A 72,089-nucleotide genomic window follows, 5' to 3' on the forward strand; every position below is an offset into this window, starting at 1 on the left:
CATAATTAGGTGCACTTTCACAAGTATATTGTATGGATTTTTGTAACAGCACTTCATTGGTTTTGTAATCCTTTTCCCTTAAGAGCAGTCACCCTTTTACAAAATGTTCAATACTTTGGAAAACAGAAAGGTTATATGGCATTCAAGTTTCTTCTGTTGTCCTCCGGACTGCAGTCTAAGTTTCTACAGCTTACTGCCTATGGTTCACTTCTCCATAGATGTTTTCCTACAGAAGTTGTACATTGATACAATAGAAAAAGCCTCTGCTGTAAGATAAATACCTAAAAATAAATCAGTGAGCTGATGTCTTTTTTATATTTTTTTCCAAAATTTTACAGTTCATTTATCCTAAAATGCCATATTAGAAGAAGTAAGCTATCTAGATGATCTTGGTCAATGGTAAACATATGTTTAGGTTATGATTGGAGGTGTTCAGGAGAGTTTTTGGCATACCAACTCTAGAGGCTGGGGAAAAGATTGTTTTATAGAAACAAAAAGACTAATTCCCACTTTTGATGCCTGTACACACAAAAGGATAAAAGAATCTTTAAAGCCATTTTTTTCAGCTGCTGGCTAATTTGGTAGACTCTTAGCCTCCATAGGCACCAATGTTTTACCTTTGCTAAATTTCTGCCTCCATCCATATTAGAAATTGCTTCTGTCTTGACAGCAATGCACAGAGAGATGTATATCCCATGTTAAGTATTCATTGCCCATGCCCACCACTGAACATGATCCACCAGGTATTATAAGTATTGTCCTGGCCCAGGCTACCCATGAACTGCTGTACAAGAACAGCCCCTGGGACTGGCAGCTTATTGTCAAAGACCACTAGCCCAGAGTCCAACAGTTTAATCATTGACCTACAAATAAATTTCTGTTTCAAGGGACTCAAATTCACATGCAAGCAGACTTGTACAGTATTTTAGCAAACTAAACATAGTAATGCAAACAGGAAAGTAAATCCTAGCAAAATATACTGAATATGTGTGACACAGGTATTCATCATATAGATGAAAGTTACACATTACTTGAATTTAAATGAGTGAATTTGCATTTCTTAAGGCATTATTTTATGTTAATCTCAGAGTCTCCCTTTTTTGCAGAACTCCAGCAGCCACTAAGTTATAGAGAGCAAGAAGTCAAACCTCTGTCTGGTAATTCTGGAAGACAAGGAAAAATTATAAAAGTTCCTATAATTATGATAATTTCACCAATCCGGAGGACACAATGCCTATTTTCGTAGTACTGACTCTCTTCTCCTGGACAATGTGATATTCCCAAGAGACATCCTGCTCTTTGGATGACTCTGCTATTTCTATAACCCTCTGATTTCTCTCTCTTTCCATGTGTCCCACAGAAGTCATATGAGGTACTGTGAACCTAACATATGTTCCATACTCAGTGATTTCAGACATGCATTTATTTCCAGGGCCTTAGCCACAAATAGAGGCTATGTTACAGCACATACTGAGATCAAAACCAATTAAGACATACCTTTCTCTTGCTAATGTTTTGCAGAAGATATAAAGACCATGTGGAAGCAAACGAAAAGGTAGTAGAAAAGAGATCAGATGAAAAGAATCCAACATTTTGGGTAATTTTTATCAATATAAATCTGGAGAGAAGAAATTTCATCCATACATACTCAAAGCTGAGCCTGGCTTAACAGCTGGGTAAGGTGGCACAACAATTGCCTGATGTTGATCTTGTTTCCTTAAGGCCTGATGAAGAACATAAACTTTTTTTTTTGTGTGCTCACTGTTCTTTCTCAGCCCCAGCAACATGTACCATCCTAACCTGAGATTCATATATTCTCTTAACAACAAGAACAACAACAACAAAAAATAGTGGTCAGTCACTATTTTCTTAAAAAACACAGGGCAGCATTGAACTTTTTTTTTCTTTTTATTTTTTTTAAATATAAAAGTTCGGTTGTTGAGCTTTTTTTAGGATCTAGCAGGCATGGTTTGCATTTCATTATATAGACACATAGGTCCAAGCCCATGTGTCCAAGCTCTGGGAGATGCTCATTGCCATAAAGTGATTGCCATGGAAGAAGATGTGGCAGCTTCTTCATTCCCGCCTATGGAAGTTGTTTCACTTTGTTTAATGAATTAAAGAATCTCTGTACCAGAAAAGCAACACAGATATTGTGCTAAATAAAATTAACTAATTCATACAAGAAGAAAAATCAAATAAATGTAGGCTAAATATTACAGTAATCTTTACAGCAGGAAATGGAAACTTTATCTTTTGCACTCTATCTAATAAACAGCTTAATGTCAAATTACAGCAATAGTACATTCATGTGGTCTGGATTAGTCACTTCTATGAACAGTGAAACAGTTTTAGTTGTTCTTTCCTTACCAAACTGAGTGCAAGCAGTCCTTAAGTGAGATTTAAACATTAACTTCTTTTATGTACCAAGGCATGACTTCTTCTCACAGGATTGGATGAACTGATTCATCTGATCAGGAGAATCACTCCTGAATGTTCATACTCATTCGAAATAATTTAAGCTTCTAATCTTTATAACTGTAAAAAAATAATCTTTGTGATATGAATTAAGCATAGAATGATTCATTTTTCACTACAATCTAGCAAAGACCTTGAAATAAATGGTTCCTTGATTCAACTTAATTGGAGGCAGATTCTAATTCCTGATTAAAATGTGAACACCATCATTGTTAGCTATCTTACTATTGGTTAAAAAGAATAAAAAGAAAAGGAAAGATCACATTATGATAATGTGATTTTATCATGGGTGTATTTTGGCATCATATGTGGCTAGGCCTTGGGTTACAGTGTTTTGAGAGAGCAAAATCACTTCTTTTTCAAGATTCCTGATGCATAATTTTTACAACCAGAACTGTATGCTTTCTACTCTTAGTTGGCTAATTTTAAGTGCAAAGGAAGAAGCAAAATCTTTGAAAATAGGATGCTTAGAGAGTGTGCTTAAATTTACAGACAATCTGTTTAATAATTTTTACTGTCTTTAACAACCCATTCAATATTTAGACTGTAAGCAGTTTGCATTTCACATCCCATAAATGTATCCGTACTTACAAGGTAACTTGTTTCTTACTTTAAAATTAAACACTCTGGTATATAGAAAAAGCTTTTGAAAGACTTATCTTTGCTATAATACTTTGATAATGACTTTAGCTGTACTTAGTATGCATGCACATATGCTTCAGATATTTTATTTTCACTATTCATCTTCTATTTCTGTTTCGGTAAAGAGTACATTTTATAGTAATGCATATTTGTAAATCAGTAACCTACCCATCTACACTTACATAAGATAAAGTATTCTTAACTTGTCTCTGACACATCTGCCAGATCTTCCTATTATCCGAACAGTTTAATCAAGTTGAAATTGGATTCAAATTTTCCAAAAACAATACCAAATCTGTCCTAAAACTTACCTAACAAATAGATTAGAGTTTTTCAACAATCTGGAGTTCTAGAATTGAGAACATTTTTGGTTCTTGCCAAGTAGAATATTACTTAAGGGAAATAAAATAAATAAGAATACGAAACAGCAATAGTTTATTATTTCAGGGAAGCTGCTGAACACGATTTTATTGTACAGGCTATCTTTCAGCTTTTAAATAAGAAAAAAATAATTCTTGGTTCCACCCCAAATGGGGTGGAAATGAGGCCCAAATGGCTCAATTACTGATGGCTTACAATTAGCCGTTGTAAGACAGAAACATCAAAAACACCAAGTTTGAAGAGAAACTTAATGTTGGGCAGACTATATTTTCATCTGGTCAAAATTCAGCCTCTCTACCTATGATCTGCATCTCTCTGCAAGGACTCATAGGAAAAAAGCCTTTGAAGAAGCTTTTCAATGACAACAAATTTGCTAAATAGCAAAGCATTGTAATAGTACAACTTCTGGCAATGTTTAATCACTTCAAAATTGTTTTTAACACAATTTTTTTGAACACTTGATGCAAAGGTCTGGAAATATAAAGACCAGTGGTATGAGATAGTTTGCATGAAATTGCTTCATGGAAAATATTGCTTATATTAATCTTAAATAGCTTATAAAGTATCAGCATCTAAGAAAAAAATCTTTACAATCTCAAGCATAAATTGAAGCTATGCATAATGCCTAGTATGGCAAGAAAACAGATGAGCTGTGATAACAATTCAATCAAAATGACAAAGTCTAATGGTGCTCTTAAAATACAGTATGGTCCTCCTAATGACAGTTCCACCCCTGTTGTGAATTTTGGATAGATTGCCTTTCTGCCTGGAAAGAACCAAATTCTTGAAGCTAAATGTCAGCATTTACATTTTTATTCAGTAAACAGTCTACAAGGCCACAGAATGCCTGTCTTCACAGACCATCAGTTCACTCTAGCTATCACTTACTGTCTCAGAAATTCAGGTGACAAAGTACTTACTCTCATTTCAGCTGAGATTCTCAAAGGCTTTGAGGCTTCTTAATCCTTACAAAGCTCTTTCTGTTTATGTGAGGTAAAGTAGTGATCCCACAAGACTACAAACTTTGTGTCTTTGTCCATCTTTACAAGAAGATAGATAGTCATTTCATACAGTGCACTCATTGAAGACTTCCCCTATTAAAAAAATCTTGATGATATTATTATGAGGTCTGTATTTAACTGCCTTACTTTGCCATATAACAAAGACTTTTGCCTGACAGCAAACTCCGTTTCTGAAAATGAAACAAACAACAAACGTAATCTTCGTTATATAGCACATAGAACAAAAGTATGAGAGCCTTTATGTCTACTCCACGTTTGTTGACCTGACATTGTCAGTAGTATCTTTCCTTTAGGATGGGTTACTTAGATAGGTTCATTGTGTGGCTTAGAAAATTTCATGATGGAATAAAGGCAAGACTGGTGGAAGTATGAATGATTTCAATCCATCTCCTCTAGTAATGCAAACTTGTATCATCTCAGCAACACTGCTTATTATACTGTTTGTCATGCTGCTCTCAGCTGACTCCTAAAACACACTTCAGGTATCTGGATTAAATTCAGGGTTTGATGGAAAGCCATTAAATGCCATTGTGTTGAGCAACAAGAATGTCTGATCCTCTGTCTGCTGACAACTGTATCCTGCTTGCTCATGCCTAGGAACCTATGCAAATAATAGTGAATTGAATTTCTTCTGCATGTTTACCTTTTGGAATGATTAATGACCTTGAAAACATCACTTTTCATGGTAAACTACCACCCATTAGTTATAAATAACAGAAGGCATATGCTTCCAGCTGTAGAGAAATTATCTCCCCAGAATACCTCAGTGCTGGGAACTGGTGAAATTTTCAGCAAACCACAGTTGCCCAGGGCAGCCTTCAGAAAATAACACAGATATCTTTTTGACAGGGAGATCATAATTTTGCAGACATAATAAAAGTCTGAAAGGTGTCTGTTGGGGAGCTGTAGAAGCAGGCCACTCCTGCAAGGGAGAGTGAGCCAAGGACCAGGGTGACAGACTGGCAGAGCAGTGTCTTCATCAGCACGGGCACACTCCCAGAGTGCCTAAGCAAGGAGAACAGGTCAGGACCTGGTGATGGTTACCAGGGTCAGTCAATGCTCAGCGATCCCCAGGAAAGTCTGTGGTGACGAGGCAGGTCTGAGGTCAAGCTGGGAAGTCAAGTCAGCAACTCAAGGTCTGTACAGTTGAATTTACTACATGTTGTGCATTTTATGCATCTTCTATGCTTTCCTTTTTTTTTTTTTTTTCCTCCTTGTTTTCCTTAAAACTGGTTTTGTCCAGATCTCTCTCTGCTTTTCTTTAAATAACAACTGGTGAGTTAGTCTGTAGCCTTATAGTCTCTGCTGCCATCCTGTTCCCACTTCTCAACACCACTAAGAAGGATCTTTTACCAGGCCTCTGTTTCTTTACAGTATACCATTACATAAATGTTTCAGTCTACAAAAAAACAACAACAAAAAAATTACTTGTAACTACCAAATATATAAAACTATGGCTATACCATATGAAGATAAGCAAAAATAAAATGAAGGAAGCATAGCTACCTGATCATTTGCAAAACTCTAACAATGAGAAAACCGTTTATGGACTACAGGTCTAACATATAGTGGTGTTCTTGGGGAAAAGGAAAAAAAAAAAAAGAAAGAATTTCTGCGTTAGAATCTATTGCATATTCTTCAAGAATAAATTGATATCTTGAGTTTGGAAAAACATGGTGATTCTATTTAAATAAAGTATATACTTTTGGCATGACTATGTGCATGCATATAAAGACATGAATATTACTAAGAAATATCTGTAGTAACAATTTTCAAATTAGGGATCATGGTAGACATGAAGAAACATATTCATAAAACTCATCAAGACATTGTGGAGTTTGCACTTGGTTGCAAGCTGAAAAGGAGGAAGAAAAAAAATCTTTGCTTAGGGAGCCACATCTATGTTAATATTGGTATGCTGTCCTTGCTATCTGTTATTTGGTAGAAGAATGAGCACGAAGATTTTAATGCCCTTGCCTGTGTATGGTTCTGACAAGAATTTAGTAACAGCTTTTAAAGGAATTTATGGATTTGGGCTGGGAATAAAACAGTAATCATTATTGCAAATGCTTGTAAACAAAGATAAATATTCACCTGAGCACTTATTGTATAATCCTGAGACAAAGCTATGTGTTCCCCTCTGACCTTCGACAAGCATCAAGAGAGAGCAGGGACAGCAACTGTAATATTCTTCATCATACTTAAAGCTCAATGTTTGCTGAGCCACAGTGAGTTCCAGTTCAGCTGAATTATAGAAAACAAGTCAAAGGTGGAAGTTTTTAGAAAAGATAACTATTAATTGGCACATTTCAAAATGTTTGGAGGCTTAATACAGTTCCATATGAAGAAAAAAGAAAAAAAAAAAAAGGAGTCTGAAAATATAACCAAAACACCAAAACATCTAAGCTTTCTTACTTTGGAAGCAAACAAGCACAGGAAAAAAAAAAAAAAAACAACACGGATCTTAATAGTCTCTCTTTGCATATTTGATCATTCTTATTCCAAATCAGAAACAGTTACAGACACTCAAATGGAGATTCAGACTACACCAAAGTTAACCAAAATATCAAAAAGCTCAAAAGTTTCACCTATGACTTCACCTGTGAGGTCAAACTTCATAAACTTAGGATTACCCTATTCAGAAGAGTTGTCTCAGCCCTAATTAAGGATTTGAACTTGCTTTCTTTGAGTTAGTTGGAAATCTTGATTGTTTAGACTTTGCAGAACTAAGATATTATTTTTCTTTTAGCTAAACTATGGGTTATTTTTTCTAGAAATATCTGCATGTCATACAACTTTTGAATTTCTTAATGACAGATAACTGCTTGTCCTTGATAGACCTTTGCACTAGATACGCAAATGACAGATTTTATATTTCCTGTGAGGTGTCTAGACTGTGTGTAGTAAAAATGATCTACTAAGAACATTTTCATAGACATAACAACCCAAATCCCTTACATACTTCTGGTTAGGTAGAATATCAATTGAAAACACAAATAAAGAACTAAAAAAAAAAAAAAAAGTGAATTAATAATAATATATTAAGATGAAAGTCTGTTAAGGTAGTGTAAGACTGTACAATGAACATTGCTGAAAAGTGCATGCAGAGAAGTAATACTTGGATATAATTTTTTTTGATAACACCTGGTATGACACAGCGCCTTATGAGTGACACATTACCTAAATGACATTAAAGTGTTGGAGAGACTTCTGTGTAAGTAACAATGATACTGATGAGCATGGCAAATTAGTTAAGGACACAGGTAATGGCCTTAAAAATGCAAGCATGTTTTAAGGTGTATGAGCATTGCATACATCATTATCATGATGTGTCAATGGACCTACTCACATGTTCACTATCAGCCTTAGCAGATGTGCCTTGTTAGACTGGCCATAAAGGAACCAGCTATGTATTTTTTTTAAGAGGAAGATATAGAAAAAGCTTTAGAAATGCTAAGGTAGATTATTCCTATAAGGTAATGATATTTTAATAAAGCATTAAAATCAACAGGATGAAATCTGTAGAAGAAAAAATTGAGGTTGTACCTTAGGTGAAAATGTTTTCACTCTGAGATCTATTGGACTGTGGACCTACTTCAAGTAAACAGAGAGAGTTCTCATCTCTTTTGCTGTTTCCTGTGATATGTAAAATCAGACTGAAAAAGCCTTTAGAGAAAATGCACTTGAGTTTTCAGCTCATTTTCCTTGTTATAATCTTTTTCTGCTGTTAGGGATAGCTTATTGAAGGAAAAAAAAAATCTTACTATTGTGGAAATGCCTCATAAGAAGAAAGCTAATGGCAGATATACCAGACTTGAAAGATCCTTGACAAATGCTATTCTGCTTCTAATATTAGCCTGACGTTAAAAGGATAATGGAATATGTCCAAAGTGTCACTGAACTTCAATTCTCTTCTTGATGATGCAACTCTGAAAAAGTTGTTATATAATGAAGACTTAGAGTATTCCAAAACAGATTCATATGTGAATATCTCTAAACATCTTTTACATGTTACTAAAAATCTGTAAAGGAAAACTATATAGTTCAAAGATAAACCATGTATTCCTGTTTAATATTGAAGACTTTCAAATAGAAATATTTGGGAACTGCATTAAAGTTATATAAATATTAAACAAAAAAAAAATATTTTTGAACACAAGAAAATAAAAAAGCTTAGATGCACGTATTGCTCAAGATAATCTTCTTTCACCAAAAAATCAAAACATCGAAAATGGTTTTAATTTAAGAGCAGTAAGTTTATCTGGAAAATGTAAAAATATTCATATTCTAAGTTAATCAGTAGTTAAGGTTCTTCTTTTTATTTGATCTTTCTCTACGAATATTTTCACTTCATTCCTTCATGCAAGTATTAATAATAATTCAGGTTTTGATTTGATGTTGAGTGTCAAATACTTCTTATTAAATATTAAATGTGATATTGTATATTATATTTAGCATAGCTTAATGAAATATTAAATATAAAGCAAAAGAAATATTATGTGATTAGAATCAGTAACAATTTAACTATTAATTTCAATTTTGCTAACATTTTATCTATTAAATATATATTAAGATGCAATATGAAACTAAGAATTAATGTTAACTTTATAATCATGTCTTGATAAGTTCATAGTATAACTTATGTGGAATATCCTTGGTGAATTAATAGCAAATTGTATGTATGCACAAAGCTTCTCATATTAAATTAAATCAATAATATAACTTTGAAACACATCTTGTAGTTATCTGCAGATAAAAAATCAATATCTATCATTGCAAAAAAATGTTAATAATATCTATTAAAATGAAGGCAAAAATATTTTTAATTAGTAATTTACAGTGTATTGAAACTGCATTAGTAAAAATATTTGTATTGTCCATACATTTCTATGATGAGAACACGCAATCTAAAATTCTTTAGAAATTCTTTGGTTTTAATAGCTCATCTCACAGCCATTTTCATTGATATCAGTGGTAATGGTTTAAACTGATAGCCTCAAATGTTTTAGAAGCAAGACTGCTGGAACTTTTATTCTGAAGGGCTTCACAGAATTAAAAAGTAAATGAGATATCTCTTCAGACCATCTTTCTGTGTAGTCTCTGAGAAGAGAATTTTCCAGTTCAGTTTTCCAGAGTGTTGTGTTCTCTCTACTCACATTCAAAGTCATCTCTGTATTGGATATAAATAAAATGTTTGACTGTGCAAAGAGATCAAACGATTAGATAGGACACAACTGTCTATGAAAGAAATGAGGTGGAAAGAATCGAAAATAAATGGTCATTCAGTGAATGACAGCTTAAAGTTCTGCAAAGCAATTAGTTAATATCATTAATGTTAGATCCCTACATATCCATATTCACTTGGAGCAGTCACCACAATGATGTTTAATCATGCTCTTGGAGGGGTACACCTTTTGGGTGTAGGAATAATTTGAATCACTAATCCATGATAGAATCACAGAATCACAGAATCATCTAGGTTGGAAGAGACCTCCAAGATCACCCAGTCCAACCTCTGACCTAACACTAACAAGTCCTCCACTAAACCATATCACTAAGTTCAACATCTAAACGTCTCTTTACCAACCCCCACCAACCCCCACCTCGCTACAGCCTCCTTTAAGGTACCTATAGAGAGCGATGAGGTCTCCCCTGAGCCTCCTCTTCTCCAGGCTAAACAACCCCAGCTCCCTCAGCCGCTCCTCGTAAGACTTGTTCTCCAGACCCCTCACCAGCCTCGTCGCCATTCTCTGGACTCTCTCGAGCACCTCGATGTCCTTCTTGTAGCAAGGGGCCCAAAACTGAACACAGTACTCGAGGTGCGGCCTCACCAGAGCCGAGTACAGGGGGACAATCACCTCCCTAGACCTGCTGGCCACACTGCTTCTTATACAAGCCAGGATGCTGTTGGCCTTCTTGGCCACCTGAGCACACTGCTGGCTCATATTCAGCTGACTATCAACCAGTACTCCCAGGTCCTTCTCTGCCAGGCAGCTTTCCAACCACTCATCTCCCAGCCTGTAGCGCTGCTTGGGGTTGGTGCGCCCCAGATGCAGGACCCGGCACTTGGCCTTGTTGAACTTCATACAGTTGACCTCAGCCCATCAGTCCAGCCTATCCAGATCCTCCTGCAGAGCCTTCCTTCCCTCGAGCAGATCGACACACGCACCTAACTTGGTGTCATCTGCAAACTTACTGAGGGTGCACTCGATCCCCTCATCCAGGTCATCGATAAAGATATTAAAGAGGACTGGCCCCAGTACTGACTAAGTCCACTAGTAACCAGCCTCCAACTGGATTTGGCTCCATTCACCACAACTCTTTGGGCCCAGCCATCCAGCCAGTTTTTAACCCAACACAGCGTACGCCAGTCCAAGCCACGAGCAGCCAGTTTTTTGAGGAGAATGCTGTGGGAAACGGTGTCAAAAGCCTTACTGAAGTCAAGGTAGATCACATCCACAGCCTTCCCCTCATCCACTAAGCGTGTCACTTGGTCATAGAAGGAGATCAGGTTCGTCAAGCAGGACCTGCCTTTCATAAACCCATGCTGACTGGGCCTGATCGCCTGGTTGCCCTGTAAGTGCCGCATGATGACACTCAAGATAATCTGCTCCATGAGCTTCCCTGGCACTGAGGTCAAACTAACAGGCCTATAGTTCCCCAGGTCTACCCTCCGGCCCTTCTTGTAGATGGGCGTCACATTTGCTAGCCACCAGTCGACTGGGACCTCCCCTGATAGCCAGGACTGCCGATAAATGATGGAAAGCGGCTTGGCCAGTTCTTCCACCAGTTCTCTCAGTACCCTCGGGTGGATCCCACCCGGCCCCATCGACTTGCGTACATCCAAGTGCTGTAGCAGGTCGCCAACCATTTCCTCGTGGATAGTGAGGAACACATCCTGCTCCCCATCCCCTTCCACCAGCTCAGGGTACTGGGTATCCAGAGAACAACTGGTTTTGCTGCTAAAGACTGAGGCAAAGAAGGCATTGAGCACCTCAGCTTTTTCCTCATCCCTTGTAACTAAGTTTCCCCCCGCATCCAGTAAAGGATGGAGATTCTCCGTAGTCCTCCTTTTGGTGTTGATGTATTTGTAAAAACAATTTTTGTTACCTTTAACAGCAATAGCCAGATTGAGCTCCAGAAGAGCTTTGGCCCTTCTAATTTTGTCCTTGCACAGCCTCGCAACAGCCTTATAGTCCTCGTGAGTGGCCCGCCCTCTTTTCCAAAGATTATAAACCCTCTTTTTTCTCCTAAGCTCGAGCCACAACTCTCTGTTCAGCCAGGCCGGTCTAGTTCCGTGCCGGCTCGTCTTTGGGCACGTGGGGACAGAACGCTCCTGAGCCATTAAGATTTCCTTCTTGAAGAGTGCCCAGCCTTCCTGGACTCCTCTACCCTTCAGAACCTCCTCCCAAGGGACTCTGCCAACCAGTGTCCTGAACAGCTCAAAGTCAGCCCTCCGGAAGTCCAAGACAGCTGTTTTACTGGTCCCCTTCCTGACTTCGCCAAGAATAGAGAACTCTACCATTTTGCAGTCACTCTGCCCAAGACAGCTCCCAACCACCACATCTCCCACCAGTCCGTCACTGTTTGTGAACAGAAGGTCTAGCGGGGCACCTCCCCTGGTAGGCTCTCTAACCAGCTGCGTCAGGAAGCTATTTTCCACGCTCTCCAGAAACCTCCTAGACTGCTTTCTCTGGGCTGTGTTGTGCTTCCAGGATATGTCTGGGAAGTTGAAGTCCCCCACGAGAACAAGCGCTGATGATTTCGCGGCTTCTGCCAGCTGCCTGTAGAACTCCTCATCTATCTCCTCATCCTGGTTCTGCGGTCTATAACAGACCCCCACCAGGATGCTTGCCTTGTTGGCCTTCCCTCTGATCCTAACCCATAGAGACTCAACCTTATCATTCCCAGCCTCAAGTTCCTCAACATCAAAACACTCTCTAATATAGAGAGCCACACCACCACCCCTTCTGTGCTGCCTGTCCCTTCTGAAGAGCCTATAGCCAGACATTGCAGCACTCCAGTCATGAGAGTGGTCCCACCATGTTTCCGTGATGGCAACCAAGTCATAGCCTGCCTGCTGCACGATGGCTTCCAGCTCCTCTTGTTTGTTACCCATGCTGCGTGCATTAGTGTAGATGCACTTTGGTCAGACCATTGCCTTCTCCCCCGGCCTTGCCATTGTTCCCCCTGGTACAGCTCCAACAAGCCTAATTTCAGCCCCATCCCCCTTCTTTCCTAGTTTAAAGCCCTCTCAACGAGCCCTGCCAGCTCCTGGGCTAGCATCCGTTTTCCCCTTATAGATAGGGACCCGTCTGCGGTCACCAGGCCGGGTGCCGAGTAAAGCGCCCCATGGTCAAAGAACCCAAAATTTCTGTGTTGGCACCAGCCTCTGAGCCACATGTTAATCAGGTGGGCTTTCTGTGACCTCTCGGTACCCCTCCCTGCCACTGCAGGGATAGACGAAAACACCACCTGTAGTCCTGCTCCATCCACTAAACGTCCCAGTCCCCTAAAGTCCCTTTTGATAGCCTTCAGGCTTCTCTCCAATATCATCACTGCCAGCCTGGACTATCAAAAGAGGGTAGTAGTCAGAGGGGCGAACCAGGTTGGGAAGCTTTCTGGCAACATCCCTGACCCTGGCCCCAGGGAGGCAGCAGACTTCCCTACGGGTAGGGTCAGGCTGACAAATAGGGCCCTCTGTTCCCCTGAGAAGGGAGTCACCTACAACGATCACCCTTCTGTCTTTCTTGGTGGAGGCAGTCTTGAGGCGTGGAGTCGGCTTCCTCTCCCTAGGCATCCTCCTGGGTAGACTTTCTACCTCATCCTCACCCACCGGTCTCTCAAGCTCCGGGGCCTCAAATCTGTTATGTAAGGGCACCTGGGAAGGTGGGGCCGATGGGGGGGGCATTGCCTGCGAGGTCGAGCAGGGACCTGTCTCCATTCCTCCTCAACTCCTAGGTCCCCTCCCTCTGCCCGACAGCGACAGGGCAGGGGGTCCACCCCCATTTGGGGTGTCTCACCCTGGTACCTCTCCTTCAAGCCCTGCAGGGAGTTGCTCCACCAGTCTACCTCCCGCTCACACTCCCTGATAGCCCTCAACCTATCCCCCTCCTCTCTGAGTTCTGCCACCAGGCGGACCAGGTCATCCACCTGCTCACACCTCACACACATGGTGCCTCTGCCTCCCTCAGATGGCAGCAACAGGCTCAGACACTCCCTGCACCCAGAGACCTGAACTGCCGCATTGTTGAGCAGGCGGTCAGTCTGGGTGGTTACAGACTTTCTAGAGAGAGTGCTCTGCCTGGTGTAGACCATTGCAGCCTAGCTAGCGGTCGACAGCCGTTAAAGGTGTTGTTCTTATGGGCGGGGGGAAACTCTGCCCTCTCCGCCCTCCCTGCGCAAACTGCCGCGCAAACTGCCGCATCCCGCCCTTCTGACACGCCACGCCCTGTTTGCCCACCCTGTTCACCGCGCTCCTGGTCGCTCGCGCTCCCTAGGGGCTGTTTTTGAACAGCCGGGGAGGGGGCACTGCTGGCTCCGCCTACGCCTCGTCAGCCTCCCTCGCGAGGGCTGCCGGGTCCTGGCGGCTCCCTCGAGCGGCCTCGATGTCGGAAGAAAAGCCCTGCCTGTCCCAATCCCCCGCTCCGCTGCAGAACGCACCTGCCCCGGAGCCGATCGCCTCATAACCATGCCTCTGCAGTGGCAGTGCTTTAGTTGCTCTGCTCTTTAGACCCCAGGCAGACAACACAGCCTATGAGCTGAAAGCAGGAGGCAACATTTCTGCCTACTTCTGAATTTTCTGTTTTGGCATTACCTCAAAAGAAAAGAAATATGCTTTCTGGATTTTGGTTTTGAGTGACAAGCGAGGATGCAGTACCTTGCACAGGCAGCAGGTAAGAACCATCTCTGTGGGAAGAGCCCATCACATTGCAATTGTGGTCATTTCAGCAGGACCTGCAGTATGACATTGTCAGTATGGACAGGTAATCTCAATCATACAGTCATCTCAGTGGTGAGGTTTAAGAGAATTAACAGGCTGAGGTGTGAGATTTTCTGTCAGATTAGTAAAAACTCAGCTCAATTTTTCATGCTACAGAACAAATAAGAGTTAAAAAGTGTTTTTTTTTTCTTTTTTCTTTCTTTCTTTTTTTTTTTTTTTTTTTAATATATATATATATAAAGCCACAATTAGCATTACACAGATTTTTAAGACCAAGATCCAGGGCTTCATTTTCACATGCCAGTGTAGTGGGTCATGACTTTGTAAGAAAGTCTGAAAAAAGTCTGTTTTCACTTCCTACTTTGGGTGATTTAACAAATAATATTACCTCCTATCTGGCCTCTTGATTTTCAAATATAATGTTACAGGATATACATTATGCACATTATAAAATATTGCAGCAGGTGATCCTGTCATGTGAATCAAGATTACATAGTTGTAGCACAGCACCATTTCACTTCATCTGTGATCATGGCCACTAAACTTTTTAAAGCAGGTGGTTAATTTTTCTTCTGCCTCTTGCAGTGTTCTCCACTTTCTGTGGTTACAAATTAATTTATATTCCTTTCTTTCTTTCATTAGAAAGTCTGCATTACATATTTAAATATTCCGTGGTTGTCTTATAACATTTTATTTAACTTTGAATTTCCTTATCCTTATTGATGTTCATGTTTTATTTATTCACTTCAGTTCAATATTCTCAGTAAGGTGCTGATCTTCAAAAGAAATCTTCAGTCACAACAGAGTTCAATCAAATCACAGTTCTGCAAATTGTCTGCCCAGGTTAAAATTAAAATATTATACTTATCATCTGTGTATGTGAAATGGAAAAAGTATGATTATGAAACTCCTTTTAGAAGCTGAAAACAGAAGGTTGATGATTTTTCCATTAATATTTTTCCTATAAAATTATGGCAACTTCAAACCTTCTTCTAACCATGTATCTAAATTCATTTATTACATGCATTACATTTTGACGTGCACCTGAGGACACCCCCAGTACAATATTAAAGAAAGACAACATTAAGAGGCTGCTAAGAGACCACATTAACCCTTTGGTAAAGTTGCATGATGAAAAGATTCCCTTTTGTCTGGCAGTCCCCAAGGATTTCTTTTAAAAGATTATGATTCCTAACTTTGGTATCTATGGAGCTTCAGTGTTGGAAGCCATAAAATCATATCCTGGATGGGTTGGAATACCGTCTAATTCCACCCTCCTGCCATGGGCTAGATCAGGTTGCCCAAAGCTCCATCCAACCTGGTTTTGAATACCTCCAGGGATGGGGCATCCACAGCTTCTCTTGGCAACCTGTTCCAGTGGCCTCATCACCCTCCGAGTAAAAATTTCCCACTAACTAACACCTGGACCAGAAAGTTATCCTCAACATGCTCTAAGAGTCTCCCGGATTGCTTACAGCCTGCTGTGTTGCTTTCCTAGCAGACATCAGGGTGGTTGAAGTCCCCCATTAGGATGAGAGCCTGTGAGTGTGATGCTTCTTGTACCTGAATCAAGAGGACCCTGTCAACAGGCTTCCTTTCGTCAAGTGGCCTGAAGAAGACCCTAACCATAACGTGTCCTTTATTGGTCCTGTCCCTGAGTTTTACCCACAAGCTCTCAACCTGTTTGTGGCTGTTTCTCAGAGGCAGCTCTTCACAATCTATCAATTTCTTTCCATAGAAGACAACATCCCAGCCTCTCCTTCCCTGCCTATCTCTTCTGTAAAGCTTGTAGCCCTCACTTGCGGTGTTCCAGTTGAGTGATTCATTCCACCATGTTTCTATGGTAGCAATTAGGTCATAGTTTTCTGATTGCACCATGGTTTCCGACTCCTCCCGCTTGCTTCCCATAAGGTGTGCATTTGTGTAGAGGCACTTCAGCTAGGCTGTCAGCCCCATCACCTTTTTAGTGGAGCAGCCACTAATTACTTTGGGATGATTCACAGGTATTTCCCTGTTGCTTCCTGAAGTGTTGGTATTCTCTGGTTCTCTGTCAGAAGTAAATCCCCGTCCACTGCTGAATCTAGTTTAAAGCTCTGTTAATAAGTCTAACCAGCTTGCCTCACAGAACACTCTTGCCCCACCTGTTCAGGTGTGCCCCATCCAGTGTCAACATGCCTGGTCTTGTGAAGGTTTGTCCAAGACCACAGAACCCCAGACCCTGAACATGGCACTAGCCACACAGCCAGTCATTTGCCTGATCCATTTATCTTCTTCTTGGGCCCCAGTCTCCAATTGGGAAGATGGAGGAGAATGCTACCTGCTCTCCCAATCTCCTTAACAACTTTCTGAGGGTCAGAAAGTCAAGGCTAGGACTCTAGGCTAGCTATATGTTATTATCAATGTTATCTCCAGGGGTGGCCTGGGCAGCTGTGTGTCCTGTTGTTGCTATTCATACTAAAAGGTGAACAAGGGGATGAAACATGTCCTCAGTGAGTTTGCAGATGACAAGACCAATTGCCTCAAGATTGGGGCAAGCAGTTAGTATGGTATAGTTTACAGGCAGCTGACCTTGGCAGGCTGGAGAAATGGTTTAATGGGAACCTCATGAAATACAGTGAAGACAAATACGAAATTCTGCACCTGTGATGGAGTATCACCATGACACTACAGGAAACAGTTTTGCAGAAAAGGACTGTAAGGGAGGGTCCTGGTATACAGGAAGTCGAATGCTAGTCAACAGTGTGTCCTTGTGCATACGTGGATTAATTACATTCTGAGCTGTATTAGTAAAAGTGTAGCCAATAGGCTAGTGGAAGCAGTTATTTACCTCTGCTGAATTCTTGTGAAAGCACAGCTAGAGTACTGTGCCCAGTTTTGGTGTCCCTGGTACAAGAAAAGCATAGATAACCTGGAGAGAGTCCACCATGCTGTTTACAGGGCTAGTGCACCTCATGCAAGAAGAATCCAAAAGAGTTGGGTTTGCTCATCTGGAAGACTAGTGGACTGAGGGAGAATCTATTTTCTGTCTTCAGCTACATAACCAGAAGTTTTAGAGAAGACAAACTCTTCCTGGAAAGGGACAGTGAAAAGATAAGAGGCAATAGTCACAAGTTGCAGCAAGGGAAATTCTGACAAAATGTCAGAAAAGCATTTTGCACAGTGAATTTGATCGAACACTGGAACAGGTTTCCTAGAGAGGCTGTAAAACGTTTACCCTTGATTGTATTCAGAACTTGACTGGACAGGGCCCTGAGCAATCTCGTGTAACTGAAGTTGGTTTTGATCAACGGGTTCAGCTCCAGAGGTCCTTTCCAACCTAAATTATTCTATGGCTCTATGAGCTTCTGGGAGTGCACAGCTAGCTGATATAAGTTTAATGTGTATGTCCAATATTTTCTGGTCTGGGACAGTTTACTAACTGGTCACAGCCCTGCATGGACATGACTATACTGTTATAAACCAGAGCAGCTGGCGGCTTGGGGGCACTATTTCTGTTACATATTTATTGCATTATCCAAAGTATCCCAGCCCCTAATCCACTGACTAATAAATATTTGATTATTTTGACTTTTGCAAACATCATGCAAATCAAAACAGATAATCAGGTGTACGCAGGCCATCTCTCATGGTCATGCAGACCTGTTGAAGTTAAGAGAAATTAAGAGAACTTGGGGACATAACCTGGTTTAAAGAGCTCATTAAGTTCCCAATTTCTTTACATATGATGATTGTAAAGAGAAAACTAATCAACCTAATGATCAGTTAACTGCCACAGAATATTTCAACAGTTTTACAGTACAGTTTTAATACTCTGTAGACTCTCAGCAGCACATACATTTAATTGTGGATGTTTTGAAGTTATTTACCACAATTATTTGTTCATTTATTTATTTCCTGGAATGCAGAAAACATATAAGAAGCCTCAAAACTGGAGACAATGTAGCTATAGAAAAAGAAGTATATTTTCTGATTTGTTTTTATGGCACAGGTATCAAGAGATCAGTTCGAGTGGAATTTCTTGTTCTCTAATGGGCACTCTCCAGACAATAAATGGAATAGCTTATATTCTGAAATCAATGTTCACGATTTTCTGTTCCTCTTTCAAATACAAAGAACACGTTCTTTTAATTGTCAAAGCTAATTACTAGATTTTCTTTCAATTTTGTGCTTTTGCTGGTACTTGCAGATAACACTTTATTTGTGTTTGTTAGATTAACTTAAATGAGAGTAGCTGTTTCATTTGAAGGCATTAAATGGTAGGTTGTCTTACTCAGGATGAAAGAAAGTCAATAAATTATCACAAAATCTTTTACATAAGTAGTTCTTCTGATAACAGGCCACCTGATGACAAGTATTAGAAATGCACCAACTTTTGGATACATTTGTTGAGGCATATCATTAGGTGGCATAAAATGGTTTAAATGGATCTCTACTATTTTACAATAGTTGTAAAGCTGGTCTGTGATAAAGCTGAGTATTTACAGAATGCATTACTGAAACCAGAATGTACTTTAAATACTTTTAATAATGTTATTTCTACATTTTAGCCTTTCAAAGACAAACAACCCATATCAATCTTCTAAAACAGTAAAAGATTATTTTCCAATTGTCTGTATTCACATGACCCATGTCATGCACTATTTGAACAGTTCATAGATTTGAGCAAATATCTATGACAATACAACTGAGATTAATAAGGCCAATTGGAGCAGAAATAACTTATGAGTACCAATCTCTTTTGAAGTATTCAGTGTTTTAAATGAGAAACCAAGGCATCTCTCTCTGCCTTTCAATTTAGTTTCCTAATCCTTTCCAAATTCTCTCTGATTATCTCCGTCATACTATTTCTCGTGGTTTTGGCTGGGATTGAGTTAATTTTCTTCATAGAGGCTTGTATGATGCTGTGTTTTGGATTTTTGATTAAAATAATTGTGATAACACACTGATATTTTACTTGTTGCACAGCAGTGCTTACACAGAGCCAAGGACGTTTCAGCTGCTGGTACTGCCCTGCCAGTGAGAAGGCTGGGAGTGCACCAGGAGCTGGGAGGGGACAAAGCTAGGACAGGTGACCCAGGCTGACCAAAGGGATGTCCTACACCATGTGGCGTCATGCTCTGCAATAACAGCTGGAGTAAAGAAGGAGGAAGTGTGTATGTGTGGGGGAGTTTGGAGTGATGACATTTGTCTTCCCAAGGAACTCTTGTGTATTATGAGCTCTGCTTTCCAACAAGTGGCTGAACACCTAGGTGCCTGTTGATGGGAAGTAGTGAAAGAATTCCTTGTTTTGCTTCACTTGCACATGTGGCTTTTACTTTATCTAGTGAACAGTCTTTATGTCAGCTCATGAGTTCTTGCACTTTTACCTTTCCAGTTCTCTCCCCCCTTCCACCCGGTGAAAGTAAGCGAGCAGCTGTGTGGAGCTGAGTTGCTTGCTGGGCCTATACCACAACACTATTTTGCATAATTCTTCCAATTACTTACTTTTGTGTCTCCTGCCTCAATAAATTGTTGTTTCTCCCTTGTGCATTGCTGAAATTTCATACTCAACCTGAAATACATTAAAGGGGAATAAAAACATGGATGTTTTCCCTTCAACAAAACCCCTTTATATTTCTCATTTGCAATGTGCTGATGTTCAGTGGAAGTCTCTTATTGAATTTCTTACTAATCTGCAATAGAGTAAGAAAGAAAGAACTAATTATCTTCTAGTCTGGCTAGACAAAGAGAGACAAAATTAGACATTATTTGTCTTTGGTAGAGAGCATTACTTTTTTTTTTTTTTTTAAGGGAATAATAGGGCAAGGCAGCTAGGTGATGTAATTTGCTGGACTAGAAGGTGTGTGGAGTAGCTGAGGAAGTTTTTGATAGTTAGTGACACTCAACATATTTTGAGAAATCATTATGAGGCTAAGCTGTTTTGACACCAAAGATTTTGATAAAGCATCTCTAAAATCTTGATGAAAATAATAATGTTTTCATGGTGAATGATGTAAGTGAAATGATTAATTATGGGGTGTATATTTGTATACATTTATATGCATATACACATATATGTGTAAATATAATAAAATAAATAGGAGGATGAAATAGCTTGGGTTATAAAAAGACCTGTGTAAGAGAGTTTCCTCAGAGCTTTACCTAAGATAAGACCTTCAACAATGTGATTTCTAAGGCTGTGGCTGCCTGGGGATCTGTCCTGATCAGATTGTTTGTTCTGCTGAAGGGAGAAGGCTTTATCTTCCTCTTCCTCCTCCTTGGCACTTTTCATTCTATAAGGGAAAAAGAGGAGATGAGAGCAAGATCTTTTCTTTTTAATTATGGCAAGGTGGAGAATCAGTTGATGTTGTCTAGTAGATTTACATATTAAAGGTACATGTTTGTTCTTGACTTTGACCTTTTATTTCTACCAAAGAATGCCCTAGGCTTTTTGAATTAATTTTGGTATGGATGTTCAAAGGCAAAGCTAGGAAAAGTAACTGGAATTAAGCTGGTCTTGCTATCTCAATCCAGTGTTAGAGCTGGCACTACGTTACCCTGCTGACAAGGATTACGTTAAACACTTTTGCCTAAGTATTTCTATAGCCTGGGAGAACATGATGGGTCGGGGGTGAAATCCTGGCTTTGTTAAATTGAGCAACAAAATTTCCATTGGTTCCAAATATTCACCCAGACTGAGGGACTACTAGCTCTGGTTAACGATACAGCAAAGTATTCAGGTCTAGGATTTAATACTCTGGTAACCTCAACACCTTGCTCCAGCCTGTGCCAGGCATAATCTCAACAATTTGCATTTCAGAGTGCAAATACCTAGCCTAGGAATGACCAGAGGTGAGATAGGGTTATATTACATCCTAGCATTCAAAGCATGAGGGACAGCAAATGAAATGAGGAGTGCTGAAAACAAGGAAGGTTCAGACTGTCCAAATTGTCATTTTTCAAATCCCATTTGGAGCACTCCTACAATCGTGCAGCATAATAACATAAATGTTGAGATCAATGAGATAAGTGTAAATTTGTTGAAAAGTCTGCAGTTCTATCAGAACCACTCACTGTAGCTGATCGTATACTTTTCAACATGCTGCTTTAGTGTTTGAAGTTACAGTTATCAGAATGCCTACTAACTTTTAAAACTATTTCCTTTCATTGTCCAGACTAGTGTCTAGCTGGAAGTAAGCAAAGGAGGAAATCTGTGCTTTGTGTAGCAGGGAAAAGTGGCATTTTTTTCTAGGTCATGTGCTAGCTATAGTTTTACACCTCCTTGAAATAATTTACAGGCAAAAGAATTGTTTGCTTAGCTTTCTGACAACACGGTATTTTACCAAACACTCATTTAATTATTGGTTTTATAAGACAATAATATTTACAATTAAGTCTAATAGTAGTTTTTCTTTTCTTTTTTTTAATTTTAAAAAAAGGAAACAGAAAATAAAATCTAATACAGGCATATGCTTCTCTTGAACTCTTATGACAGCCAGTATTTCCCTTTATCCCTTATCACTTGACTCAGTGTAAAGACACTTTGGATGTGGTTGTGTCAGGAGCTAGACTAAATGACTTGACTTATGTCAAGAGAGAGGTTGTTTCATTTCCTGCTTGTCATGGACAAATGATTTTTTTAATGGTCTCTCCACATCATGCTTTCTGAGATACTGCTTGCAACACTGCACAGAGCAAATACAACTGAGGGCAAGACATTGGCATACTTTAATATAACTTCTGATCTGGAGCCTAGAAGATGTGGCTTTGAGCCAAAATTTTTCTCCTAAAGCATGTACATTGTGGCACAGATAGCCTACCTAGTAAAGGAAGAAGTTTTATATTTGTACATGTTTCTGTTTAAAACTGAAAAGGTTTTAAAGTTTTTTTTTTCTTTTTTTTTTTTTTTTAACATAGGTAACTTAACTGCTCAAAACTATAGATTGTTAAAAAAATAATCATACCATAGATGTGACCTCAGAACTCCTAACATAATAAAACTTTCTGTTGGGTTTGCAATCATTATTCCTGGTGATGATAACAGCTTTATTTATTTATTCATTTATTTATGAAGCATGAAAATCTACAATAGACAATAGCAATAACTGGAGCTGCCCCTCAATTTTCAAGAATAAAGCAAATTCAGTGATGGTCTTTTGTTATCACCACCTTAAGTACTTAACTGTATAACAGAAAGCTGACTTGAATTTCAGCATGAGAAAAGTTAATAAATATTATCCATTAAGGACAAACAAGACAAGTAAGTAAAGAATTTTTCTTTGCTCACTCCCCTTTTTCTATGGAGACAAGACTGTGCAAACCTTGTAATAAATACAAATCACCTCTTCTTCAGTGCTGTTTTATCTGTGCAGAGCCAAGGCTATATTCTTTCCCATTGCAAGGAAGCTGCAGTCTCAGGGACTCTGTTCTTTCTCATCCCTGCAGAATAATTACTTCAGGTGGCAACACAAGCACACTGTGGACATGCTACTTGGGGAATAGTACTTGCCACACATAGATTTATAAGATGTTACAGACTTGCCTATAAGGCTGTAAATCCAGTGTAAATTCTTCAGTCACTTAAGTGGAGACAGAATTTACCTACTGCTGCAAATATTCAGTGCTGTCTCTTAGAGGAGTGTCACAAAAATGCTTGGAAAGTATCTTTGCACTCCTTCAGTCCAGGGGTGTTTCACTGCTCTCTGTGTTGGAAGAGCCAAGGGTTCTGCTGAACCTACAGCAGGCTCACAGGCCTGTCTTGGACCTTGCTTCTCATCTGCCATGTAAAGTGCTGTAACATGACCTTGGCACTATCCTCACATAGAATCATAGAATAGCTCAGGTTGGAAAGGACCGTAAAGATCATTTAACTCCAACCCTCCTGCCATAGGCAGGGATGCCACGCACTAGATCAGGTTCCCAAGGCCCCATCCAACCTGAACTTGAACACCTCCAGGAATGGGGCATCCACAACTTCTCTGGGCAACATGCTCAAGTGCCTCACCACCCTCATAGTGAAGAATTTCTTTCTTATATCTAATTGAAACCTACACTTCTTTAGTTTAAAGCCATTCCCCCTTATCCTGTCACCATCTGCCCATGCAAAATGTCACTCTCCATCTTTTTTATAAGTCCGCTTTAAGTACTGAAAGTCCGCAACGAGGTCTCCCCAGATTCTTCTCTTCTCCGGGCTGAAAGTACCATGCTCTCTCAACCTTTCTTCATAGGAGACATGTTCCAGCCTCTGATCATCTTAATGACCCTCCTCTGGAGGTCTCAAGACAGACCCCTGTGGGACACCTTTTGTCACTAGCCTCCACACCAACATAGAACAATTGGCCATCATTCTCTGGGTGTGGCCATCGAGCCAATTCCTTTTCCACCTGATGGTCCACTCTTCAAATCCATATCTTTCCAATTTAGAGATTAAGATGTTGTATGGGACCATGTCAAAGGCCTTACAGAAGTCCAAGTAGATGACATCAGTCTGTTTTCCCTTGTCTATTGATGCAGTTACTCCATCATAGAAGGCCACCTGATCAGTCAGGCATGATTTACCCTTGGTGAAGCAATGCTGGCTCCTTGTCCTGCATGTTCCTTAATATTGCCTCCAGGAGGAACTGATCCATGGTCTTGCCAGGCACAGAGGTGAGGTTCACCAGTCTGGAGTTCCCTGGGTCTATGCCTTTCACTGAGATTTATGTAGGGGATCTCGTTCACCATATCAGAGCACTATCCCCAGCTATCACTGTGGCTTTATGTCTCCTTTCAGCTATTCAGCACTTTAATTCAGTATGTAAGTATCAGGACACAGCTGAAGACCCAATTATTTGCACATCCACCACCTCCATGGTGGGAGAAGATGTATGTATTTTTGTGTATTTGTTTATGCCAATAAAAGAAAAAGTCTCAAAATCCTTGGTTGCAATAGTGATTTAAGGGACCAATATGGAAGTAAACTTATGTGTTTCTGTAATTATTTTATTTTATTTTTGATCTATTATACTAATAACAATTGTCAGGAAATGTGTTAGATGCCAGAACCTCTGCAATTTAGTGAAATAAATGGGAAAAGTAGAGTGACGGGTGAGGAAACCAGAAACAGAATTCTTCTAAAACCATGTCTTAGCTTCCCGAAGAGAGATTTGCACTTCATACAGATGTTTACGTAATTCTTAACTGGTAATATTCATAAAGTAATAACATTTCAGAATGGAATCAGTCCAATGGAGGACATAGAGGATGTATTCATACATCAGAGATGTGCATTTGGTGTTGCACCAACTCCAGTAGAACTCACAGGCTAGACATTTAGTTGCTATGGATATAGTTCCAAAATTTTAAAAGAGTTATATTTATTCACTCTTTCCCTTCCCTTCCCTTCCCTTCCCTTCCCTTCCCTTCCCTTCCCTTCCCTTCCCTTCCCTTCCCTTCCCTTCCCTTCCCTTCCCTTCCCTTCCCTTCCCTTCCCTTCCCTTCCCTTCCCTTCCCTTCATGTTGCAAGAAACAACTTTTTTTTTTTTTTTTAAATAAGAAAGAAGGTTCCTACCAAAAAGCTTTATCTTTTTGGCATTTGTATGTGTTCATAGCCTGTTTCATATAAAAAGTGGAAAGTAATGTTTCCATGAAAGAAAAATAATAAAAGAAACTTCAGTGTTTCATTTGTTCATGCTATGAGTTTTACCCCCTCTCTAAAATACTTAGAAAAAAAAAAAAGCTTGAAAAAAAAAAAGCTTAAGAATACCAATTCACTTACCCTGCTCTACAGAATTTGTAAAATATGTATGTTGTTATATTTTGGTTTAGTTATCAAAAAGCAACAATAAACCCATAAATTCCATTATTCTTCTGAAAAATAACTAACAAAACCTACTTTAAATGTTATGAAAGCAATGCAAATATTTGTTTTTCAGTCCAAATAAATATCTTTAATTCGTCTTTACATATTAAATTTGCTTCAATTTCCTGTTAACTTCCTTTTTTTTTTTTCTCTGGACCTTGTTTGATTTTTTTGGCATCGAAAGATTTCAGCTTCAGAGAGTCATAGGGTCAGATTTTTTTATACGCTTACAGATGTCTCTAAGGTTAGTTACATCTTTTAGAATTCTACCTTCTACTCTAATGCACAGATAGTCAGAGGCAGCTCCATTTTACATAATGCATTACTGATAACAGCCTGAAAATGAGATTTTATTTATTTATTTATTTATTTTTAATGCAGTAATCTCCTGATTACAGAGCACAAACACAAACACAGAATTGCCCAGGAAAAAAAAGTGCAAACAGATCTGAAAAGAAAAAACAAGTGACACTTATGCTAAAGACCACCTTTCAGTCACCAAAGGGAAATGGTCCTAATAAGAAAATACCACAGTGAGTTCATTGACTGACACTAAAATTAGGAGATTGGAGTGAAACCTGCAGAGATTAGGAATGACAAAGTGATTTGTCAGAACTGCGAAATAGGTACATTAGTAAACATAGAGCAAAACAATTTAAGAAAAAGAGAGTATGGAAGAAAGAAAATGTTAATACACTGCTTAACATATTCTGAAAGCAAGAAACTGAGCTGTTCATAATGAGATGGCAAGAGAAGAAAGTGCATAAATAATTTGAAAGGATGAAAAAATGACAAATATATGATTTCTTAAAAAATATCAAAAGTGGTGTTAACGGTGTTACTCTGTATTGTTTAGCAAATAATTTATTTGATGTACTATAGAAAAATTGTAAACCTCAGAACCTAAAAATGCAAAAATGTTATCAAAACTAGAGTAGAATGGAAAATTTTGGAGATTTGGGTCTTTCTCTGTGATCGGTATCTTGCAGCATACTACAGAATACCTGACAAGTTTCTCATGAAGTTGGATAACTGAGTATACAGACAATTGTTTTCCCACTTCCATTCATCCCTGTTGCCTAAGGAAACAGCTTCTTGACTTTACTGGTTTGCAGTCACAGCTCCATAATGGCTGACTAGCCAAATATAGACAGAATCAGAGCTGGGCCTCCTTGGGAGCCCAAGATCCTGGCTGGCGGATCAGGCAGGAGGTTGAAGACCTGACCACCACCAGGGCACAGCATCCCAGCAGTGCACTAGGCAGCAGCTGGACAGTGAACCACCCAAAATCCCTCTTGGCAGAGAAGCTCCTCAGAGCATTGCTGGCATTGTACCTTTTGCAGGGAACACTTTGGTGTTGATGGACTGACATTTTCTGTGGAAAAAATGCTTTATCAGAAAATTTCCTGACAATCCTAATTCCCAATCAGCATTGTGAATTGCATAAACATACTGTTAAACACGTGTAAGAGATAATGTAAAGTATTCATAAAAGCAGTTGGACAAGTACGAGAAACAAATGAAGATAATTCTTCATAAAAAGAAAACAAAGAATTATGTATTCCCCAAATATCAGTTAAGAGTATTACTAATTTCTGGGAAAAAACAAACAAACAAATGAACAAAACAGGCATAACAGTGATTAAAATGGTCAGCTGTGCATTGTGCTACAGCTGGAGATAGGTAATGAGGAAAAAGACGAATTAGTATTGTGCTGTGTGGTGATCTTCAGGAATTGCACGGGAACTCTTACAAATACTGTTGATCTCTGGATAAATGAGATAACATTTATTCTACATAACAGGAACAAAAACAACAAAATGAGCAACAACAAACTTCTTTACATTCTAGTTCTCCCATTTGAGACAGCTGATTAGGGTATCCAAAAACCACAACGAACTTGAGAAAGTGGCTGAAATTTTGCTATGATGAATTTGCATCAAAAAAAAAACATCAACAAAAACAAACAAACAAACAAAAACACATTATTTCTTTTCAGGATAGTTGCCTGTTTTGAATAACCTTTTTGTGGTTGAAAACTTCTGCATTAAAAGTAAGGGAAAAATACTCAACATCAAAATTAACTTTCAGGTGGAAATCTCTGTCACTTTATACTGAAGAAACAGTCAGACACTCAAGCTAAAATACATTTTTACAGAACATTACATAAAAAAATGTTTTTCCTCCATATGTCACTTAAGAGATCAAAATTCAAAATTTAGAAGCTTAGAAGACATTTATTATGAAATGGACAATTTGCTTGATATTTGCATTCATTGTACACTTTAGAAATTCCCCTGTGAAAAGTCATGATTTGCATGATTTTGTAGCATTTCAAGCCCTTTGAGTGGTGCTAACCCATTTCTTTGCACAGTCCTCTGGTTAACTTAGTCAGACACTTGCGTTGTTTCCCATATCAGGAAAACTACTCACAGGAATGTAGCTAAAAAAATCCACAACTTACAAATTTTACAAAAAAAATAAAATCATAATATTTTGAATTTCTTCCTATGAGTAATTTAGAGTTTTGAGTCTTTTTCTGTTGCCCATCTAGTTAATTTTCAACTCTAAAACATTTGGAACTTGTTTGAAATTGTTTATTTGGCTAGGTATACTGTGTTATTTATTTTAATTAAAAATTAAAAGATTCTGTTCCAGTAACATATCAGATTTATTTGTTAGCAGAATAAAAGTAACTGAAAATTGGTCTCACACTACCAACAATAAACTATTGTGAGTTTAAGTGCTGAAACAAAACAGTTGTTTAATTCAGTCAAAAAAGACACATAGTAGTCAACATCAAACATAACTGGATGTCTACTTTCTCATTACATTTTTCTTCAGAGGAAAATTCATGGCACTTCTATCATAAGAAATAAACTAGATATTAAAATAAAAATAAAATAAAATAAAATAAAATAAAATAAATAACTGCATCAACTGTTAAGTTCTAAAACTTACATCATAGGCATACAGGCCAATTACTTTTGGCTTACTTTTTAAAATTATTATAATTTTTTTTTCTTCTGTATTTTCATGACAGAAAAAGAATGACAAATATACAAGATTCTTATGAAGAAATACGGTAGCATGCTAATATTAAAGCTACACTCGCCCTTGGCATTATAGATAATATACTCTCCACTTCTCTTTATATCTGATCCCCTCAGTAGGATCTCATGAGACTCACACATGATTAGTATCTGTTTCTCTAAAATAATCATTACCCTATATGCCATGTGTTTGGTCCTGAAGGAATAGAGAACTGGGAACTTAGTCATCTGTTTTCCTACTTTAATTCCTGGCATGATACACAGTAGATTTTTTTTCCTCTCCTCCACCTGAGTTTTTGAATACACTATGGCAAAATCATCATATTTTATCAACACAGTTTTGGTCTCTTGTCTGTGTGACGTTTCACTCTTGACAGTCTCCCTGCCCTTGGACACTACCTTTTACTATGTCCAAAAGCAGACTGCAGCACACAATCCTTCTTTGGGCCTATGTGTTCTACACCCTGTGACACTTCCTTAAGCGGGAGGTGCTCTAGAGGCCTCCTGAGGTCCCTTTATACTTAAAGTATCCTGTGTCCAGTGATCCAAGGACAATAAGGCCACACTTACTGGAAAAGGTCCATTCAACCTTTCAGCTCAGGCTCAAATATGAAAAGGGAGAATATCTGCAGTGCACAGGTCCATCATACGCTATATATGACAGCTCTTGTCGTCAAAATTTCTCAGGGCAGTGCCACTAACTGTACAGCAGCATCTTGAATGCACTTCAATGCCCTTTAATCTTTCACTTGATAGAACAGCATATAAGAGTATATTTTTCGTTCAATGCAGAGCTTACAAAAGTTTTGAGTTGTACTAAATTTGAACAATTTATTGTAGATACCTCAACAGGGGAAAAGTTCTCCAAAATTTTACTGTATAGTGTGTTGATATTCACATTTAAAATATTTCAAGGTCAAGTATAAACCTTACATCAAAACTACTGTACTGATTTCTGGGATTGGGAGTCTGGGATTTGAGCCACTGCTTGCTCACACTAAGTTGCTTTCATTGGCTTCAGTAGAATAATTCCTGATCAGATCCATAGGCTGAAGTCCCAAGGACCTGTCTTCCATCAAGCTTAAGCTAATCACTGACTTGAGCAGACATTTGATCCTATGAAGCAAAAAATATAAGTCGTTGGATTGACATCTTATTTATTAAATAAAAATGAATTTTGAAAAGGTATTTTAGCATTGTTGGTCCTAGAAAAGTATTTTAGTACAAGAAATGGGAATGTTGCCTCTTTTCCAATAAAGCTGTCATCTCATTGATATTGAATTGTACTTGCCAATTGCAGATAGAGTAGGACTGACAAAACTCAAGTCTCATTGAATTTTCAAGTCCCATTAGAAATCACCAACTCAATTTCAAAGATGATTTAAAGTCATATCTATACATTGAACACTTTCTTTCAGTCTTGAAATAGAAAATGTCATTTCCTCATTAACATTTTAAATTAGCTCCCCTTTTCATTGTGATCCCTAGATGATGAATCTTGCAAAATAATACTGAATGATAAAGAAATTAGATACTGTTTCTTCTTCTCCCTCTTTCTCTTCTTAACAGGTGTAACTTTAAACTTGGATATTCACAAACATTCCAGTCTAACTCAAACAGTTCATGACAATATCACATATCTGACAATATGAATGAAAATCAGTGAGGAATGTTAATGTTAAACCTGATTTTTATGCATCCCATTTTATTCCCCTTCACACATCCATCATGCAAAAGTTGTATTCCTTGTAGCTTTATTATACATGAACAAGTAGCAATGAAAATACATATTCAACAGACTGTAGGAATGTGAATTTAGTTTCATGTACAGTTGTTTCAGAGAAGAAACTGGAAATGGATTTGCATCATGTTTTTAAGGGTAACCAGCAGATTTTTGGTTCTAAAGAAATGAAAAGAGGAAAGATAAGAGTGGTGGTATTGATTTGTTTGAAAAATTTCTATCCTTTTCCTTATAACACAGATATCAGAACTCAGTAAAACCAAACAAAGATACGAAATACAAGAACAAAATAAATTCTTTCTCAAGGCCTTTTTACTAATCAGAAAGGTCAATATAGGTAAATTAAAATTCCTGCTCAATACAAACATCAATCAAAATGTGTGCGTTCAGAACAACAACAACAAATTAATGAAACTGTCAGCATAAACAAAATTGAAATAGTCTTTTTTTTATTTTCGACTAGATCCTAGGGATATAAAGACATCGCATTTCTCTTTACCTTCCAGAAATCTGTAGGCAGCAGTTACCAGCCTTTGCTGATAATTTTCTCAATATGTATTGTTTGTAAAATATGAACAACCTTTTTTTTTTGTTGTTGTTGTTGTTGTTGGGAGGGGGTGGAGAGGGATTTCATCCTTAGAATCCTTTTCCTCTTTTTTTTTTTTAATTAAAAGATATTTAGATTAATACTGTTACAGAAATTGTACATAAAAAAGACTCAGTATGTATGTTATAGCTCTTTATTCTTTCAGTGTTACTCTCAAGGTGTAGTACTTTTGTATTTGAATCATTCCCTAGAGTACAATGCCTTCCTTTGGATTTTTCAGTGCAGTTTAGAAATGGCTGGAATGATTCACACATTCACGCATTTTTCTCTGAGACTCAGTCTGAGAAGGAGCTGAGGTTTGTGTGCTCATTTCTGGAATTATTAGCACTGCAATCCAACACTTATCTAAGGTTCTCACAGAGGCACTGAGGAAAAGCCTGTCCATGATTGGGGATGAGGATTGGGCCTAATGAGGGGACCCAAGGGTCAGACACAGCCCTAGAATGGGTCTTCCACACAACAGGAGCTCACACCAGTAATTCATCTTGATTGCTCAATAGTCTTTGGGTTCCTGAACAAAAGGGAGGTGAATTTTTCAAAGATATATAACATGATCAGGCTGTGTGGTCACCAACTGCATGCATGGACCTTTGCCTAGTGCCAAAGTGTTGTTACAAAGGGCAGTGTGCCTGAGCTTTGCAAGTAAATACTTATAAATTGGTGGAGAATTTTTAACATGGGAAAAAAATTAACCCCCCTAATGGGACTATTAAAAGTTGCTAAACTATTTCTTACTGAAGTGTTAAATTATTGAGGCAGGCATTCATCACTTGGCAGCATAACAATTAACAAAAAATGTTAGATTTTGGAAAACAAGTGTTTCGCATCTTACAATTTTCGAACCTAAAATAGGCCACATAACCATCATTTTTCCTCCTAGGTAAAGGAAAGGCAGAGAGCTGTTTTCATGTGATTACAATTATGTTACTAAAACCTTCTCCTGCTTACAGTTCTGTGAACCAGCAAGTTAGGACATAGAAGCATGAAATCATTGAACTATACTTGTGCATTTGCAATTAGTTTGGACCAATGGGGGAACATAAATATATTCATATTATTAACTACAATCTTGTGAATCTGTTTTATCTAAATTCTACTAACCCCATTTAATGAAGATTGAGAGGAGCAAGGTTTTGTTTGTAGGGTTGTACCAAGATTAATGTAAGTAAATTTTAAATTCCTAATGGAGAGTGAGGTAGTTAATATTTTCACATAATCACACGTTGTTGTTAAAGGTGGACAATTTTTTTTATTAATATAACAATATATCCTGAGATTAGTGACTCAACTGAAAGCTCATAAAATTAGTTGCCATATGACAGATTTAATTTAATATAGGTTGCCTGTGGTTTTTTTGTTTGTAGTTATCAGGTTTACATATTCTTTTCTTTTATAGTAATGTCTTTGGAGGTTCTGAGTTAAATTCTGTTCTGCCCTCATTTTACTATCTTTTTCTATGAAGAACTGACAGATGCCTTAATAAAGAATAGCCAGCTGGTTTATAGACAAAGAGGCACAATCAATTTAGTCTACAGTTTAAAAGTACATAAAACATCTGTACCCTAGTAATGAGTTTTAATAGTTTTGCATCTTGTGCATCATACCATTCAAAATATCCATAATTAAATGTGCTTTTTAAATGAAATATTCTCCTTGAATCATCAAAAGGTGCAAATGATACTTAATCTAAATTTTTCTTATGTTTGGATAACTGTTTTGTCTGTTTTTTTTATTATATTTTAATTTCAGCTTTCAAAATACAAACATTCTGTATTGATTTGCATGACATACAAAATGGCTTTTCAGTTATGTCACCATGTAGCAGTTGTTAGCTGTTTTCCATTACAATGTTGCCTCTAATTTTCAGAGAAGTTGTATTTTTTTTTTTTTGTGAATCACTAAAAAAAAAAAAAAGGGCAATGTAACCATTGAAATATACAGAGAACATAGTGGAAAGAAGGGATGCTGAAAATTTCCATTTTGTGTTTGCACTAATAAAAATGAGATAATATGAAATGGCTAAAAATAATATCTTTCTGCTAATCAAAAAAAGAAAAATGCAATTGGGTACTACATTAAAGAGAATGTTTGTAATTTACATTGAAAACTACTCTGTAGTGAACTCATCTACCAAAATTTCATATTGAAGATAGAATGAGTGAGTATGACACCATCAGAAGGAAACATCTAGAGTACATCTGAATGGTGTATGATGGGTTTGATATCAGCAAGGGGTAGATTAGTTGGTGCTAGGTAGCAATAGCAGTTGTGATCTGGAGGCCGCAGCTTTTCAGAGGAGGTGGGTTATATTGTCAAAGTACCTTGGGTATTAGCTTGAAAGCTGAAAGCCATTTACCAGAATTAATGTCACTATCATGGGTGTCACTGCTAGCTAGATTAAAGTGTGTTCAGATAGCCTAAGAATCCATACTTGTTACTAAACAGAAATGAATATAGAAGTGATTATCCTTTAAAGACAATGTCCAGCTGGGTGAAAAATTGGAGAATTACTGTGCTGTTACCACATGCACTTGCAGACTGTAACCATTTCTTAATCACCCGGTATGGAAAGTTGAGTACCTGTTGAAGTGGATGCCCACAATTCTTTCAGTGCCATCTGTGTATTGGGTTTATGTGGCAAGGTTCCGGTAGCAGGGGGCTGCAGGAGTGGCCTCTGTGAGCAGAGCCCAGCAGCTGCCCCATGTTAGATAAGAGCCAATGAGCTATGCTGGATGAGCCCCTGAGAAAGCAAATTTTAGAAAGCGAAAAACCTGCTGTGCAACAGGAGCTGTGAAAGAGGAGTGGGAGGGCAGGAGGTGCTCCAGGCACCAGAGCTGAAGCTGCAGAACTGAACCCCTGCAGCCTGTGGAGAGGCCCCTGGGGGAGCAGGCTGTCCCCCTGCAGTCCATGGGTCTCACATGGAGCAGATCTCCACGCTGCAGCCCGTGGAGGAGCCCCCGGTGGAGCAGGTAGATGTGGCCTGGAGGAGGCTGTGGCCCATGGAGAGCCCCCTCAGGAGAAGGCCCCGGGCCGGAGCTGCAGCCCGTGGAGAGGAGCCCACACAGGAGCAGGGGTTCTGGGGGGAGCTGCTGCCCATGGGGACCCAGGATGGAGCAACGTGCTCCTGACGGATGGACCCCATGGTACGGACTCATATTTGGAGCAGTTCTTACAGAGCTGCTGTCAGTTGAAAGCCCACAGAGGATCAGTTTGGGAAGGAAGGCATCCCGTGGGAGGGATCCCACGTGGAGCAGGGGCAGAGAGTGACCATGAAGGAGTGGCAGAGATATTAGGGACTGACCGCAGCCCCCCTTCCCTGTTGCCCTGTGATCCTTGGGGGGGAGGAGGGTGGATGGGGAGAAGATATTTTTAGTTTGCTTTTAGTTCTCACTGCTTTAATCTGACAGCAATAGGTAATAAATTATATTTATGTACCTATGCTGAGTCTATTTTGCCTGTGACAGTAATTGGATAAGGACGGTAATCCCTGTCCTTCTGTCAATCCATAAGACTTTTTAAATTATATTTTCTCCCCTTGTTTTGAGGAGGAGGAGTGAGAGAGTGGTTATGGTGGAGTTTAGCTGCCCATCTGGGTAAAACTACCACTGCCTGGAAAGTGTAGCAAGGGTAGAAAGGAGGACCCAGAGAACTACAGACCAGTGAGCCTCACCTCTGTGCCTGGCAAGATCATGGAAAAGATCCTTCTGGAAGCAATGTCGAGGCACATGCAAGACAAAGAGGTGATATGAGACAGCCAGCATGGCTTCACCAAGGGTAAATTGTGCCTGACCAATCTGGTGGCTTTCTACAAATGAGTGACAGCATCAGTTGACAAAGGAAGACCAACCAATGTCATCTACCTGGACTTCTGCAAGGCTTTTGACACGGTCCCACATGACATCCTGGTCTCCAAATTGAAGAGATATGGACTTGATGGGTGGACCATTCAGTGGATAAGGAGTTTGCTTGAAGTTCACATCCAGAGAGTAGTGGTCAATGGCCCTATGTCCAAGTGGAGGCTGGTGATGAGTTGTGTACCTCAGGGGTCTGTCCTAGGAGCAGTACTGTTTAATATTTTTATCAATGATGTAATACAGTGGGATCGAGTGCACCCTCAGCAAATTTGGAGATGACACCAAGCTGAGTGGTGTGGCTGATACAATAGAAGGAAGGAATACCATCCAAATGGACCTGGATAATCTTGAGAAGTGTGTCCACGTGAACCTAATGAGGTTCAACAAGTCTAAGTGAAAGGTGCTGCACCTGGGCGGGGGCAATCCCAGACATAAGGACAGACTGGGAGAAGAACTCACTGAGAGCAGCCCTGCAGCGAAGGACTAAGGGCTCCTGGTGGATGAAAAGCTTGATATGAGCCAGCAGTGCGTGCTTGCAGCCCAGAAGGTGAACTGTATCCTGGGCTGCATCAACAGAGGAGTGGCCAGCAGGTCAAGGGAGGTGATTGGCCCACTCTGCTCTGCCATTGTGAGGCCTCACTTGGAGTACTGGGTCCAGGTTTGGGGCCCCCAGCACAAGAAGGATGTTGATCTGTTAGAGGGGGTCCAGAGGAGGGCCAAAAAGGGCTGGAGCACCTCTTCTATGAAGAAAGGCTGAAAGAGCTGGAGCTGCTCAGCCTACAGAAGAGAAGTCTCTGGGGAGACATCATTGCAAACTTTCAGTACTTGAAGGGGACTTATAAAAAAAAAAAAGATAAAAAGTTGGAGAGCAACTCTTTGCTCAATCAGATATTGACAGAAGGAGGGGGAATGGTTTTAAACTAAAAGAGGCGAGAGTTAGATTAGAAGTTAGAAAGAAATTTTTCACTCAGAGGGTGGTGAGGCACTGGAACAGGTTGCCCGGAGAAGTTGTTGGTGCCCCATCCCTGGAGGTGTTCAAGACCACGTTAGATGAGGCCCCGGGCAACCTGATCTTGTGGGTGGCATCCCTGCCTGTGGCGGGGGATTGGAACTAGATGATCTCTGAGGTCCCTTCCAATCCAAGCCATTTTATGATTTTATGATTCTATGAATTTAATTTCTAGGAAAAAGAAAATTTGAGCTTCCTTCCTCATGCAAAGGAGTGAACTAATCCAGGGAGAAGAAAAGGTGCCATAGTGGTACCTAAGTTTAGTTACATAATATTTGATGATAAAAACAAAGGACTCAGTAGAGGTATGGCTTTACGGTATGCTATAATTCTCTCTGCCTTCCGAGGTAGTCCCTTCTTTTTCTGCAAGCAATAAATTACCAGACTTTTTCTCTTTCTTATAAATGATCACTTTACAATGTATCCACTTGTGAATATTCTCTCCCTAACTCCACATGTACCAGACACCTTTTCTTTCAGGTGGTTTGGACTCAATGTTTTCAATCACTATTTAGTTTGGAAAGATGCTTGTTTTTGTCAGGTCTGAGGAAGGGTTTGTATTTAAGCAAACTTGTATGTTTTTTACCCAGCAATATCAGATGGTCTAATAACAGGTATTGATTTTTCCCACAAATCTTGCCTCACTTCAAAAAAAAGGGCAGAACTGCCTAGTGTTGACACAGGTAGTGGTAATGAAAATTGTATGCATGCTGGATATTGACAATTAGCTTTGATTAATTATTTAATTTCACAGTTTATTGCTACCCTGTAATTCCTACATAGCTCATAACTGATGTTAGCTGTTATGAAAAGGAGAGAATTGGCCTATTAAGAGCAGTTTAACTCTCATCAGCTTAAAAAATATTAAATATACCAGATGGGGGAGGAAGGCAGAGGGATCAGCACCAGAATTCCAGAAATCATAGTCTCCAGATTAAATCATTTGTTGCTCTCACTTTTTTTAAAAAAATATATTAAATATATTAAATATATATTTATATATATATATATCCCCATGACTGTAAAGAAGGTACCACAGCCTCATTTTGGAGAATCCTCCCCTTGTTCTCTCTAAAAAAAAAAAAAAAAAAAAAAAAAAGTCCTTTTTACATAAATTCTGGTGAGAGAAGAATGACTTTGCAAGTAAAGTTTGTGTCAAATACACTTCTGGTAATTGAAAACGTGATTTAACAAGGCGTGTCGGATTTGTGTTAACTGGTCTACTATTGTTTGGTACCCATCAAATAACAGCATTCTCTGAAGGAGCTTCCAGGCTGTGGATCCCATATTAACAAAAGCATCTCCTTGTTGCCCCAGGGTTCTTGAGGAACAAGATTTAGAAGTCTCTTTCTTTATTGCTAGCTCCTTACTGGATATCAATTCAGAGTAAGCTTGCTAATACTTTTTGAAGGTACTTAGATCTTCCCAGGCATTGAACCTGGGCAGTGAATCATACTTCAGTGGTACCAGAGTGAGTGAAGATCATGTCAGCACAGAGGGCATAAAAAGTCTGGTTTGTTAGTTTCTTTTTCTTCCTCTGCAGGTAGGTTTTGACCTTAGAACCCCAATACACAGTTCCACTCTCTGTTCTGGAGAATGAAGCCTTTTATCTGCGTACCATGACTATGACTATCATTCTGAAGCTCAAACTACATATAGCCAGTGCCTATAGTTTAGAACAGTTATGTTGGAGATATGAGTTGGAAATATGACTTAAAAAGTTGAGCTGAATAGTGTTTAGTGAACATCATGATAAATACTGTGGATCATATATCTGAACCAGTCCGTTTAAAAGCTGGCTTTTAATGTTCGTAGAAATCAAAGACTTATTGACAACAACAATAAAAGCAGTTAATTTGTACTGAGTATTGAAATTACAGAACATGTATGCCTGCTGATTTTATCGAAACATGCCTGTGTGCTTCAGGTCAAAAAATATTCAGGAAAAATAAGTGTCTAGCAAGAAATGGGTGAAAGCTATCACTTTTCCCAACCAGAAGATCAGCATATCCTTTCTAACATCACAGAATGAAGAGAAATACATTATACAACCTCTTTATTCACCAAGAGATGCAGCTTCTGAATCCAACTTAATAAAAGCCTATTAACACAGAATGTCATACTGTGTTATGCCATCAATGTAAGGGAAGACACTAACATAAGGGCACCTCACACAGATTCTTGCAGAAACTGTAAGCAAAATTTTTGCATCTAATCTACTACTCAAATAGAATTTTAAAATGCAGATTCCATCTGGTTTTAAAATTAACAGTGCTAGAAGAAAAAACATCAAAGAAGCTGCAAGCATGCCAGTAACAAAGACAAGTGGTATAGCTTGGGGAGATCTTTAACTGTATTTTCTCTACGACATTCCAGAGAATTTATCTACTGTAAATTACAAAATATCAATACTATTTGTGTCAGCTTAAACTCATATACCAGTTCTCTAAGAAAAGGAGAAAACAATTTGTTGTTTCAATTCCTCCAAATAAATTATATGTACCAGCTAATCACATCTTTTATAGAAAATGATCTGGATAGCATGCATGTACTCTATAATAAATAGAACATCACATAACAACTATTGTGTCTGAGTTTGGGAGAAAAATCCAGTTTCATAATCTCCTACAGAAGTATTTTTTTAGCTTAGTTTTGACCAGGCTAAGATTGCTTGTAGCACAATATATTTAGTTGACCTGTGATGACAATATTACATAAAATAAGATTACATAAAATAAGATTACATTAACTAAAATTGTTTAATTAGTTGTTTAAGTGAGAGGATAGTGGCTTGTAAACCTAAACAAAGTATAGATTTACAGTTTCCACTCGTCATATGAAACAAGACAATATCACCTGGGGGTTATTTCCTTGTTTGCAAATTAGAAGAAAGAGACAAATCTGATATTCCAGATTTAAACTGCATGGGAAGCCTACTGGGTCTCTATCTCCCAGGTAAATGTAGTGTGGCACACAGTTGCATTTGCAGAGAGTTTAGGCTGTTGTAAAAGATACTGTGAAAATACGAGCTGCAGTGATTTTAGACTGTAAGACATGAAGTGGGATAAGAATAATAGGAGTCTTGACAGGAAAGAAAAGGCTTGAAGCAACACAAGAACATGCTTAAATCCTCAAAGCAAACCAGGTACTCAACTTTTATTCCAATCTAAACTAGGTACCTGAAGAGCTGAGCAAAAGTGACATCTCTACTGGATCAGAAAACAACGGGGGAGTAAGTTTTTTTGTTATATTTTGTTTTGGTTTATTCCTTTCCATCTGCATTTGGGAAAGATTAGAAAATTAGCTGTGCACTGGGAAATTGAGAGTTCACCTGCTGATGCAATGAGAATGCACAGTTTTATCTCCACCAGTGTGCCTTAAGTTATATGCCCTCTAGTTATGATTTTCTCTTCCCTGTTCACAGCAATGTAGCTTGATACTGGACTGGTTGCAATGTGCTGACATACTTTGATATAAACTGAGCCTATGGAGGCTTAATGGAGATTTCAGTTTCCCAGGGGTAGTTCAGAGTGTGGAGTTCAGTGTGTAGAGGCTTCAATGAACCCTAAACTTTCTCCAAAAAATGGCTTGAGTTGATTAGGACTGTTTTGCATTTGCTTGGCCTTAAATGCCATTGAAGTCATGTGAGAACCTGAGTTTGACCTTATTTCAGGGAAGAGACCAAAGGATACTTAGATACGTTTGATACAGGGACATACCCTTGGGTCCTTGACAGAGAAGGGCAGAGGTAAAGGAATCCTTCCTCCCATACCTTCTTCTCATTGAGAGGGCTCATTGAGAGGGCTTTAAACTAGGAAAGAAGGGGGATGGGGCTGAAATTAGGCTTGTTGGAGCTGTACCAGGGGGAACAATGGCAAGGCCGGGGGAGAAGGCAATGGTCTGACCAAAGTGCATCTACACTAATGCACGCAGCATGGGTAACAAACAAGAGGAGCTGGAAGCCATCGTGCAGCAGGCAGGCTATGACTTGGTTGCCATCACGGAAACATGGTGGGACCACTCTCATGACTGGAGTGCTGCAATGTCTGGCTATAGGCTCTTCAGAAGGGACAGGCAGCACAGAAGGGGTGGTGGTGTGGCTCTCTATATTAGAGAGTGTTTTGATGTTGAGGAACTTGAGGCTGGGAATGATAAGGTTGAGTCTCTATGGGTTAGGATCAGAGGGAAGGCCAACAAGGCAAGCATCCTGGTGGGGGTCTGTTATAGACCGCAGAACCAGGATGAGGAGATAGATGAGGAGTTCTACAGGCAGCTGGCAGAAGCCGCGAAATCATCAGCGCTTGTTCTCGTGGGGGACTTCAACTTCCCAGACATATCCTGGAAGCACAACACAGCCCAGAGAAAGCAGTCTAGGAGGTTTCTGGAGAGCGTGGAAAATAGCTTCCTGACGCAGCTGGTTAGAGAGCCTACCAGGGGAGGTGCCCCGCTAGACCTTCTGTTCACAAACAGTGACGGACTGGTGGGAGATGTGGTGGTTGGGAGCTGTCTTGGGCAGAGTGACTGCAAAATGGTAGAGTTCTCTATTCTTGGCGAAGTCAGGAAGGGGACCAGTAAAACAGCTGTCTTGGACTTCCGGAGGGCTGACTTTGAGCTGTTCAGGACACTGGTTGGCAGAGTCCCTTGGGAGGAGGTTCTGAAGGGTAGAGGAGTCCAGGAAGGCTGGGCACTCTTCAAGAAGGAAATCTTAATGGCTCAGGAGCGTTCTGTCCCCACGTGCCCAAAGACGAGCCGGCACGGAACTAGACCGGCCTGGCTGAACAGAGAGTTGTGGCTCGAGCTTAGGAGAAAAAAGAGGGTTTATAATCTTTGGAAAAGAGGGCGGGCCACTCACGAGGACTATAAGGCTGTTGCGAGGCTGTGCAAGGACAAAATTAGAAGGGCCAAAGCTCTTCTGGAGCTCAATCTGGCTATTGCTGTTAAAGGTAACAAAAATTGTTTTTACAAATACATCAACACCAAAAGGAGGACTACGGAGAATCTCCATCCTTTACTGGATGCGGGGGGAAACTTAGTTACAAGGGATGAGGAAAAAGCTGAGGTGCTCAATGCCTTCTTTGCCTCAGTCTTTAGCAGCAAAACCAGTTGTTCTCTGGATACCCAGTACCCTGAGCTGGTGGAAGGGGATGGGGAGCAGGATGTGTTCCTCACTATCCACGAGGAAATGGTTGGCGACCTGCTACAGCACTTGGATGTACGCAAGTCGATGGGGCTGGGTGGGATCCACCCGAGGGTACTGAGAGAACTGGTGGAAGAACTGGCCAAGCCGCTTTCCATCATTTATCGGCAGTCCTGGCTATCAGGGGAGGTCCCAGTCGACTGGTGGCTAGCAAATGTGACGCCCATCTACAAGAAGGGCCGGAGGGTAGACCTGGGGAACTATAGGCCTGTTAGTTTGACCTCAGTGCCAGGGAAGCTCATGGAGCAGATTATCTTGAGTGTCATCATGCGGCACTTACAGGGCAACCAGGCGATCAGGCCCAGTCAGCATGGGTTTATGAAAGGCAGGTCCTGCTTGACGAACCTGATCTCCTTCTATGACCAAGTGACACGCTTAGTGGATGAGGGGAAGGCTGTGGATGTGATCTACCTTGACTTCAGTAAGGCTTTTGACACCGTTTCCCACAGCATTCTCCTCAAAAAACTGGCTGCTCGTGGCTTGGACTGGCGTACGCTTTGTTGGGTTAAAAACTGGCTGGATGGCTGGGCCCAAAGAGTTGTGGTGAATGGAGCCAAATCCAGTTGGAGGCTGGTTACTAGTGGACTTAGTCAGTACTGGGGCCAGTCCTCTTTAATATCTTTATCGATGACCTGGATGAGGGGATCGAGTGCACCCTCAGTAAGTTTGCAGATGACACCAAGTTAGGTGCGTGTGTCGATCTGCTCGAGGGAAGGAAGGCTCTGCAGGAGGATCTGGATAGGCTGGACCAATGGGCTGAGGCCAACTGTATGAAGTTCAACAAGGCCAAGTGCCGGGTCCTGCATCTGGGGCGCACCAACCCCAAGCAGCGCTACAGGCTGGGAGATGAGTGGTTGGAAAGCTGCCTGGCAGAGAAGGACCTGGGAGTACTGGTTGATAGTCAGCTGAATATGAGCCAGCAGTGTGCTCAGGTGGCCAAGAAGGCCAACAGCATCCTGGCTTGTATAAGAAGCAGTGTGGCCAGCAGGTCTAGGGAGGTGACTGTCCCCCTGTACTCGGCTCTGGTGAGGCCGCACCTCGAGTACTGTGTTCAGTTTTGGGCCCCTTGCTACAAGAAGGACATCGAGGTGCCCGAGAGAGTCCAGAGAATGGCGACGAGGCTGGTGAGGGGTCTGGAGAACAAGTCTTATGAGGAGCGGCTGAGGGAGCTGGGGTTGTTTAGCCTGGAGAAGAGGACGCTCAGGGGAGACCTCATCGCTCTCTACAGGTACCTTAAAGGAGGCTGTAGAGAGGTGGGGGTTGGGCTATTCTCCCACGTGCCTAGTGACAGGACGAGGGGGAATGGGCTAAAGTTGCGCCAGGGGAGGTTTAGGTTGGATATTAGGAGGAACTTCTTTACTGAAAGGGTTGTTAGGCATTGGAATGGACTGCCCAGGGAAGTGGTTGAGTCGCCATCCCTGGAGATCTTTAAAAGACGTTTAGATGTAGAGCTTAGTGATATGGTTTAGTGGAGGTCTTGTTAGTGTTAGGACAGAGGTTGGACTAGATGATCTTGGAGGTCTCTTCCAACCTAGACGATTCTGTGATTCTGTGATTCTGTGACTGGCCAGAGCAGGAAGAGATGGTGATGTAAGAAGGGTAAGAAGCACAGAGGGGTGACAACAAGGTTTTGTAGTCCCTCAGAACAAGCATTAGTCCAAACGAAATGTTCTCTAGTTCATGGGCTGTTCTTTCAAGGGACGCAACAATTTTGCTTAGGCCTCTGGTTTATAAGGATGTTTTAGCTAGGAGTGTTGCCCTTACCCATGCACAACGTTTGTTCCCTTCCTTTTTCCATTTATTCTGTGATATGCAACCTGTGAGCTTCTATTGTGCACCACAGGATAATTCTGTACAAGTTACGTAAATTTTTTCAGCTGGATGTACACTTGTTGCTGCTGTCTTATAAGCACTCCAAAAATCATTTCTGTTTCATTTTCTAGTGTACAAATTATTACTTACAGCATACTGACAACAACCATAACGCAAGAATCTAATTAGAAATAATTAAGAGCCATCCACATACCCATGAATTATAGGCCTGATCCCTTTGAATGACTGACAAAAGCTGTTTCCTGTGCTTCACAGAAGATGAGTGTTTACAGGGAGAAAGAACTAGATTGCTAACAACAGCTAGTCAGCAAATTTCTTTTTTGTTGTTGTTGTTTTTATAATCCAGTTTATTCCAAAATGCAGAACATTGTCCAGCACTGATATTTTATCTTTGTAACCGTGACTGAGAAAGCTTTTTTAAAAAAACAAACAAATGAACAAACAAAACCTTCAAATATCTAGTCAGTCCAATAAATGTGAAGGCATTTATTGCTGCCTGCTCTATTCTTTCAGTGAGCGATGCTCAGTGGGGCTGCCAGTTTGATCTGAGATGATTGAAGTCTTATTTTGGAATTACTCTTTGTAAAATTGCCACTGGACACCCAAAAAAATATTTGATAGAAAAGCTGCAATCAAAACTAAAAATACACCTGTAAGGGATGTGTCATACCACAGTCATGTTACAAATGCCTCTACCGGAAAGAGAGTGGATTTAGGACAACACCACACAACTGCTAGATAGGAGTTCTGAGTGTATCAGATGTTCTGAGAGAAAAAATAATAATAATAATTGAATTTGAGTGCACTGCTAATTACCCATATAAAATATTTTAAAGTTCTATCATGATACAGCTACAAATAATTGCTGAAATATTGAGTTTCATCTGCCTACAAGAAGTCTAGTCATCTATGAGCTACTGAACCCTTTTAGCTGCATTGTGCACAAAACCTGTTTCAACATATGTAAAGTTTCTGAAAATTGCCTTAAGACAATTCACCAAACTTAGGGAATTGTTCTAACGGAAGACTGTTGCCAAAACAGCTCTTCATGATGGCATGCCAGGGACATGTCAGAAACTGGAAGCATATTTGAATTCCACAGCACAGCTGTTGGTTAAAGATCAGCTCTGGGGTAAACCTTTGCAGGCTGACTGAAATGCTGGCAACCCTTAATGTGCTCTTAAACCAAGGACCAGGCAAGCTGTTGTGCAATGAGAGAGATGGAAGCAGATTTTCATGTCTCTAACTTTGTCACCAAAGTAAATTTTCCAAGATGGGATTCTTTGCTCCTTCAATACTTAAACCAGAGAATACATCTTCCAGAGGGAATTTAGAAAAGCTAAGTAACAGTCTCTATATCATGAATGCAGAGCTTCCAGTGTAAGCATCCATCGCAAAGTTAAAAATACGGAAAGTCTAAGCATCCAAATCATGTGCTTAAAGTCAGATAGCATGGATATTCCCCAAAATCTCCTTTTCTTTTCTTTCCTATTGAGAGCCAGAAAAGACAACCAATGCTCAAATATTGTTTGGGGTGGGGGGGTAGGGTTTGTGAAGCAAGTTGATTTTTTTTTTTCCAGCTTCCTCACTTTTTTTTTTCACCTTAATTCCTAAGTTTTATTTGTCTGTACTCATCCCTGGTGACAAAAATAGCAGTTTGATCCTCCTTTTACCCTTTGTAGTAAAAACTGTGTCTGTAGTTTTTTACACAAGGGCAAAACCCTTGGGCAAGCAGAAGTGAACTCGATGTTGTTAACTTCAGGTAGTACTAAAATAGACTTTACAAAAGGCATTGCAGAGGCTTTTTACTTTCCCAATTTTATTGCAAACAAGTCCTAACAACTCTCTTGAGATCAAAAGCTGTCTAATAGTGATCTTTTTAGTCAATTCATCCAGTTACAACAAATGAACACTATCTTGACATTCTGTGCATTGTTCTGGTTATTTTCAGTTGTTGCTATTGTAACCTGCTTTAAGGCATCGTGCTGAACATGGATTCAATTTCTAAAGCACCTGAAGGTACTGTCAGTATTAAGGAAGCATGCCAAAGCTGTCATCGAGTAGTCTACAGCAAAAGATGGTACAAAGCTGAGCTGCAAGTCAAAAATTAAGAATCTTTTAAGATGTTCAACAGAAAGTAATATAGCCATAAAGACTTACCCAGAGCGAAAACCGCTGTAGCAGTTACACTGAACATAGAGCACAGAAGAGAACATTCTGATAGTGTTAAAAAAACAGACCTTTATACCTTAAATTGATTCCCTCCTGGAAAATATTTTATTTTTCATTTCATGAAAACTGCCAATTATGGAAATTCCAGAGTAAACATGTGAGTCGTTTGAAGTATTTTTGCTTTAAAAAGGTTTGATTTTTAAAAAAAGGGGGATATTTTTCCCTTGGGAATGCCATTTTTTCTCTCCAGAATATTTGCTATTTAAAGAAAAAAAAAAGTTATATTTCTATTAAATTTGTAGTGAGATCACTAAACTCTGATGTGGCTATGAAATTTTTGTGAATTGCCAAATCCTAAAAAAAAAAAATAATGAAGTTAAATTCATTTTGATGCTAATGCATATCTCCCGTAATACTTTTTTACCTTCTTAGTCTTGAGTGTATTTCAAATATAAAAACATTAAAGTGGAATATGTACATATATTTTTTCATCTTGTACAGGCTTGTATAATGAAGACCTGACAAGGTAACTGTAAAAATATCTGTTATTCTAACTTCCATCATTGCTTTCATTAAGGGATCTGAGAGGCAAAAGGAGAAAATGGTTTCTATGACTTCTTGAATGTTATACAGAATTTCTGATTGTGAGGAACTTTCCTTTTCCTTAGCTAAAAAGATAGCACATCCCAGAATTTATGAAGAAGTTGTTTTATAGTGTTGATTGTCAGGTAATTATATTTTTTAATTTGTTGAACATCTGCAATCTCTAAAAATAAGTAATTGTATCAGCCAAGGCCTTAGTAATTTTTTGCTGTTGGTGGTGGGGTTTTGTGTGTGTGTGGTTTTTTTTTGTTTGTTTGTTTTTTGTTTTAAAGTAAATCCAATAATCTGATTATTACTATCCGATTCACAAGAGACTACTACTTCTTTTTCCAGGAAACAACATGATTAAAGTTAGGTTACTCAAAGTTTCTATTAAATATATATATATATATTCATAAATAAATTTTAAAAAGAGGGAAGGAGGGGAAGGAAACCTGTGTATAAGCAAGCAATAAATGTAGTTGCTTCAGAGATACTCTTTGCATGTTTTTCTCTGAAGTGCTTTTTTTACAGACATAACCATTTTCAGATTAGGCTTATTTTACTTTGGGCATTGTCCTCCAAATAACTTCAAAGTGTATTATTCATCACATCAAAAGTGAGTTCTGTCATAGCTGACTGATCAGGCTTTGTTGCTTTGGTTTTCTTTGTACTTCTGATGTCAGTCTGCTCCTGTGATATGAAGTGAGGAAGGGGAATGTAAGGCATATTGAGGCAGGGCAACCGTGTGAGCAATATATTCATTGGGAATGTACTGTCTTTTCAGATGTCCAGACGATGGTTTGCAGTGGAATGCCAACAAGTAGCTCACAAGCTCTGTAGTCCAGACTGAGCTACTGTATTCATCAGAGCATAAAAGAAATATGAGATTTTTTTTCTTATTTATTGTGCCCAGTGGTCTGCCTCTTTCTAATTTTGGAGTCTCTCATAGTTCTCCTTGAAAAAGCTAAAACAAGTGTATACTGGCGTTGGGGTTATTTGACAGACAAACTCTGGTTGCCTCCTGACTTGGGTCAGCTGAAGTATGATAGGAAATTCAAGATCAGAAGCTGATAAACTTCAAAAGTGGCATTTTGCAGAATAAAAGTGGGTCTAAGGAGGCACATATATCTGACTGTTAGTATAACTGATGCTTTTTTTATAGACCCATAAAAGATTGGGTCTATGAATCACTGATTTTTTGCTTAACATCTATTTTGAGGATTTAAACATAATATTCCTGGAAGTATTTAGATCATCTATATAATTTTTCAAAAGGCAAATATCAGCTGAAACTGATACAATATCTACTCTGGAAGGGGCAGGAATTACTTGTTATTAAGGTTCTCAAAACCTGCTCTTATATATAAGACCTTGTAAGTCCTTGTTTTTTACTTACATTTAATTCTGAAAAAACAGCGTGTCTCAAATCAAAACCTTTTACCTGAGGTATGAACCCTGAGAAGAGAATGTCAACCTAAACAACTAATTGACTTCTAGGAATAGGATAAGGATTTTCTTTTTCATTTTATTATATTATTATATATATATAAAAAAAATCTTCTATTAAAAGCCCAGCTGAAAAAAACATCTCCAGAACCACAGAAACAGCAGCAGCTTTCCCCACATTTGCCTCTGTAGCTGATCTCTCCAACATGGGGCAGCATTCAAGTAAACCAAAGAATACCATTTTTTCCATAGTGTGGTGGAAATATAGCAACATAGCCCAGCTCCACCACAACCGCTCTCTCACTCCCCCTCCTCAAAGGGAAAGGGGGAGAAAATACAATGATGAGGATGAAGAGGGCTCAAGGGTTGAGATAAGAACAGGGAGATCACTCAACAGTTACCATGATGGGCAAAACAGACTGAGTAGGGAGATTATTGAAGTTTATTGCTTCTTAGTAACAAGATAGAGAAGTGAGAAACAAAGGAAAGAAACCAAAAACACCTTCCCCCCATCCACCCTCTTCCACCTCCTCCCCCTGAGCGATGCAGGAGAATGGGGGAACTGGGGCTGCGGTCAGTCTATAGCACTTTTTCTCCTCCACTCTTTCACAGTCACTCTCTTGCCTTGCTCCAACATGGGGTCCCTCCCACAGGATGCCATCCTTCCCAAAATGATCCTATATGGGCTTCCCACAGGCAGCAGCTCTTCAAGAACTGCTCGGGGTCTATCTGTCAGGATTAAACTGCTTCAGCATGGGTCCCCCACTGGTAGCAATTCCTGCCACGTCACCTGCTCCTGCGTGGGCTCCTCTCCATAGGCTGCAGCTCTGGCCCAGGGACTGGACAGGGAAAAAATAAGGGTGGGAAGTGATGGGACTTGGAGCTTCTGAAGGACAGAAGGGGGGAACTTCTTTGAACTAAGACCATGGAGATGAAAGGCAATGGAGACTACCTGTGGTGGTTTCACAGTAACCAGCAACTAAGCTCTGCCACACCACTCTCTCATTCCCCCTCCTCAAAAGAACAGGATGAGACAGTATGATGAAAAAAAGGCTCATGGGTTAAGATAAGGACAGGGAGATCACTCATCAGTTACCAACACAGGAAAAACAGACTCAGCATAGAGAGGTTAATATAATTTATTGCCTGTTGCTAACAGACTAGAGCAGTGACAACTAAAAGCAAACCAAAAACACCTCCCCCATTTATCTTCTGCCTCTTCCCCATGAGCAGCGCCGGGGAACTAGGAATGGGGGCTGCAGTCAGTCCCTAACACTTTGTCTCCACCGCTCCTTCAGGGTCACTCTCTGCCCCTGCTCCATGTGGGGTCCCTCCCACAGGATGCCGTCCTTCCCAAACTGAGCCCGCGGGGGCTGCCCACAGGCAGCAGCTCTTCAAGAACTGCTCCCACATGGCTCTGTACCACAGGGTCCATCCCCCAGGAGCAAACTGCTCCAGCACAGGTCCCCCACGGGCGGCAGCTCCCCCCAGACCCCCTGCTGCTGCGTGGGCTCCTCTCCACAGGCTGCAGCATGGAGATCTGCTCCATGTGGGACCCATGGGCTGCAGGGGGACAGCCTGCTCCACCAGGGGCCTCTCCACAGGCCGCAGCGGAACTTCTGCTGCGCGCCTGGAGCACCTCCTGCCCTCCTGATGCACTCACCTTGGGGGCTGCAGGGCTGGTTATCTACATTTTCTCATTCCTCTCTCCCTGCTACTGTTGCACAGCAGTTTTTTTGTTTGTTTGTTTGTTTTTTTCCCTTTCTTAAATCTGCTCTCCCAGAGGCCCATCCAGCATCACTCCCTGGCTCAGCTCTGGCCAACAGCGGGTCCCTTTTGGAGCCGGCCGGAGCTGGCTCTGATCTGACAGGCCTCCCCTACAGCCTCCCTGCTGCCAAAACCTTGCCACATAAACATTATACACTGCTGAGTGTAAGACTCCAGCAATGACAGTGCAGACAACTATGGAAGAAAATAAACTGATTTAATTAAGTTCTAGGCTGTGTGGGGAGAAATGGGATACTTTGGATGGGCCAAGTGGACTGGCAGGTAGACATACTTGCAGTGAGGCAGAATTAGGACTCAGTGAACACAGGAGGGACATCTAGGACTGTTTGGAACAGAGCTAGCAGAGTGATTAGAGTGGTACAGTGAAGAAAGTGCTGGAAAAGAGAGAGCTTGGAGAAAAGTATTGAAAAGCATAAAAATATAGGAGAATGACTTAGAGCAGGCTCCTTCCAGGCACTAGTAAAGACTTGAAGATCCTTGAATCTCCCTACTCTTTTGTCATTGACAATTTTTTTTTTTGTGAAAATATGTGCAATATTCCACCTTCTTCCCATCCACAGATAGAAGAATCACCTTTTATTTCTATCAGTCACATCAGTAGACTTACTGATAAGTTATTAAGTTGAATATATTTCCCACACAGACCATGAAGGTGTTAATACAAGGGCACATTATGCAAATCAAGTGCTTAATATACAGTTATTAGAAATCTGTGAAATGACACGTAAATATGTACATTAGATTTTGTTATATCCTTCTCAAATCACTCTCAGTCAGGAAATACTACTAAAATATTGTTCTTTTCACTTTAGTTCAGTTCCATTATGCACTGAGTTTATAATGCATCTTTTTATTTAGAAATGACCCTTCTTTCTCCCCGGACTTATTCTGCATTCAACCACTGTCTGCACCATTGGAAAACCCCCTGAGCATGTCTAAATTTGTGCCTTTAGTAGGTGATCATCCATGTTGTTAAATGAAAAGTCCAGGCTGTCACATCCCAGCTTGCAGCCTGAAACCCTCTGAGAAACACAGAGGAAATCTTGGTCCCACAGGTAGTGTGGTGGAGTCACAGCAAAACTCTGGCTGAGAGAAAAGCAGTAAGGGAACAGCTTCATAAACTGTTGTGCAGCTATAAATGAGAACTTGAGCTCTTACACACAATTTCAACTCAAAATCATTTCTGATAGTTTATATATATATATACTTTTATATACAAGTACACTCTCCAATTAATTCAGTAGCTTGGATAAGTGATTTAAACTTACATCTTTACCCAGGCACTAGACCGTAGAATGAGTGCTCACAGAGACAAGTGTATTTTGGAGGGTTCCTTCTTCCCAATCTATATGTGCTGTGTCTATCCGGCCACAGACTGCAGAGATACAAATGCAAAGTCACGCAGCATGTCAAAGACCTGGTGCCACAGCCCTGAGACCAGGAGAGGCACAAATAGGTTGCATATGCTTGCCCCCTATATGGACTTGTCATAGGTATGTGTGAGAAATGATATAGTAGAATATTGTGTAACTAGAGAGAAGAAAGGAATCTGTGGGCCATACCATTTGAGTCCTGCTCTGGAAAATTTAATACTATCCTGTGTCTTCCATGTAGACTTGTGCAAAAGTTGTACGTGTCATCAAAACCAAATTTTTTCACAGCAGATAGTCCATTCTGTGTTTTGTAAGTTGGAATTTTGCTTGAGTATACAAAAGCAATGTCACTGTAGTTTGAAACACCCCAAATTGCCTACCTAAGATTTAGCACTTATTTCTGCTTATAAGCTCTCTCTGTATCTACCAATATATAAATTGCAGACTATATCACGTCCCCACTTGAGAGAAGAGGCCTGACAAAATGGATTCATTGCTTTATGGAGCAGCAAACTGTGGTAACAATACTGTAGATAAAAACTCAGAAAACAAACAAACCTGTTTTATTGCAACATTTAAATAGTATACAGCAAGTAATGCCTAAAGACATCCATTGACCAATGAGAATAAAACAAAGGCTTAGACTGTTGCTAATCCTTTAAGTGCTGGACGTTCTCAGCATTAAATGAAGTAAGGGTTGGAGAAGAATAAAGTGTATTATATAATTCTGAATCATATATATCTGAAAATATATGCACAATGCTAACTATGCAATTCTGCTATTTCCTAACTGCTGAAATTTTGAATTTGCAGCCTTTAAAAATGTGCAGTTATCTGCTTGACTGTTTTGCCTGTTATGTATGGAGATATACAGCAGAATTACTACTTAGACTAGTCTGAACTAGTATTGAATATATCATTTTTGATTCTCAGTTCTATTAAAATGTAGTACAATTACAGTAACAATTTTTCTACTTAATATTTTCTTACAAGTTTGCAACATAGACTTTATTTCAGACCAAAAGAATACCACTACGGTATACAGCTAACATTGATTTTTTTTTTCTTGAAATCATATATGCAGCATCTTGTTCTAACCTATATCTAGAGAAAACATCTGCATTTTCTTTCTGTGACAGAGAAACACTATAGTTTCATACAGTTCATATACTTTCAATTCCTATTCTAAGTTCTGTAAGAAGAGGGCTGTTGAAAAATATGTTGATCTTACAAACTGTGAAGATGTATAAACAATAATTCAGGATTCCTTTTTGTGTCAACAGGATTCCTCCACACCTCAACAAATCTGCTCTGCCTTCTGCTGATCCCTGCATTTTGCTCCAACACTCTAAATGAAAGCCTTTCCCTCAGTGACCAAAATGACCACTTTGTATACTGCATGAGTGATGTTTTTAATTTCTCTCTCTGTTACTTCAGACATGTATTAGAAAACAAATGGTTATAACTGTACACTTATGGAAACATAAATATGTGTGCTACTTCCACTGAGCACATTCACAGTGAGTAGCATTTAGTAACTTAGGGAGATCTTTTTGACCTTGGAAGCAGCTATTGTACTATGTAAGCTAATACATGAGAAATGATCTTAAAACAAATCATATTTCCACCTCAAATGGGAGCAAAAAAACCATCTATTTAAAAGACACTCTTTCCTCCTTTTTTTGCTTATGCTATCAAAAATACAGGTACAATAAAGAAAGGGGTAAGATTTGTGGTTTTGTTATCATATCACCATGACAGCAAAGACAGACATGCTATTCTGTTATTAAACATATCCAATTACAGCCATAAAATGTTCCTATTTTTATTATCTGTCTTAGGGTTATAAAGTTTTGTAGGTTAGATGGGAAAAAAAATACACATAAAAATGCTTCAATACACATTTGCCACACGTGCTCCAGTGTGTTCCATTTCCTTGGAAACAGCCAAAAAGGGCCAAAGTATGTATAGAATGTACAGAAATCAGGAAAGCTAGTCTAAGAGCCAACTAACTTGTTTAGCTGTACTTGTAGTTCCAGTATGAAACAAAGCGTTTTTGTTATGTTGATAACATTTCTTTTACTGTCTTAATGTACATGGAAAGAATCTGGTCTGAAAAGAGAACCTTTATTTTAATGTATATAACCAAATTCTACATTAAATCGTATCCTCAGAGACTTACACAATGTTGCTAGCTTTGGTGAGGACAGATTTTGGTCCACTATGCTGAGAATCACTCAGTTTGATAGTTCACATTCACCCTGAGAGGTTAGTAAAAACGCTAGGGTACAGACTTGCAAAGCTATTTAGGATCTGTTGCTTGCTGAAATTAATGGAGCTTCTGTTAACTGAGATCTGGAGGAATTAGCAAATAACTCACATTTTATATTTAATGTATTATTATACTGTTCAACTATAACTATTAACAACGATTTATTTTCCTAGTATAAAATTTTAAGTTCACTTTTTTTTTTTTTTTTTTTAATACATATAAAGGAAAAAGTGTCAGTGACTTACCATGTTCCACTGCATCCAGGTACACACATAATTTAGTGGAACTGTCAACATGCATTACTGGGAAACTGTACTGTGTTTTTCTTCATTTTCTAGTCCTGTACCAGAGACAGAAAGACTAATGTTGTCACAATAGAAACAGAGGAAACCAGTAGAGATGTTTTATTAATTTTATCACCAGAAGGCAGAGCAGCTGCAACTACGTAATAGCTCTGCCTTTAAAATGCTTTAGCACTTCTTGTGTGGTAGCATATTTACTATACCCAGACTGAATATCACTATGAAATGAATGTTTTGAGCAATGAAATAAAAACAAAGGCTTACATTCTATTCATTCTACTTTTCTGTTTTGTGCTCTACAGTTTAATCTTCTGCTTTCTAATTCCAGATTCCTTTGTTGGTCTAACAAATGTACAAGGCAAATCAGATCAAACCACACAATCGCTGCGTAAGAACCCATTTTCTTGGCATATGTGTTCTTATCTTTCTTACTTTCCTTGCAAAACTTCAACGTCTTTAATAAGAGATGGTGTGTTCACATATATATAATCTGAAAGATTTCTGAGAAAGGTTTCTTTTTTAAGTTGGTTGGATGAATGGATTTCTGTTTCATTAAGCCAGCAATGTAGTGTCACTACATTGTATTAAATACATGTATATATATATCATTCTAATTTGTACTGTACAACATATTCATTAATCTTTCATTGGTCTTAGCATATACCTGTCCATGAACTGCTAACTACATTAAGAGCAGTTCACCAATACCTTTCATGAAAAGGTACATTGTCTATTTCTTCATCAACCTAGTTTAGATGTAAGTCATGATTTCTTGCACTCCAGTTTAAATATCTTGTTACAATTCCTAATTGTGATTGCAAGCAGAACAAATAACTGTGGAACTTTCGCACAATTGAGTATTTCAAAATTAAAATATTCAATTATTTGACATACTTTCAGGGAGTACCATGGGGTATCATGCGAATGTTATTAATTGTGCTACAAATCCACATATATTTACCATTTTAAGCAAAACACATCTAGTCAAATTAATTCAATTTGTATCAATAATATTATTAGGTCTAATTGAACAAATGCTCTGTAGATGTTTATAGTTTGATTTGTGTAAGCAGCGTGACTTACTAACAGGTGATATTCCAACTCTAAAAATTTATACTATAGCGTATCATTAGAGCATGCTTCCAGTGCTTTATGCAAACTGAAGCGACAGACCTCAAAAAGCTAATATGAAATTATCAAAGAATCTCCTGCTAGGGGGAAAAAATCCTCAAAAGGAATCCTCTTAGCTCCAGAATTGTTTAACATTCTCCATCTGATAGACCAATATCCTCCTCAAAAGGCTGACTGTAATTGAGATCCGAGCCAACTGACATGAGAGAAACTTATGATTGTTTTTTTTCTGTGAGTATGCAATGCCATGCAAGAGTACCAGTTCCCAGATCCTTCTGCTACTCACTGCACCCACAATATAGTAAGCTACATAGCTGTTTCTTCTTACAGCTTCTTCCTCCTTTTCCTCCACCAGCACTCCATCCTTAGCCTACATTCTCTATATCCTTTCTTTGGATATCCCTACTAGGATGTAGAAGCAGTACTGTAATACAGAAGTCATTCCAAATTTTTGACCAAACAATTTGAGAAGGCTTCAGTCATTATGATTTAGTATCTTAAAGAATATTTCAGTAAGTTACTTTTGAAGCCTCTTCCAGAGAAAGAAAAATATCTCACTCAAAATAGATGTTTTATCTCAGTAAATTGAATTATATGGTCTGATTTTCTCTGTCTCCAGCCAATAAAGCTTTCCACAGGCCCTTTGACACTTGCTGGGTTTTTGAAAATTAGGATGTCTCTGAGGAGAGATTTAGTTGCTTATCGTCTTTTGAGGCTCTGAGACTACAGGTTGGTAGTGCAATGTAAACACATTTTAACACATTGCACAGTTACTAACTTCTCAGTATTGCTCGCATATAAATTGCATCTACCAGTTTCCAAGGCTGAATGACAAATGTTTGAAATGGACTTCAGCATTTTTCTGTATGGCCCAGTATATATTGCTGGTTTGTCTATGTTCATGTATAAAGTAAAGATTTCATTGAACACAAGTAAGCACATATAAGTTGCTGTTGTGGTTTAGCCCGGCTGGCAGCCAAACACCACACAGCCGTTCGCTCACCCTCCCCCCTCCCTCTCCGGGATGGGGGAGAGAAACGGGAAAGTGAAGTCTGTGAGTTGAGATAAAGACAGTTTATTAAGACAGGAAAAATAATAACAATAATAATAATAATAATAATAGTATTAATAGTAATAATGTGTACAAAATAAGTGATGCACAATGCAATTGCTCACCACCCGCTGACCGATGCCCAGCCTATCCACGAGCAGCCGGCACCCCCTCCACCCCGGCTAGCCACCCCTATATATTGTTCAGCATGACGTCAGATGGTATGGAATACCCCTTTGGCCAGTTTGGGTCAGCTGTCCTGGGTCTGTCCCCTCCCAGCTCCTGCTGCATCCCTAGCCTGCTCGCTAGCAGGACAGAGCGAGAAGCTGGAAAGTCCTTGGCTTGGTGTAAGCACTGCTCTACAACAATTAAAACATCAGCATGTTATCAGCGCTCTTCTCATTCTAATCCAAAACATAGCACCCTGCCAGCTACTAGGAGGAAAATTAACTCTGTCCTAACTGAAACCAGGACAGTTGCATAAGTATTATCCTATAAAAAAATAACCTAAATGTAGAACAGAAACTTTGAGCACTGTAACTTAACTACTTTAGAAGACTAAAGTAAGTATAATGCATGCATTATTGACTGAAATACATCCCATTTCCTTAGCAGAACAAATGTGATGCAAGTCCACCCACCACAGTACAAAATTTATAAGTAAAAGAGAAGAATATGTATTTTGAATAATATATTTTTAAGTGTATTAAAATCAGTTTTATACCATACCATTTACAATGGAATTTTAAGATTAATGCATTAAAAATATATATTATGTGATTTCAAAAGAAATTAATATCTTTGTGTTCAGGAGTATTGATTTGTTGTAAGGACATGTTCCAGAATCAATGTTCACTTCTTTACACTTACTTCCAACACACAATACTTAAGATACATTCATGATACACTCATTCCATCAAATAAACCCTTAGGATATTATCTTTTACTAACAAAGGTAACCACAAGTATTTGTCTACACCACAACCAATAGATACAATGTTGGGGGAAAAAAAAGAAAAAAAAAATGCAGAGAAACCATCTACATCTTCAGACTACATGTGATTTTAATTTAAACCTTGTATATATGGAATGCTGGTACATCAAATATATCTGTCATCAAATCTGTATGACTTTTTGCACTTGGGCACAGCTTCACTCACATCAGTGAATTTCTCTATGAATTTGTATCTGATCAAATATCAGTTTCTGATATCAAGTACCTGATCAAATAGGCTGTTCCTAATTCTAAATTCTACCTAGATAGAAAAGATAGTAGAAACACAGACCACTGTCAGAATGGCAATGCATATTCTTCACAGCCATGTTTTCAGTCTGTGGAAATCAATGCAAGGCACTGATAAAAGGAAAACCTTCTAAAAAAAAAAAAATCTAACAGCTAAAAGTGTCAGTGTGTCAGTTACTCCAGATGAGACAACGAGGGTGGAAAACCTCTCTGATGCTATTCAACGATTTTACATCGTGATTTTACAACATTCAACACATCATTAAAAAATCTGTTTTGTCTTCATAAAAAGAAAAAATTGAAAATTGTGTTATTTTCCCTACAGGTGTCCTCTAGCTCTATTTCATCTGCTTGTGAAACTTCTTCCTACATTTTTGAGCAAAATTTCCTACATTTCTGAGCAAACTGGTGTAGTGGAAGCTGTCCATGCCCATGTTTGGAATTAGATGTTCTTTAAGGTCCCTTACAACCCAAGCCATTCTATGAGTCTATGAGTCTATGATTCTATGAATCTATATCTTCTGAAATTAACTCAGTACCATTATTATTCTATGTTTTAATGTTCTTCAGTAAAAGCTAACTACTCAGCTGAAAAAAATGTAAGGATTCAGAAGTATTTTTCTCCACTACTTTAACAATAATTCCATAAGATGCACCATTGTAAGAGAGACTTTCTGAAATGCAATTCATTTGTATTCTAACACACTAAAATTGCTAATTACACCTATTAAAAACAAAAACTCTGTGTAGCTCAATATCAACCAGAATAGTGAGCTCCTCATAGAGAACAAAACTTTGCTGTGCTCCTGATCTGCACTTTCTTTACTGCTGTTGCTGCTGCAAACCAAATCTTATTAATCATCTCCCAGTAAACTCTCTAGTAGACAAGGGCAACAATATATAAAATATAAAATTTACTCTAGTCATTAGTAACCCTGTTGCACAAAAAATATTCCCCCCCCCCAAAAAAAAAAAAAAAAAGAAATAGTATTTTAGCCCTTATTTTAAAAATAACTTGCAGTTTAAACAGAGTTTCACTGATTTTATGACATTATCTAATCAATAAGAAAATACAGATTATTATATTCCATTACAGGTCATGACCATCTAGCCTATCCTCCAACAAAATGCAGACTTCAGAATGCCTTGAATTAATTCCTGTTTGATCTCAAGCATATCGTTTAATGATATCCAGTATAGATTTATAAATACTCTCTAGAGATGGAGAATCCATTAGCTAAATGCTTACTATAGGCAATTACTTTCCTTCTTTGCTAGTACTCTGTTAATAGATTTCTATTCCCAGGAAATTATATATCGATTAGGCTGGGGTCACCCCCACAGACCTGTCTTTTATTAGACAAATTGTTTGAGCTGTATATTTTAGGGAGAGCCCAGTTTTTTGATCTCCTTATCATTCTCGAGGTTCTTCTCTGAACCGTCTCCAATTTCTGGGTAGCATTTCTGAAATGTAGATACTGTACCCCGTCTCTGTGCCCCAGCAGCAATCATTCCTCTCTCAAATATGAAATAAACTCACTTGACACTTCCAGAGTACGCCTCTTCCTTTGTATCTGAAAGGATTTTTTGCCTCAAGTTCAAGTCAGTTCTACCAGTCTACTAACAAAAAATAGTAAATTATGTGCAGCGAAGAGCCTATTCCTCCAGGACACCATAAGAAGCACGTATCAATGTGGATCTTGCTACATGTGTTACAGAAGCATAAACCAGATTGAACAACCCCATTACCTTTTCCAGCCACCTTGCAAATAATTGGAAGCCTTTTTTTTTTTTTTTTTTTAATATAACCATTCTGTTTCCTTATACTTATGTTAATTGGTGCTTACAAGGTTAACCTACTTTGACTGTTAATTAATCAAACCCCATCTCAGCCCAAACACAATGTCATGACAGTACAGTTTACAATTAGCTCCATTATTTTTTCTTTTCTTTTTGAATACTGTCACAATGTTGTCACAATGTTGAATACTGTCACAATGTCACAAAATTCTTCTGTGGAAATTTTGCAATGCTCCAAATCTTTTGAAGACAGATAACAATGTTCCAAAGAGCTGCTTTATGCTGGCATAAAACTTCTAGTGGTTGTATCTTTTTAATTGTTTTCTTTCTCCATTCAATTTAAATAACACAAGTTATTGATCACTAGTATTCAAATTTGGATAATACTCTTAAAATTTCATCAGCTTACTCCTAAGAGGGCAAAACTGACATCAACTGCTGGGTGGATGAGTACAGATCATTCAAACAGGTGAGTCGGAAAAACAATATTAGCTCTCAGTCAGGAGAGATAAAGGACCTAGAAAGTGGTTGATGGCCTAAACTAAAATCAAATCCTTCTTCAAAGACTTCTGCTTTTGCATCACTCTGCTAAGAAATGATACAAGTAGTGAGGAGAAGATATCTGAGTTTACACTCGTTTTTAATCTATGTTTTACATTTCTCTAGTAGCAATGAATTCCCATCATTTAAAGCATCAGTTAAATAAGACAGTCATCTGTGGTACTAAGAGGATTAAATTCCCATCTTTTCTATGTCAGTCATTTTAAAACCCTTTTTATTATCAAGATGGCTTACTTCCACAAACACACATTTAATTTTAAACTTCTTAAAGTTATATTCACTTTCAAGCCTAACAAGTCCATTGCAAAAAGATTCAGAATTTTGCTTTGGTATAAATTCTAATTTCAGAGCCTGAAAGAGTTTGCTTTCATTCAAAGCAATCACTTGTTCCTAGGAAGCTCAGAAACATTAAAGTTGGCATCAAAATCCCAGCTGCTGTCACTGTCATAGACTCTCCATCCTACTCAACTTTTCACAGAAAAGCTCAAAGAATGTTTTGGCCAGACAGAGGGGTAAGTGCAGCAGCCTGTATCCTTTTTTGAGAAGGCTAGTTTTCCTTCTCAGTTCCAAACAATCTGCCCCAAAATTTTAGACATAAATTAGATAAAATATAATTTTAGATACAAATGTTGACTGAGGCAAAGAGGAGAGTTCAGACTTCGTCCCATGTGTATGTCTTGGCCAGCAGTGAAATGCTACATGAGCATCAGACTTGGCTCCTTCACCCAGAGTGGGGCCTGACTGTAGTATGTGTTTTAAGTCAGGAGGCTGTAGCTTTATTTTTCTTCATAAAGAAAAGTGGTTCTTTACAAAATGAGAAAAAAAAAAAAGAAATGAGAAAAAAAAATCTTTTTTCTTCTTTTGGAAGAAACTGTGACAAAAATAATTGAATATTAGCTGTGAAAGTGAATTTCTAATTAATCATTCTAACCTACCCAGCTAGCAATATCATCTTTCTGTGTTCAGATATTTCTGGACATTGCAAAAGCATAACCTTTACTGATCTAATTATATCTACAAGGCTGGTAGCTAAACATAAGACCTTAGCACATTTTTTTCATTAACTTGAATATTAAAAATCATCTTACACTTTCCAAAATGTTTTTTTTTTTGACTGTTGATTTTTATTATTTTTTTGAGCCCTCCAAGCTTTTCTATTTCTGCTCTTAGTGTGATCTTAGCAAAACCTTAAGAATTATTATAGCTATTCAAGTTCCTATATAATTTCTACAGGCTCATTTAAATCTAACTGTCATAGAAAATTTTGTTTCTGCTAGGAATAATTTCTAGTTGCACATAAAAATCTATCAATCAAATTATTTTTATAACTGATGTGTGTTCTAGGTCAAAGCTGCACTGAAGCTAATATTTGGCAATAGTTGCCACCCACATTTTTTCATAAAAGCCTGATACGTGATAGCTACTAATTTATTTTGGATTAAATGGTTGAGGTTTTTGATGTTTCACTTAAAGAAATCTCTCTACTGTGCTTATATATATCAGTTATTACGGAAGAATGTGTAAATTTATACAAATTCTTTTTGTGAAAAATTTCATTATTCTTATAACATCACTGTAGAGATACCTTGAGTATTTAATAACACTGTATTTTATGCACTATGGGGTGCAGGTGGCAGTGGAGGCTGCAGGGCCTCTCTGGGGAGAGCTGGTTCCAGCCAGCTCCAACAGCCCCACTGCTGGGCAAGGCTGGGCCTAGCAGCCAAGATGGCGATGCCTCTGGGGAAGTTTATTTTAAAAAGGGGAAGAAAATGCCAAACAGACAGAAGAGGAGGAGAAAAAAAGGAGTGGGAAACAGCCCTACAAACAGTAAGGTCAATGTAGAAGTAGGAGGAATCGTAGAATGGCTTGGGTAGGAAGGGACCTTGGAGATCATCTAGTTCCAAACCCCTGCCATGGGCAGGGATGCCACCTGCTAGATCAGGTTGCGCAGAGCCTCATCCAACCTGGTCTTGAACATTTCCAGGGATGGGACATCCACAGCTTCTCTGAGCAAACTGTTCCACTGCCTCGCCACCCTCTGAGGAGAGGAGGTGCTCTAGGCATTGGAGCAAAGAATACCCTGCGGCCCATGGAGGATACCACTGTGGAGCAGGTTTATCCTGAAGGACTGCAGCTCAGGGAGAAGAACCACTCTGAAGCGTGAGAAAAATGTGAGGAGGGAAGAGTGGCAGAGTGGAACTGGACTGACCTCATCCTCCTGTGCCACTCAGGGCAGGAGTGGTAGAGGAGTCAGGAGTAAAGATGATCATGGAAAAGGGAGTGGAGGAGAAGGAGCAAAACAATGTCTTTTTTAGTTGTTGTCTTTGTTTCTCACTATCCAAATCTATTTTAATTGTCAATAAATTAAACTTATTTTTGCTGAGTCTGTTTTGTGCATGACATTAACTTCTAAGTGATCTCCCTATCTATCTCAACCCATGAGCTTTTCATCTTACTTTCCCCCCTCTGTCCTTTTGAGAAGATGGGTAAGCAGACGGCTGAGCACCTGGCCCTTAGCCAAGGTTAACTCTTCAGGTAAACCCAGATCAGACTGTATATAATAAATAAGGCTAAACGATATACATCACTACAAAGATGAAGACAATGATTAATAGTCACCTATCAACTCAATGAGGTAATATTCAGTGGTGAAAAATTGATATGCAATCATGCAGTTTAAGATTCTGATTTGGGGCACACAGGACAGTATCATTACTGCACAAGCAGACATCATTCTTGCCTGTAAAATTACTTTAAACAAGTTTTTTTTTAAAAAAAAAGTTTTTTAAGATATAATTATCTTGCTGTCACTGTCAATATGTATATACATTTGTACATACCTATAAGTATACACATCTATTTATTAACTTTTAATGATGTTACTCTAAAATATTTACATGTTATTAAAATCCTTAATATTCTCCTATGCCAGAACAAATGTATTGAAGAATTTTTGCAGTAAATTCTCCACTTCTGCAATGGAGCAAGCTCTGCTTTGGCAGCTTAATTATTAAAAGAGAACTCTGGCTGTTTACAGATATTTGGAATGTAAAAGTATATTCTGCAGAGAGCTAATGAGATAGTCAAATATAATTTAACAACTCTTTGATTCACAAAGATAGCTTCACGGCATTAGTGGTATGTCTGTATATTGGAGCAGTTTATCTGTGTATCTATTTGCAGCCATTCAGCTAAGTATTACTCTGAGCGTTCAAAAAATACTTGCAGAAAGAATACATTAGAAATTCAAGCTGAGCACTTCTGAGGTTATTCTCTCTAATCTCATCCTTTGGCAAAGGGAGCATTTCTGTTGTAATTAATTTTAACACTTTGACCAATCAGTTCTGAAGTGACTATTACTTCAGGCTGTTCTTGTCTCAGCTTCACTGGCTATCTTGTAGCTAGTCATCATTAGCTCTTTCATTGTACTGTAATTTAGCTCCAGGATCTTACTTTTTTTCTTGCATTCTGAGTCTGTGCTTTTTTCTTTCATTATTTATTTATTTATTTTGAAACAGACTACAATAATTTTTTTTCTTAAGAGCATAGAGGCTGATTTACCCCGTTTCCACCAATATGTCAACATTATTGTCAGCGTTTTACTTTAGTTATGGAAACAGTACAAGGAACAAAAGAATCAAAGTTGCTGTCAGTGGAATTCTCAAAATCAAGATCTAATTATTAGCATATTTTTACAGCAGATTCAGTCAGCTTTTTGTGACAGTATCCTGTGTAATGTCAGAGTTTAAAGGAATGCACTTTAAGAGTATGCACACAGTCAACTGGTTGTCAAGCACAAAAACATTTTTGAAATTACGGAAATAACATTTCAAAGTACATCAAGACAGACCTTTTAGTCAATATTGGAGTTCACACATGAGATTAAATTCTTCAGTAATCAATACAACAACATGTGCATTATAACTTCTATAGAAGGCACGAGATACTCACTCTGGCAACCTCTAAATGTAAATCATGATGCAAGACAGCGGCTATTCCATTCTTTGTAGGAAAGAGTGGGAGAGTCAGGGCATCAAACTGGACTTGCGAACTAAGATGTACATAGGTATAAGGATTAAGTGTTATTTAGCCACAACCTTAAAAAAAAAAAAAAAAAAAAAAGGAGAGGGACTCTTCATCAGGGAGTGTAGTGATAGGTCAAGGGGTAATAGCTTTAAACTAAAAAAACGTTGATTTAGATTAGACATTAGAAAGAAATTCTTTTCTATGAGGGTGGTGAGATACTGGAAGAGGTTGCCGATAGAAGTTGTAGATGCCCCACCCCTGGTGGTGTTCAAGGCCAGGTTGGACGGGGTTTTGAGCAACCTGATCTAATGGAAGGTGTCCCTGCCCATGGCAGGGAGGTTGGAATTAGATGATCCTTAAGGGTCCAATGGTCCCTTCCAACCCAAACCATTCTATGAATAAAAATAAAATAAAATTTAAAATTAAAAAAAAAAAAGTCTTAAACTTACTGTTGCATACCTCAAGCATTTTTTTCTCTCCACTTGCTATTTCTCTCCACTGTCCTAACTGTTACTCGTTCATGTTATGAATATCTGCAGAGGCCCCCTAGGAGCAGGAAGAGAGCAAAGAGAATGGGAACAAAAGACAATAGGAAAAACAGCAGAATAGTAGACTAAAAGTAGGAAGAAAATGAGGAAGGGTAGTGTCTAGGAAAACAGGGAAGAATGGCAAAGTACTGCAGTGAGGGCACAAAGAAGTATGCTGTTGTGCTCGCTAAAAACAAGCATAGGTAAGGAGAGATGAACAGTTGTAAAATGAGGTTTTGTTACTTCTATTCCTAGAATAACCTGATGAAATGGAATAATAAACTTCTTAGGGATATGCTATGCTATGCTTTTCATTTTCTGGATTTCACTTTGTGAAAGGTTAGACATCCCTGCCATAAGAAGCATATTCTCACACAAGTAAAGCAGGAGAAAAACAGTAGAACCTAATCAGACAAATGGTCACCTATAAGAGCTCTTTATTTGTTTTTCTTAAATGAAGGCTTGAGAACCATCATTTTTTCTCCTCAGATCTGAATAACATTAATATGTTGAAAAATTTCTTATGGTATGTCCTAAATCTGTGGAACAATGCAATACATTTATATATATATATATATATATACACATATAAATTAGAGAAGCAATAAGCTACTGTAACTGTGAATAGAGAAGGGACTTGAAGCTGAGAGGCACTTCACGAACAATAGCTTCTTCCAGCCTATCATTCAATGTTTGTCATATATGATTCATTCTCTTAATAGAAAGCTTAATTTTCCCAATGAGACCTGACAGCTTTCTTGAACTAGTTTCACAGATGATATATCTGCCGTGAGTATAGATTGATGTGTCTCAGGCAGCATTATGTATGACATTTTCTGTTGATCTGGAGAGGAAAGATAGAAACAAGACCACAACTTTATGAAAAACCCATAGATTTTTGGCAGAAAATGAAAAAAAATTTAACCTGACCTTTGATGGGAAAAGAGACACCACTGCAGAACATCTAGCCACGTAAACAAACAAACTGACACTTTTGCAATAATGCATACACTTTGCAGATTGAAGGGTTGCTTGAGGTTTAAATTGATTATCTGACAACAAAATGTCAGGATGTTGTTCATAAACATACAGTTTATTCTGTCCAAGAATTTTATTAGGAATATTTAAGAATGCTAAGAATCAAACCCATAAAGGGTAGAAACTTATTGTGCTTGCATATCAGAAAAAGGTTGCCCTGTTGCATGTAAAAATATTTGACCTGCATGGAGATGTAAGATATGAGTTATTCAAATAATGAACAAGACAAAACAGAATCATGTTATCATTAAAGTGAAAAATAAATAATAATAATAACATTTTTTACTTGTTTTTACTGTGTTAAATATACTTTTTTTGGTTTGCACTCAACCTACCATTTCTAATGCTAGCCTAGCTAACCCTATGCTGAAACGTTTATTTTATAGATTTCATCTGAATGAGATCTTGAAAAAAAAAAAAAAAAAACCTTACAAACAGGACAAATTGTTGCAAATCTATAATATGAATGTTAATATAGAAATCAATGGCTGGAAGCAGAATTTAAATTAGAAATCTGAGTTCTATGCAGTTACAGCTTCTATAGATTAACCTCTTCCATTGTATTTCTGAAGCTGACTTTATTCAGGATATTTTAATTCCAGACGACCAGTGGATTACAAATGTAGAAAAAACATGCTTCAGAAAAGCAGTGCTTGGCTTCCACTAAAATGCAGACTCTTCTGGACATTATCACTCACCAAAAAATGAAGGATAAACTGAGAACAAGGGAAGATTATACAATGATCAGCTTGCCTGTAAACTCTAAGAGGAGCTTGTCTCAATTAATACATTAGCTGCTAGTCTTTACCTGGATAGTCAAGTAAAAACACATTGGCATTCAGCCATATTTCTCTTCATTTGGAGCATGGTATTTAACATGAAAGCCACATTTTAAATCAGACACTGTCAAACAGGAGACGGTTTAGACAAGAACAATAAAAATCATTAAAAGCTCTGAAAATAAGACCTATTAAGAAAGGTTAACAAAACAGTACTGTTCAGTCTGTTAAAAAGGTGGATGAAAGAAGACAGAACTGTCTACAAACACATGAAGTCATGTAAGAAAGTGAACAAGGATCAATTATCTCCCTAGTCAACACAGAAAGTAAAAAATAGTAACAGACGATCTATAAAAGGGACAATCAGATTAACTAAAACTATTGATCATGTATGGCAATTGAAAAGCTTTGCCTGGAAACAGTTTCAACATCACCACAGACTTTGGGGATAGGAAAGATGCTGTGTTTTTCACTGATCCCATCATGTTTTCAAGAAACAAAAGAACACTTCTGCTATCCAAACCAACTCAGTGGTTTCTGAATTGTAAACTACGTTATTCCCGAAATTCTTGTATGTTAATACAAGAATGTATGTGATTATTGTATGTAAATCTTGCAGGTAGATATAATTTTGCATTATTATATCTGTGACTTCCTGCTTGAAGGTGCTCATTAATTTTAGAAATAAATAACAGAATACAATAAATAATAATACATTAAAACAAATAAAGTAAATAAACAGAATACAGCCTTTTTCTGGGACAGGTGGTGTTTAATTGGTTTTGGTTTTGCTTTTATATAGCTTCAGAAATATTTTTGTGTAACTGTGATTTGTCATTTTTTTATAGATTCCAGCAACATATTGAAATGTACAAATTTTACTAACCTTTCAAACAGAGTTGACCTGTTTACCTTAGCAGTCGTGCACTTCTAAAGTGTGTTCAGAATACATTACCTTACCAACCTGAGATTTATGTACTGCAGATAAAGCCTTTAATTTCCTGTGTGAAAACTGTAGCAAAATCAATAACTATTTCTAGTTCCTGTGCTTACCCGAAAAGAACCATTACTTAATAAACAGAAAAGATGGCCTCACTTTCTGGCCTGTGATAAAACACTAAATCCATGTCATAAAAAATCTGTCTGAGACAGTCATATCTTCAAATGAAACTAGTATAAATTCACTGCTAGAGCAGCAAAGGTAGTTTCTGGCAAAACAGGCAGCACTGGCAAACTTTTTTGACATTTATATATTTATATAGGACTTTGATGTTATCTTCTCATTTAGTTGAATAATATTTTAAGTTATTTGCCAAAAATATCTATAAATTTAAATTTATGTTGTTATGTATGATTTTGTCATTTTGTGGATGTCTTTATTACTATTCTGATTTGCTATGCTTCTGAACATGAGCTGAGTAGCACTTGAGAATCAAAAAATAAATGAATAATACATATTAAATTATATTAAACTTTCTAAGTTCATAAAAAACTTGTAGCAGTTTACTATTTCATTTCAATATTTTCTCTGTTCACATCTTTTCTATCATTGCCAAACATAATAGTATAAGTTTTGAACATGATTATCTATAGGTGATCCTTCTAAATGTGTTCTATTAAACAATTATGATGATCAAGCCTTTTAATCTTCTCCATTTTCCTATCAGAAAAGTTTCCTAGAATTTGGTAAAGATTAAACTGACAGAAAAAGCTAATTCAAATTCTTGTTGATTTCTCTTTGCTGAATATAACATCAGAGCCTAACGTTGATTCCTTGAAGTTGTTGGAATCAGAGATGCACAGAAAGTTTAATGACATAGACAACAGCGATGTACATTATAACTCATGACATGTAAAATACAGTGATGCTATCTGAAAGGTTCAGAAACAAAGTTATGATTTCACTTGCAAACTGATTTTAATGTGTAGTTTTTAATTGTATGTGGAGCAGTTTGAATTACAAATGTTACCTCACCACTGGTACTTACTGGTTTGACGTGAATATATTTGATAATTTCCAAGGCCATGTTCCAGATACATATGTCAACTTGTAACATTTCCTCTTGTCATGTTATTGTATAATAAATTTGATTAACCAGTATGATAAAGCCACTAATGTTTTTCTGTTTTAGTGTTATGTGTATGATAATTTTGTGGTTAAGTAAAACTAGGGACAAGTGTATCTGAGGGTACAGCAGCTGTAAAAGGGAAATAACAAATGCAAACATACATTAAAGTAGAATCTTTAAAAGTCCTTGGAAAAATTATTTGTACTAATAACACTTGAAAGAGATGCTTTAATGTATGAAATTAAAAGAAATAATAATGAATAGAAAGCAGTGCTTATGAGAATACATACATTTTGAAATGGCACTGACTTGTTTTTGATTAAATGGAAAACTGTTTCAAGTCAGGATTTGCTTTAATGTTAAATTCCAAAGCCAAATAAGAAAATACTAAGCTAAGAACTCTAAAACATCTGCAGGTGTCTGAAATAAAGAGGAAAGACAGTGAATGAATACATGAAAGCAATGTGTTACTCTGTCTAGCATCACTGATACCCTGAAAGCTTGACAAATTTCAGATTTGTCATCAAGTATTATGCTTCTAATGTTAGTCTTTTGAAACAAAATGTATGTTAAGAGACTTTTTGAAGATTTACTCAATTCACTGTATACAGCTCTGTACAGCTTATGCAACACTCACTTTCTGTGTACTTTTAGCTGTCATTATATTAATCACGGAGTTTTTACTGTAACCTAAGAGTGTACCCCACACAGTACACCTCTTTAAACCTCTGTAGTTTCTCACATTTGGACATATAAGTAACAATCTTATTAATAACAGGGTGGAGTTGAGACCTTATCACTTACAACATTGTGTAAGAGAGCAAAACAGTGCTAAATAATAGCATTCCATATCAGAAGTGCTATTTATACAGTATTTGTATAACTTGCTGAAATCTCTGATTCTGAAATTAATCAGGGCCTGCAGAAAAAAAGCTGGCAATAACATATTATTCCCATAGCTCTCTTAAAAAATAAATCTGTAACACTTTAAAATAATTGTGAGATAGATAGGGTGTAAATTAATGACATGCTGAAGATTTTTGCTAGTCATTCTAGTACCTATTTAGTGGAAGCTCAAAGATAAACCCATTCATTGGTGCCCCCATGCATATACACTCCACTCCCTCCACCTATGTACCTAGCAACATTGTCAATAGAAGGTATCAGGATGACAAAGCCAAGGCAAAAATGCAACTGTTCAGACCAGTCTACTCAGGCAGCCAGGTGGATGAGCTGCCTGTGACAGATGATGAACAAACTACAGAAATTCAACTAATTATGCATATGGTATAATGGAACATGCCCGTAGTGAATAACCAAATGAGGCATGTACTTCACTTGCAACGAATTATCCTGCAAATGTAGTACAGTCCCTTCTTTATTTTTTATTATTATATTTGTGATTTTGGTTGATAAGCACTCCATTTAAAGGTAATCCTTTGTCATTTAACTTAGTCCTATTGATTTGTATGTTTTTGTATTTTTCTAATTAGATCATCTATTTGTCCAGGATAGCTATTCAAATGTTGGGGGAAAAAAAAAAAAAAAGAAAAAAAAAAAGTAAGATTAGTGTGTTATATTTGTAGAACATTTAGTTAATGTTCATCCCACAATGTGGAAAACTGACATTTCAGAACATGGATTTTGATCTAACCTGTAGTAGCTGGCAAAGTACACTGATCCATTGTCCCTGTGATAAGAAAACAAAAGAGATGGTGGTAAAGTGACATGCAATTCAAACTTAAACATTCAGTTACCTAAGTTCCAAAATAGAAGGAATTTCTGGATGGCAGGGAAAAGATCGATCATAAGGCTTTTATTTTAGTAGTGTTGTTTTTTTTGTTGTTATTTTTGTTTGTTTGTTTTGTTTTTTACATTTTCTCTAAACAGAAAATGCTACCTAGTTAAGTGTAGTCAATGACACTGACAAATCTTTCCTCAGACAATAAATTTCACTAGTGCATGTTGCCCATTATAAATGTATTGTACAAACTTCTCTGCCTGCTAGAACTTGTGCTATATTTACTTATTAGTTTTCTATGTCATCTCTCTGAAAGCAGGGTAACATTGCAATTCTCACGGAACTACAGAAAATTTAGTCAGAAGAAATGGTCAAGCTTAATGATAAAGCTGAAAGACTGATTTCTTTGTTCAAGAAAATAAAGATTTATACAAGGTGAAGAAAAATGGCCAAAGATTCACGCCAAAGTTCTCTGTGGAGAAACAGACTAACAAAGAGAGAGAGCTGAGAAAAGACTGTGCATCGGCTCCTGTTAATAAAGAAAACCTTAGGTGTTAAGAAGTAACATGGTGTTGATGTTTCCTGCCAGGCTCAGCTTCTGTATATTGCCATTCATTGTGTGTACAGTAGTGAGGGTAAAAGCATTCTGCTAGCAGCGTAGCTGTGTCTCAGTATGGGGCTTAGGAAGAAATGAAACATCCTCTTTGACTTTCATACAGAAATTCAATCAGTCTTCATCCTAGGGGATATCTAGCTTGTTACCCATGTTCCCTTTTCTTGCCTGTAATAGAAAACAGAGTTATTCCCTTTGCTTTATGGTTCACATGCACAGAGTGCCAACAATTTCCTTGGTATGGCAATATGTTAGATGGAAGGATAAAACCATCAAGAACTCTATGTGTTTCTCTTGAAACCTGCCACTTCCACTTTGTTTTACAAAACATAAACTTTCCATACAAACTCAAAGATTTATGGGTTCTAGTGACAAAATTTTACCATTAGATTAACAATGAACCTAATTAACATCAGTTAAATTTGATACAGTTATTTAGAGGTTGCCTTCTAATATGCACCTCAGCAATGCTGTCAAATAACTTCAATTATTCCTGAATTCCCCAAAAGTAGTCAACATCTAACAAAAGATACTAGTAATCTTGGAAAAAAAATACATATATATAATAATATTGCTTTCATCTCAGGAAAACAAAAGGATGCTGTTGTAAGCCAGAAAAGATCTCATAATTGATGTTATAAATTAAATGTGATGGATAATGAAAACTTGGAAAGAGTAATAATCGTTAAAACATCTGAATTCTGCTGTTGAAATTAAACTAATTATGATATCATATGGTCTGAAAGTTAGACAATACAGTATATTCCCCATGGACATTTCATAATATATTCTTGCCAGTATCACGAAGAGATGAGAGACAGAAATGTGGCAGACAAAGAAGAAAGTCTTAAATACAGTAGGCTAAATAATGAAAGGTCTTCTATTGACCAGCCCGTGCATCTAGAACTAGAAAAAGCAGAGTATTCACACCACCAATTTGGACACCTAACTTAACTAAGTTAAGGTCTCCCTTGCTTCCATTTATACTTGAAGGAGTAAGACCCTCCTTCAGAAATCAACTCAGAGTAATAACTTTTTTTTCTGGATGTCCCAGATGTGGTTAAAAAATGCTATAGCCAAATGATGCAATGTGCAAATGGGTATAATATACATCTTCTCCCTTTCAGTTGAGATGCCTTCAGAGCAATGTATAAATAAGATGTCTGTTTGAGATGCTTAAGTATAAACACTGCTCAGATTAACCACCTGGTAACATCCCATTTCAGAAGAAATGTGTAATTCAGGTTCTTCTTCCTTAATCTGTCTTGATCAGTGCCTCAGTTATCCTCAGTTATCTGGGGGCTGTGTCTTTAGCTGTGCCCCTCAGCACAGAGCAGGAGACTACAGACTGTCCATCTGTGAATATAACTGAAAATAACAGTGCTGTTTTCCTCTCATAGATGTCTGGAGATTCTCACAGAGACGCTACATTGTCAGCCATGTCCACCACTGAAAAGAGCGAGGGTATACTGTTCATACATGATTATGTCAGATGACCTCTTTGCCCTGTGCTAGTGAGGTGATTTCACATGGTTCCCCTTCCATAAAATTGTCCTGGAGTTGTAGGACACCTGCAATATCTGCTTGCAGATGCTTCCAGCAAATCACTGAAGAAATTCCATTCAATATAATGCATTAAGAGAAGGGTGGAAGACTGAGACCACATTTCTGTACTCCTAGGAGAATGAAACAGCAAGAACCTTTTGCTCTAGATTGTGGGAAACCATCTACCTTTGAAACAAAGTCTTCTACCCTAGGTCCCTGTGGGCAGTAAAAATCTATCATCAGGAAGTTTCTTCCCAGAGTAAAAGAACTGCAATGCAGAAAGGAGTAGAGGTCTTCCCTAAGGACAAAGCAGGCAAATCCTGACTAGCCACAAGATGTCAATGCACTTGTTCAGGTGTATGTGAATCACTCAATTTCTGTGAAGGCGAAGAAAATAATTTCTGATATTGCATTTCTCACTATGGAAAAAAAAAAAAAAAAAAAAAAAAAGGAGCACTGAAAGTTTTACCCTGCTGGAATGATTTATTGTACAGAGTGAAAACTTATTTTATTTCTATCTGTGAAACACAATGCATTGCTAGGAAATGTCTTCTGTACCATATTCATTTGGAAAATTAAGGCCTCATTAGGATTAGCTAATTCAAAAGGCAAAGAGTAATTATACCAATTTTGTGAACTTCCTTTGATAGCAATAATAGTAAACGGCAGGTAAAAGAAATGAAGAAATGAAAAATCCAAGAGAGTACAGTATGACAGAGTGAGATCTACAAAGGGAGAAGAACGGTACAACTACAGTGAAGCAATTAATGTGAAAGACAAGTAGTCAGACTAAATGTGGTATTTTAAATCACGCTTTAAATCTAAATAGTGGTAGTTGTTACAAATGGTGAAGGGCTGTAAACTTACCAGCAGGTCATGCATACCACCTTCCACTGTTGTCAAATGAGTCTGTATATGTGTCAGAATATGTATGCATACCAAAAATACAACTTGCTACATGTATTAGATTTGTAAGCTTGAAAGTCAATAAAGAGAAAAGAACTTTAGGTTTAAATTGGAAATTGGAAATATAACATGCTACATACTTGAAAGCAAATCAAAAGATTCTTGTGTCTAATATGACTGAATTTTTTTATGCTAATCATCATACAGCCTGAAACATTTGATTTTTGAGACCAATTTTCTTGCTCTGCCAGATCACTGAAAGTCTAGTTGGATGTTGGATTCTAGTTGGAAAGTCTAGTTGGATGTTGGATTCTAGTTGGAAAATCTAGTTGGATTTCCAGTCTGTGTTGGTGTCATTACTGCCTAGTCTCAACAACTCAAAACAGTGGAACAAAAACCTCCATGCAATTTTAGGTGCTAGAGCAGCAGCTTAAAAAAAATTGTGTATACTCATTAGGAGAGTCAAACTGAAAACAGCAGTCAGGGGCTTGCTGATTGAGCCATGCTCAGATCTGTTAGGCCAGCAGACCATCTGACTGCAG

At 38.3% G+C, this 72,089-nt stretch overlaps 1 long non-coding RNA gene across 1 annotated transcript; it reads right to left on the reverse strand.

Annotated features, from left to right (window-relative positions):
- Positions 1 to 5,806: 5,806 nt before the first annotated feature.
- LOC118246165 (uncharacterized) lies at positions 5,807 to 54,879 on the reverse strand. The gene is made up of 5 exons (XR_004778092.2): positions 54,825 to 54,879; positions 52,461 to 52,555; positions 49,839 to 49,945; positions 6,618 to 6,767; positions 5,807 to 5,922 (listed from the first exon to the last, which is right to left on the reverse strand). It is a non-coding gene; the product is annotated as an uncharacterized LOC118246165 (long non-coding RNA).
- Between the last annotated feature and the right edge of the window lie 17,210 nt (positions 54,880 to 72,089).

This window comes from Cygnus atratus, chromosome 3 (assembly GCF_013377495.2).
Source record: "Cygnus atratus isolate AKBS03 ecotype Queensland, Australia chromosome 3, CAtr_DNAZoo_HiC_assembly, whole genome shotgun sequence".
In the NCBI taxonomy this organism is placed as follows: domain Eukaryota; kingdom Metazoa; phylum Chordata; class Aves; order Anseriformes; family Anatidae; genus Cygnus; species Cygnus atratus.